The sequence below is a fragment of the Arachis hypogaea genome, chromosome 12, assembly GCF_003086295.3.
Source record: "Arachis hypogaea cultivar Tifrunner chromosome 12, arahy.Tifrunner.gnm2.J5K5, whole genome shotgun sequence".
Taxonomy (NCBI): domain Eukaryota; kingdom Viridiplantae; phylum Streptophyta; class Magnoliopsida; order Fabales; family Fabaceae; genus Arachis; species Arachis hypogaea.
The window spans coordinates 46,442,595-46,514,683 of NC_092047.1; the positions used below are offsets into that span (position 1 = coordinate 46,442,595).

Below are 72,089 nucleotides of genomic sequence, written 5' to 3' on the forward strand. Positions count from 1 at the left end.
GGAATACTCACTTGATTGCACGCTTTGAGACTTTTATTCATTGATCCTTTTATCTTTTCAAGGTTTAATTGTGTTCTTAAGCTAGGTGCTTTGTGAGGGGGCGACTCTTTAAGATAAGCTTTCAGCCAGCACTCCAGAACTAGTTGGTCCAAGGTGCTGGGTGTTAAGACACCCCTAAGGACTTACTCCCTCAAGTCTCTTTCCCCCATACATACACACCACAGGCACATGGTTTGTTATTTTCTTACTTGAGACCTTGGTGTCCAGCACCTCTTTAGGTTACTAAGTGTTCTGTAGCAAAGGTTACTCTTGATAGTGGACTTTCAGCTGATAATCCCGGGTTAGTTAACCCAAGTTACCAAGTGATAAGGCACCCCTGAGAGCTTATTCATCCAAGCATATCCTTTACACAGGAGCACCACAGACACAAACCTCAAGATTCAATCCTTGATGCCTAGCCTTATTTCTTACTCTTTTTCTTTATTTCTCAACTTTCATTTTTCTTTCCCTTTTTTCTTATTAGGATCTTGTTATTTAGCTAGTCTCATGGGTTTTGTTTAAAGTATATGATTCAGGACAGATAGTTGCCTTCCTACCTTGTTGGTGAACCAACTTAGCCAAGTAATTACTACACCACAAGCTTAAGAACTTACTCCACAAATTGAACATCACTCTGGTCTTTCATAACATCTCTTTTTATTTGACTTAAAGGACAAGCATACAAGTGAGCAAGGTGAAAATGCAGTAGTGACATTAGACTAGCAAGCATAGACCTAAGCAATGCAAACTTAAAGGCAGAATTGAAAATCCTAAACTACCATGGAAACATGTTCTATTTCATACATGATTTTCCTTATTTAAAACTTGAAAAAGATAGGACAATGAGGGAACTCCACCACCTTTTACTCACGAGGCTGCCCATGCTCTTTCTCTTGTTTGTCCTCTTTGTGTCCACTTGTGTTTCCTTGTATTCGTGTCAGTCTGGCTCTTTTTCAATCCTCAAGTGCCTTCCTTAATGATTCATGACTCTTTTCTACTCTCTCTCTTTTTTCTCGCGCTAATTCATCCATCACTTCTTCATATCTTGTGATTCCCGGATGCAGTATAGGCAGTTGTCCGACTAAGTATCCGTGCCTGGCTTGAGTGTTCACATGATGTCCAGTCTCGTTCATGTAAACTCCTTCTGAGAACGCCCTGTATTCGTTGAAGAGTTCTGCCTGTTCTATTTGTTTCTGATGCATCTCATGTATGTATGCACCTTGATGTGCTTGGATATTGATTAGCTTTTGGATGGCTTCTTGTTGTTGGTCTTACCTTTGTTCCAACCTGTGGAAGGATTCACCCCACTGTTTCCCTTGTTCAAATTACTGTTCCATCATTTGCTTTTGCCACTCCTCCTGTTGATTCATCCATCTAGAGAGTGATTCTTCTTGGCAGTTCATCATTTGTAGTTGAAGCTCTTTCTATGCCCCTTGATTCTTCACATATTGTCTAGATAAGCCATCAATGGCTTCCTATAATTGGTGCATGTCCAAAGTGGCTGGGGCTTGCTCCCCTAGGTCTTGTCTTTCTACCACTTGATGGGCTGTCCTCTTTCTTAGCCTTTGCTGAGGTATGGGAGATGCAACAGAATGCATCCTTCGAACAGTAATTGGGATGCCCACTTTTATCCACTCGGGGTTCTCATCTTCGAACACCACCCCAGCCCTGTCACACAGACGAAAAATAGTGCTAGGGTAGCCTAACTTTCCTCCAGAATCGTTTTTCTCAGCCATCTTCCTAATGCCTTGGGCTATGAGTTCATGAACCTTGATCTATCCCCCATTTAGTATACATTGCACCATTGTTGCTCTCTTAAGATTCACCTCTGAGTTGTTCCCGGCGGGGAGGATGGATCTCCTTACAATTTTGAACCACCCCTTTGCTTCAGGAGTGAGGTCCCCTCTCTTGATGAACTTGGGCTTTCCCTGAGGATCTCGTACCCAATCAGCTCCTTGCACGCAAATATCTTGCACTATTTGCTTATAATTGGGACTGCTATCTATTCTGGAGTGATAGCTTTCTTCTACAAATGGAATGGTTTGTAGTTTTAACGTCCTCATGATGCTCATGGGACTAAAATCCACGGTCACCCCTCTTACAAAGCTTGTATAGGACTCATCTGCCTTATCATACCTGACTGCATTTGCGTAAAACTCTCTTACCAGAGTAGCGTTTAATTTTGTGACCGGATCAGTGAGGAGCTCACATCTTCTCTTTTCCACCTTCTCTGTGATTTTGGGGCACTCCGTTTTTCTAACTTGAAAGCCTAGCTCGTATATGATCTCCTTATAAGCCATCCACCCAAATTGAAATGCATGGTGAAAGGTTCTAAACTTCTTTTCATCAAAAGGGCGCTGCTCCATAGGCTCCTTTCCCTTTCTTCTTTTAGAGCTTGATGATGCCATAAGTGACTTTTGAGATGTGAAGGTGTTGAAGGGTGTGGATAGGTGGTGGAATTCAGCCGGGTTAGGATAGGGTATAGTTAATGGAGTGGGTGAGAGTGCTTTTGATGGGGTAAGAGGAGTTGGGTGCCGAAAGTGGGAAGTACAGAGAATGGGATTAGAATGTGAAGGGGGTACGGAATAAGAACCACTTATATAGAGAAGTGGTGAGTAAATGAAAGGTGTGGATTGATGGTGTAGGTGTATGATGAACGGATGGGGTTTAGCATGGGATGAGCACAAGGATCATCAACTTTATGATGGGGTTGGTTCGATTTCCAAGCATGTCATTCTTCCAATGTTGCATGGCAACTGATGCCAGGGCATCATGGCTAGTTTTACTAGCCATTTTTTGTATGCTTTAGGTTGGTTTCATGCATTTTCTTAGGAAATAAGAAAGTATTTGGTTGAAAATGCATTCACACCATGATTCAAGCAAACATTGTGAATTTTGAATGATTTCATGAGAATCATGCATGAATTGAATGATAAAATGGATGATGCATGATCTCATGATTGAGAGCAAGACTTTGATGTACTTTGTTTGATTGATTTCAGGTAACAAGAAGCAGAGAAGAGCCACGTTAGTGGCTACGTTAGTGCCACTAACGTGGCCATTAAAGTGGAAGGAAGGAAAGCTTGGAAAGTTAGTGAGAACGTTAACGCCACTAACGTTAGCGAAGGGCAAGAAGACCCACGTTAGCGAACCCATTAGCTCCACTAACGTTGGCACTAACGTGGAAGAAAAGAGAAGCTCCAACGTTAGTGAGAAAGTTAATGGCATTAACTTTGAAGAAGGAGCAGCGTTATTGGCAAAAGTGAGTGCCAATAACGCTAGCGAAGCAAAAGAAGACCAACGTTAGCTTCCACGTTAGTTACATTAACGTGGGAACTAACGTGGAAGGAAAGGGAAGCGCCAACGTTATTGGAAAAAGTGAGTACCACTAACGTTTGTGAAGCAAAGGAAGACCCACGTTAATGGCCACGTTAGTTACACTAACGTGGACATTAACGTGGGCAAAAGTCTCACCTGGCAGCCTGACCATGCCTTATTCAAACAAGAATAACTTGAGCCACAAAGCTCCAAATGAGATGATTCCAATGGCATTGGAAAGTAGGATTCCAGATCTTTCCCAGCATATATGGCACTACATGGTGGACACTGAATTTGAGGGAGAAAACCTGCCCCGAGTATGCAAAGATGAACATGGTATCAACCTGTAGTAAGGCCAGCTGACCTCTTCACCTTCCAAGAAGTGTAACTCGAGCTGTAGAGCTCCAAATGATGCGCTTTCAAAGGCGTTGGAAAGTAGACATCTAGGGATTTCCAATAATATTTAATAGTATGGGGTGGACATTAAGTTTGAGCTCCAGAACCTGACAATATTAAGCCCCTGATCGCTAACGTTATTGTGACTCGCTTTTTCCAGTAATGCTAGCGACTATGCCAGCGACCTTGTCCACTTCAAAGAAGCATAACTTGAGTTACAAAGGTCCAATTAAGGTGATTCTAGTTGCGTTAGAAAGCTGACATTCAGAGCTTTCCAACGATATATAATACTCTATAGTGGGCATGAAATTAAAGCATGAAATAGAGGCATCTTTTAAGCCCCAAAATCACCAACTGGGTAGCAAGTGTGACGTTAGCCACACTAACTTCAGCACTAACGCCACACTTGTAGCGTTAGTGTGGCTAACGTTAGCACTGACATTAGCACCTGGACCTCAACTTGATTCACTTACAAGGACCACCCAACCTCAAGGAAGCAAGCCCTCAAGTGTTAACCAATCAAGGCCACAAGAAGCATCTAGAATAGAAATTTTCATTTAATTGTAATTTGCTTTTAATTTCATTTCATTTTGTAATTTAGGAGAGCCTATATAAAGGCCTTAGTTTCTACATTCATGACATTCGGGAATGGGGGATTGAAGAGGGGTCTTCGGACTCCCTCCCCTCACACACTTTTCCTTCCCTTTCTTTTCTTTGTACTTTTCATTTATGAATTTTGAAGTTTCAATTTTAGTTTTAATCTTTATCTTTACTTTTCTGCATTTTCTTTTTTTTCTATTTTGGTAGAGTAATGATCAACTAACTCTTTTCATTGGATTAGAGAGCTCTATTGTGATTCAATGGATCAATTATAGTTCTTATTCTTCTTCTTCTTTCTTTTCTCTTGATTTTACTAGAGAGCTTTCGATCTTCATCCAATTGGGTAATTGTCTTAGAAGAAAAATTGCTTATACTTGGATTTCCTCTGAACCTTGGGAGAGGAATGAGGAAATCATGCTAGAAATGCTCTCTCACATTGGATTAGGTTGGTGGTTGGATGGATATTGTGACATTTAATCCTACCAATACTTTGATCTATGAATGTGTGTGGTATAATCAGTGACCAAACTTCATCTATTCCCATGAGCAATTAAATCAAGGAATTGGGAAATTATTCAAGCTTAGAGAGATTGGATTTCCAAGGAATTGGGATCCAATCACTTAAGATTGCCAAGGAGATCAATGAATGCATTGATTGAGGAAGAGATGAGAATGAACTTGATCCGGAGGATTGCAATATCTCTTGATCCCAATGTTCATTTTATTTTTAGTTCTTACATTTACTTTTCTTGCCATTTTACTTTTCTGCATCTTATTGCTTTCTTCACTTTTATGCCATTTACATTTCCTTGTTATTTATCACTCCAATATGATTCGTCTAACTAGGATAATTAATCAACTATTTATTGCTTAATCCGTTAATCTCTGTGGGATTCGACCTCACTCTTTTGTGAGTTATTACTTGACGACAATTCGGTATACTTGCCGAGGGAAATCTGTTGAGAGACAAGTTTCCGTACATCAGCAACATTTCCCAATGCATTCCCCTTGAAGACATGTGTATAGTCCTCTCCTTTTGAAGTGGCCGAACCCTCCTCCTTCAATTGTCCCATCAATTCTCCTATAAAAGGAATATGATTAATGAATTTGTGGATGGTGGTGGCAAAATATTTTTAAAAAAATGGGATAACTACTTTTTAAAGTTTTTTTTTCTAACTAACTGAGTGCTATTCATGAATGCAAACCAATTGACTATTTAATTGTCCATGTATGCAACATTGGTGACACCAAACTTAGTTTGCGGTCATGTGGTGTACAAAGTTTTGTTTAAGGCTCTAAGAGTGACATGATATGAATTGTGTTTATGCTCTCTTAGTATGCCTTGAACACCAAACTTGTTCTTAGCTCTGTGCTGCATAAAAGGATTCATTCAAGTATATGTCAAAGTTGATTTGGAATTCATGAACCTTGCATTATTAACTACTTTAAAAGCATATAAAACATGGGTTGCCTCCCATGAAGCGCTTCTTTAGCGTCACTAGCTTGACATTCTGACTTTGTCAGGGTGGTTGGTAATGCTTCAAATCTTCCCCCCTCGCAGTAAATCTATCTCCGTTGGCTTCATCAAGGATCTCTAAATGTTCTAAGGAGAGAATTCTGTTGATGGTGAAAACTTTAGGTAGCTGAGATGGGATGGTGGGGAGATGAGGTGGGATAACTAGGAAATAAGCTGAGATCACTTTATCCCCTGGAGAGAAATCCTCTGTAGGGATCTTCTTGTTCCTCCATCTCCTTGGTGCCTTCTTCTTTGTTTCTTTTGATGTCGCCCTGCTCTTTGTGGCCTCTTTTTCCAAGGAAATTTTGTTGCTGGTCTCATATGACTCTGGTGGTTTTGGTTCCTCTTAGATTTCCTTTAGCTGTTGCACCTTCTAACTGTTTTGCTTACTAGCCACAGGGATTTCCAGGTGTGTATGTGTTTCAATGCTTGTTTCTTCCACCAGTGCCTTGTCGTGCTCTTCCCTTGGTTCCTTGTTTTCTTGATCTGCTTCTTGTGAGGGTTTGAAGACATTGAAGGCGAGTTGTTCATCATGTATCCTCATTATTAGCTCTCCTCGCTCCACATCTATAAGCACTCTGGCTGTAGCTAGGAATGGTCTTCCCAATATGATTGGGTGAAGGTGACTCTCTTCCATTTCCAATATGACAAAGTCTGTGGGAAGGAAGTAGTTCCCAACCTTCACCAACACGTTTTCAACCACTCCTACTGCTTGTTTTTTAGTTTTGTCAGCCAGCCTGATGACTACGTCTGTGGGCATTAGCTCATTGATCTGTAGCTTCTTCATGAGGGATAAAGGCATTAAGTTGATGCTTGCTCCTAAGTCACAGAGTCCTTTATCAAACATTGTTTCTCCTATGGCACATGGGATGTGAAAACTCCCTGGATCCTTTCTTTTTGTAGGCAACTATGATTGAATGAGAGCACTGCACTCCTTATTCATCACTATTGTTTGCCCTCCTTTGAGTGAGCTTTTCCTGGTCAGCAGCTCCTTCATATACTTAATGTATGAGGCCATTTGTTGGAGAGCCTTGATGAATGGTATGTTTACATGGAGAGATGCAAACATATCAAGGAACTTTGAGTATATTCTCTTTTCTACACCACCCTTGAGTCTTTGGGGAAAAGGTGCATAGAGTTTCAGCATCTCCTTCTGTGTAAGTTTGGTTTCTTGGTGACCCTCTTCTTGCTTCTCTGCTGGAGTATCTCCAGAGTGTTCGAAGGGTTTGTTCAGCTCTTCCTCAGTCTCCTTATCACTTATAGTGACCATCTTGCATTCTTCTCATCTTACTTTTTTTACTTCACCTCTTGGGTTTTTCTTTGTGTCACTTGGGAAGCTGTCAGTAGGTTTGGGAATCTTCTCAGAGAGGTATCCCACTTGAAATTCTAGCCTCTTGATGGTGTCTTCTTGGTTTTTGATATTGGCTCGCACCTCCTCCTTGAACACCTTATTATCTTGGAGTTCCTTACATATGCCTTCAAGTAGAGTCTCAATCCTTGAGAGTCTATCTTCAGATGATGGTGAGTTGGGGTTGGAGGGGTGAGAAGGGCCACTTTGGTTTTGATATGGATGTTGAGAGGTGTTGTTAGGTGGGTTCTGATATGATCTCTGTGTGGAATATTGGTGAGCTGCATTGTTGTTGGGGTTGTGATGTCTTTGATCTTGGCCTTGATCTTGTTGATTTCCCCACCCAAAGTTTGGGTGGTTTCTCTAACCAGGATTATAAGTTTTGGAGTATGGATCATGGTTTTGCCTAGGTGAGTTTCCAATGTAGTTGGCTTGTTTCTGATCACCCTCTACCTCTGCATTCACTCCTTCTTGGGTTGCTGATGAGGTGGTAATTACTGCTACTTGGTTCCTTTCCATCTTCTTGGTAAGGTCAGCCAGCTGCTTGGTGATCATCTTGTTTTGGGCCAACAGTAAGTCCATATTATTTAGCTCCATCACTCCTCTAGTATTGCCTCTTTCGGAAGCATAGAAGTAGTCATTCTCAGCTACAGTCTCAATGACATTTATGGCTTCTTCAATGGTCTTCTTCTTGTTCAGAGACCCCCCAGATGAGTGGTCTACTGCCTTCTTTGATTCATAAGAAAGACCTTCATAGAAAATGTGTAACTGCACCCATTCATTGAACATATCTGGCGGGCACCTTCTTGTCAAGTCCTTAAACCTCTCCCATGCTTCATATAGAGTTTCACCATCTTGTTGCCTGAAGGTTTGTACCTCAGCTCTCAACCTGTTGATTCTTTGAGGAGGATAGAATCTCACCAAGAATTTGTTCACCACATCTTCCCAGGTTGTTAAACTCTCCTTCGAGAAAGATTCCAGCCATTTAGATGCTTTGTTCTTGAGTGAAAAGGGGAACAAAAGCAATCTATAGGTGTCAGGATGAACACCATTAGACTTCACAGTATCACATATCCTTAGGAATGTGGTTAGATGTTGATTGGGGTCTTCTTGGACACTTCCTCTGAATGAACAGTTGTTCTGAACAAGGGTGATGAGCTGTGGCTTTAGTTCAAAGTTATTGGCATGTATGGTTGGCTTTTGGATGCTACTTCCACAGTTTCCTGGGTTTAGATTTATATAAGAGCCCAAAACTCTTCTCTCTTGTTCAGCATGATACATTGGACCTTCTCTGCCATGGTTATGAGCCTCTTTTTCATGATGGTTCTCCATATTCTCATTCATGTTTGGTTCAAAATACTCCTCCTCTTCCTCAGTACCAACAACTCTCTTTCCTCTTGCTTCCCTCCTTAATCTAAGGAAGGTCCTCTCAGATTCAGAATCAAAGGAAGTTGAAGTCCCGCTTCTTCTACCTGTCATACAACCAACAAGGCACAAGCAAGAGAGAAAATAAATGCAGGGAGTTTCTTGTTAGAAAAGTTGTTAGTGTGAGTGATGCAATATATCAAACAGTTAGTGGGTCAGTGAACTGAATTGTAAAAAAATGAAGATAACACCACAAACGGGTAAGGGGTAAAGGGAAGAAAAAAACTAAAACTGAAAGTAAATCACTCAAACATAAATTAAATCAAACAAAAGAAAAATGCTCAATCTAGTTATCCACCAATTTAATCATTGTTGATACAAAATCAATCCCCGAAAACGGCGCCATAAACTTGATGCATGGAAACTTGTCTCTCAACAAATCTCCCTCGACAAGTATACCGAATTGTCGTCAAGTAAAAACTCACAATAGAGTGAGGTCAAATCCCACAGGGATTGATTGGTCAAGCAACTTCAATTAGAGGAATGTTCTAGTTGACCTAAGCAGAATTTGAGTTGAGAATTGCAGGAAATTAAATGGCGGGAAAGTAAAAAGCAGAAAATGTAAATGCTGGAAATAAAGAGCAAAATGTAAATGGCGGAAAATAAATTGCAGAATCTTAAATGGGGAATCGGGAATATAAGCATAAAAGTAAATGGCATATGATAAAGAGAATAGGTAAGATCAGAAACGGGGAGTTCATTGGGCTCAGGAGATGTTGTATTCTCCGGATCAAGTTCATTTTCATCTCCTCCTCAATCAATGCATTCATTGATCTCCTTGGCAATCTTAAGTGATTGAATTCCAATTCCTTGGCAACCCAATCTCTCAAATCTTGATCAATAGCCAATTCCTTGGTCTAATTGCTCATGAGAAGAGATGAAGTATGGTCACTGATTATACCACATGTATTCCCAAATCAAAGTGTTGGTAGGATTATATGTCACCATATCCATCCAAACCCCAATTTGGTCCAACATGAGAAAGCATTTCTAGCATGATCTCTTCATTCCTCTTCCAAGGTCCGAAGAGATCCAAGTATGAATAGCTTCTTTTCCAAGACAACTACCCAATAGGATAAAGATTGAAAGCTTTCTAGTAAAATCAAGAGAAAAGAAAGAAGAAGAATAATGAAAACTATTATTGATCCATCAAATTACAACAGAGCTCCCTAACCCAATGAAAGGGGTTTAGTTGTTCATAGCTCTGGGAATGGAAAGCTTAGATGGGAAATAGATTCTAAAAGTAAAATTAGAAGTTGCAGAGAAAGTAAAATTTTACAGAGAGTAGTTCTCCAAAATGCCGAAAGCTTCTCTACTAGTTCAAAACTACTCCTATATATACTACTCTTCTGATCTTTTAGTTGGCTCTTCAAGTCTTGGATATGGGCCTTTGGATCCTTGAGTTGAAGCAGTTATCATCTTCAGTGGGCTTAGCTTTGCTTGCAGAAAAACTGTGAGTTAGGCATGGACGTTAGTTAGGATGTTAGTGGTGTTAACGTTAAGTGAAAATGTGGGTTCGAGAACGTTAGTGACGATCACCTTTTTCACTAACGTTCCTAACCCAAAATGGTCCACGTTAACTTCAACGTTAGTGTCACTAACGTGACCACTAACATTGCCTCTTGGTCCTTCGCAAACGTTAGTGGCATTCACCTTTTCTAATAACGTTTGCTTGTTGCCCTTCCTCCCTACGTTAGAGTCCACGTTAGTGTAGCTAACGTGACCCTTACGTGGGCATGCCTCAGCTTCGAGAGCGTTAGTGACACTTACCTTTGTCACTAACGCTCCAAACGCCCCTTCCCACGTTAGTGCCTCACGTTAATAGTATTAACGTGGTGGTGATTGCCATCTCCAACGTTAGTGACAAAGGTGAGTGTCACTAATGTTGGCTCATCATTTCTTTCCTCCACGTTAGCTTCCACGTTAATGTAATTAACGTGGCAACTAACGTGGCTAATAGTAGCTTGGTCCAACGTTAGTGACAAAGGTGAGTGTCACTAACGTTGGCTCATCCTTGCTCCTCCCACGTTAGAGTTCACGTTAATGTAGTTAACGTGACTCTTAACGTGGCCAATTGTATCTTTTGGAACGTTAGTGGTATTCACTTTTACCACTAACGTTGGGGCTTTCTTTTTCCTCCACGTTAGCTTCCACGTTAATGTAGTTAACGTGGACACTAACGTGGGCTATGATGGCTCACGAAGCCGTTATTGTTGTTCACTTTTCTTATTAACGTTGCAAGCTAGCCTCCATTCCACGTTAATGGTCACGTTAGTTAGACTAACGTGGCTCTTAACATGGCATCTTCCTTGCTTCCTTTGTGCTAAAATCAAGCAAGTAAAGTGCATCAAAGTTAGGTTCTAACTCATGAGATCATGCATCATCTATTTTGTCATTCAATTCATGCATAATTCTCATAAAATCATGTAAAATTCACAATGTTTGCTTGAATCAAGATGTAAGTGATTATCTACCCAAAACTTGCTTATTAACTAAGAAAATGCATGAAACTACCCTAAAACAGTGAAGAAAAGGTCAGTGAAACTGGCCAAAATGCCCTGTCATCACATACTCAGCTGACCCACTTGTGCCTCCAAATTTCTAATGGAGGACCTTTTTTCAGTCATGAATGTTTGAGTGGTTTTAATTAGATCAGAGACTATGGTTGCTAAGTCAGAGTGGTTCTGCTAAGAATTCTCTGTCTGTTGCTGAGAAGATGATGGAAAATGTTTGCTATTGCTAAACCTATTTCTTCCACCATTACTGTTGTTGAAGCCTTGTTAAGGCCTCTGTTGGTCCTTCCATGAGAGATTTGGATGATTTCTCTATGAAGGATTATAGGTGTTTCCATAGGGTTCTCCTATGTAATTCACCGCTTCTATTGATGGATTCTCAGGATCATAAGCTTCTTCTTCAGATGAAGCTTCTTTGGTACTGCCTATTGCTGCCTGCATGCCAGACAGACTCTGAAAAATCATATTGACTTACTGAGTCAATATTTTGTTCTAAGCTAATATGTCATTCAGAGTATCAATTTCAAGAACTCCTTTCTTCTAATTTGTCCCATTATTCACAGGGTTCCTTTCAGAAGTGTACATGAATTGGTTATTTGCAACCATCTCAATGAGTTCTTGAGCTTCTACAGGTGTCTTCTTCAGATGAAGAGATCCTCCAGTAGAGCTGTCCAATGACATCTTAGACAGTTCAGACAGACCATCATAGAAGATACCTATGATGCTCCATTCCAAAAGCATGTCAGAAAGACACCTTCTGATCAATTGCTTGTATCTTTTCCAAGCTTCATAGAGGGATTCACCTTCCTTCTGTCTGAAGGTTTGGACTTCCACTCTAAGCTTACTCAATTTTTGAGGTGGAAAGAACTTTGCCAAGAAGGCATTGACTAGCTTTTCCCAAGAGTTCAGGCTTTCTTTAGGTTGTGAGTCCAACCATATCCTAGCTCTGTCTCTTACAGCAAAAGGGAAGAGCATAAGTCTGTAGACCTCAGGGTCAACCCCATTGGTCTTAACAGTATCACAGATTTATAAGAATTCAGCTAAGAACTGATGAGGATCTTCTAATGGAAGTCCATGAAACTTGCAATTCTGTTGCATTAGAGAAACTAATTGAAGCTTAAGCTCAAAGTTGTTTGCTCCAATGGCAGGGATAGAGATGCTTCTCCCATAGAAGTCGGGAGTAGGTGCAGTAAAGTCACCAAGCACCTTCCTTGCATTGTTGGTCTTGTTGTTGTTTTCGGCTACCATGGCTTCTTCTTGTTTGAAAATTTCTGTTAGGTCCTCTCCAGAGAGTTGTGCTTTAGCTTCTCTGAGCTTTCTCTTCAAGGTCCTTTCAGGTTCAGGATCAGCTTCAACAAGAATGCCTTTGTCCTTGCTCCTGCTCATATGAAAGAGAGGAGAAGAAAGTATGAAATCCTCTATGTCACAGTATAGAGATTCCTTGAGGTGTCAGAGGAAAAGAAGAATAGAAGGAGGAGGTAGAGAGGAAGAATTTTCGAAAACAAATTAAAAAGATTTTGAAATAATTAAAAAAAATGGTTGATGATTTTCGAAAATTTAAATTGAGGTAATAGTTAATTGATTTTGAAAAAGATTTTGAAATTAGAAATCAAAAAGATATGATTGAAAATTATTTTGAAAAAGATGTGATTGATAAGATATGATTGAAAATCAAATTATAAATGAAAGTTTTAAAATTAAAGTTGATTACTTGACTAACAAGAAATTAGAAGATATGATTCTAGAATTTAAAATTTGATCCTTTCTTAATAGGCAAGTAACAACTTGAAAATTTTGAATTAAATCATTAATTGTAGCAAGGATATTCGAAAAAAATGGAAAGAAATTGATTTTGAAAAGATATGATTGATAAGATATGATTTGAAAAAATTTGATTTTGAAAAATTATGAAAATTTGAAAAAGATTTGATTTAAAAACAAAATCTTCCCTCCTGTGCCATCCTGGCGTTAAACGCCCAAAATGGTATCCATTCTGGCGTTTAACGCCCATCCAGGTACCCTGCCTGGCATTTAGACGCCAGTTTTCCTTCCTCACTGGGCGTTTTGAACGCCCAGCTTTTTCTGTGTAATTCCTGTGCTGAATGTTATGAATCTTCAATTCTCTGTATTATTGACTTGAAAAGACACAATTTTGAAAAATTTTTTTGAATTTTCAATGATGAGAAACAATCAAAATTCAACTAATCATGGAAAACTAAGATTAAACAAACAATGCATGCAAGACACCAAACTTAGAAATTTTTATATTAGAAACACTAACAAATTGAGAATGCATATGAGAAACAACTAAACACACAAAATAATAGAATTTAAAGATCAGAGCAAGGGAATCATCAAAAACATCTTGAAGATCACGAAATCGTGATCATCAATGGCGCCAACAACTTGAAGATTAATGAAGAACAAAATTCATATATTCGAAAAATGCAAGAAGAATAAAGACATGCAATTGACACCAAATTTAAAAATTGACACTAGACTCAAACAAGAAACACAAATTATTTTTGGTTTTTGTGATTTAAAAAAAAATTTGTAATTTTTTGAAAATTAATTGGAAAAAGAGAAAATAAGGTGTTCAAAATTTTTAATGGGAATTTCAGGAATCATGCAATGTTAGTCTAAAACTTCGGTCCAGGAATTAGACATGGCTAAGCCAAGCTTTCAGTGAAAGCTTCGGTCTAAAACACTAGACATGGCCAATGGCCAGCTGATAAACCACTATTTCATGGTTTATCTTGTGCTCAATTGGGATCCCGAAGGCCATTGGAATTACAAACATTGGTGGAGATTCCGGGATGAATACAAGCATAAGCCACCATAACAAGAAGCTCATCAAATGTCCAACTTAAGGACTTTAACTAAAAGTGCTAGGTGGGAGACAACCCACCATGGTATGATCGTTCCTTTTTTATTTTTATTTAGTTTTATTTGTTTTTGAGTTTTATTTTATTTTATTGTATTGAACCTGGAGTTTTGCATAACATTCATATTAGCATTGCATTCTGCATTTTTCATGCATAAAAAAAAAAAAAACACGCACGCGACGCGGTAGCGTCATTGACGCGTCCGCGTCATCAGTGCGTTGGGAAAAAGAAAAGTGAACAGAGAGTCACGCGACAGCGTGGCTGGAGGCGTGCCTTTGGCACAAATTGATCCACGCGACCGCGTCGCTGACGCATCCGCGTCATGTGGGAACTTTGGCCTCCCACGCGACCGGGTCTCCCACGCGGCTGCGTGACATGAAAATCGACGTGAAAAGGGTGCATAGCCGAAAGTTATGCTGGAGTGGTGCTGGACTGGTGCTGAACGCCCAGCCTTACCACGCGGACGCATGGCTCACGCGTCCGCGTCACATCCCTGTCATGACCACTCACGCGATCGTGTCGACCACGCGACTGCGTCACCCTGATATTTGGCAATAATGCATTTTGAACAGAGAGTTGTGCGAGCGCGAGGCTACCCTCGCGCCAGTAGCACAAAATGCATTTGCACTTGCACATCTCAGCATGTACAATCTTTGGAGAAAAGCGCCAGTTGGAACAACCTGTCCACTTGCACATCTCAGCATGTACCGAGGACGGTGCAATCTTTAAGTGTGGGGAGGTCGATATCGATCTCCATGGGTTAGTATTTTCTTCTCAACACCAATATTTTATTTTCTTTGTTAATTGCTGCATTTGCATATTTGATTGCATATTTGTTTGATTTAGTGCATTTAGTTACTACTTGGTTGAAGTAATTTAAATTGAAAAATTTTTGTTAAATTTGTTTGAAGTTGTATTTGGAACATGGTTTTTGAGCCAAAGACCACACAACCTGTGAGATTTTGAGCTTATTTACATGGTTACATTATTTAACCATAAATTTTTATTCTTGTGTGTTCTCTTCTCTATGATTGCAATCTTTACTTTGTTTTAGTCTATATGTCCAATATTTAGTGTATTTACATGTTTGCATATGATTGAGGCCATTGTTTAATTTTAGCTCACTTATCCCAAATAAGCCTACCCTTTAAATCACCCTTGTCAGCCACTTTGAGCCTTTTAATCCCCATTTGTTCTGTATTTTACCACATCACTAGGCTTAAGCAGAAAAACAAATTAAATATCCCAATTGAATCTTTGGTTAGCTTAAGATAGTGTGTTAATTAAGTGTGGGGGAACTGTGGGAACTTGGGCTAATAAGGGAATGTATCATGTTTCTAATTTTGAATATTTGGAAAATTTGGGTACCTACTCATGTAAAACAGAAAATTAAAAATTCCATATGCATTGATATGTTATTCTAGTTTTTATGTCTCTCTAAAAAAATAAAAAAAAAAAGAGAAAAAGAAAAAAAAAGAAAAAGAGAAAAAGAAAAAGAAAAAAAAAATATAATATAAATAAATAAATAAGGGGACAAAATTACCCCAATGTTAAGTTAATAAAAGATCAATGCATATGTGATAAAATTAAAGAAAAATTGATACATGAGTATGTAATGCAAAAGTGAAGACTATGGGTAGCTAGGCATGATTTTAGAGTTATATAGAGTATATGTATGTTAGGTGAAAGCTTAGGTTAATTAAAGATTCAATTTATAAAGCTCACTTAGCCATATACATATACCCTTACCCTTACCTTAGCCCCATTACAACCTTGAAAAGACCTCATGATGTTTGCATTGGTATATTAAATATTGTTGATTGGTTAGGTGAAGAACAAATTTTAGAAAGCATGATTAGAGAAGAGTAGAGTGATTAACCCTAGACACTTGAGAGATTAGAGTGATATACACTAATAGTGAGGGTTCAATGCTTGATTCTATGTTCCCTGCTTTCATGAGCTATCTTCTTACAAGTTTACTTGTCTTTTATTGTATGATTTGAATTAGTGAAATCTGATTTATGTTTGTCTTGAAGAGCTTATTTACTTTTAACCAAGTAGGTATAAATATTTTGCATGTAGTTGCATTCATACAGATAGGTTGCATTTCATACATTCTACCATTCCTCTTCACCCCTTTATAGTTTCTCTTGAGCTTAGCATGAGAACATGCTATTGTTTAAGTGTGGGGAGGTTGATAAACCACTATTTCATGGTTTATCTTGTGCTCAATTGAGTGGATTTTATCAACTCTTTACCCACTTATTCATACTATTTGCATGGTTTTACATTTGCCTTCCTAATTATGTGCTTTGATTAAAAACATGCTTCTTTAGCCTTAAGTTCCCTATGTTTAATCCTCTCCTATTACCATTAGATGCCTTGATATGTGTGTTAAGTGATTTCAAAGATTACAGGGCAAGAATAGCTCAGAGGATGGAAAGGAAGCATGCAAAAGTGGAAGGAATACAAGAAGTTGGAGAAATTGCTAAGCTGTCCAGCTTGACCTCTTCGCACTCAAACGGTTATAACTTTAGCTACAGAGGTCCAAATGACGCGGTTTTAGTTACGTTGGAAAGCTAACGTCCGGGGCTTCGATTTGATATATAATATACCATAGTTGCCCTGACTCTAGGTGACGCGGTCGCGTGATCCACGTGGACGCGTCGCAGTGGCAAAAAACCAGCGTGGTAGATTTCTTCTCCAGCGATTTCTGAGCTGTTTTCGACCCAGTTTGCGACCCAGAAAACACAGATTTGAGGCTATAAAGTGGAAGAATGCATCCATACATGAATATGCTCTCATATTCACAGTTTTAGTATTTAGATGTAGTTTTTAGAGAGAGAGGTTCTCTCCTCTCTCTTAGGATTAGGATTTAGGATTTCTCTTAGTTTTAGGAGTGCCTCTCAATCCCAGGTTCAATGTTCCTTTTTATTTATGTTTCCAACTTAATTTATGAACTTTTCCATGTTATGATTTGAATATTTTATTTAATATAATTTGAGGTATTTTCAGATTTAATTTTGCTTTGCTTTATTTATATGAATGCTTTTAATTTAATTTAGATATTTCCCCTTTTGGCTTTGGTTAAGTAATTGGAGACACTTGAGTTATCAAACTCATTATTGATTGAAAATTGGAATTCTTCAAGAATTAATTCAAGTTCCAATAACTCTAACTTTTCCCAAGGAAAGACTAGGATCTGAGGAATAAAAATTAATTCATCCACTTAACTTACCTTCATAGTTAGAGGTTAACAAAATGAGAGAAAAATCCAATTCACATCACAATTGATAAGGATAACCAGGATAGGACTTTCAGTTCTTATACCTTGCCAAGAGTTTTATTATCTATTTAATTTAATACAATTTATTTTCTTGCCATTTACTATTCTCACTTTTTATCTTATACATTAAAAACCCCCAATTTACAAACTCATAACCAATAATAAGAACACCTCCCTGCAATTCCTTGAGAAGACGACCCGAGGTTTAAATACTCGGTTATCAATTTTAAAAAGGGGTTTGTTACTTGTGACAACCAAAACGTTTGTAAGAAAGGTTGATTGCTTGGTTTAGTAACTATACTTGCAACGAGAGTTTACTATAACTTCTAAACCATCAATCAACAGTTCTTCACCAGCCAAGCTTTAGCAGATCATTACATTCAACATCAAGATTGATAGAAATCAATAAGCTTTTGTGGTGATAGGTTGAAACCTCGGTCCAAAAGATTAGACATGGCTTCACAGCCAGCCAAACTTCAACAGATCATCATGAAACTCTATAATTCATTCTTAAAAATTCTGAAGAACATAGAATAAATATATATATTTTTTTTGAGATTTTTTCGAAAATAAGAAGCAAAAAGCTTAAACATAAAATAAAATTACCTAATCTGAGCAACAAGATGAACTGTCAGTTGTCCAAACTCGAACAATCCCCGGCAACGGCGCCATAAACTTGGTGCAAGAAATTGTGATCATTAATGGCGCCAACAACTTGGTACGCACAATTGTAATCTCAACTCTTTGTCACAACTCCGCACAACTAACTAGCAAGTGCACTGGGTCGTCCAAGTAATAAACCTTACGTGAGTAAGGGTCGATCCCACGGAGATTGTCGGCTTGAAGCAAGCTATGGTCATCTTATAAATCTCAGTCAGGCAGATTCAAATGGTTATGGAGAATTGATAATTAAAAGATGAATAAAACATAAAATAGGATAGAGATATTTATGTAATTCATTGGTGAGAATTTCAGATAAGCGTATGAAGATGCTTTGTTCCTTCTGAATCTCTGTTTTCTTATTGCCTTCTTCCAATCATTCATACTCCTTTCCATGGCAAGCTTATGTTGGGTTTCACCGTTGTCAATGGCTACCTCCCATCCTCTCAATGAAAATGATCCAAATACGCTGTCACCGCACGGCTAATCAGCTGTTGGTTCTCGATCATGTTGGAATAGGATCTATTGATCCTTTTGCGTCTGTCACTACGCCCAACACTCGCGAGTTTGAAGCTCGTCACAGTCATCCCTTCCCAGATCCTACTCGGAATACCACAGACAAGGTTTAGACTTTCCGGATCTCAAGAATGCTGCCAATTGATTCTAGCCTATACCACAAAGACTCTGATCTCATGGAATGGAAGGCTCGGTTGTCAGGCGAGGCAACCATGCGTCATGAATCAGGAGGCTAAGGGATACGCACTCAATCGATGGTAGAATGGAGGTGGTTGTCAGGCACGCGTTCATAGGTGAGAATGATGATGAGTGTCAGGATCATCACATTCGTCAGGTTGAAGAACGAGTGTATATCTTAGAGAAGAAATAAGCTTGAGTTGAATAGAAAAACAATAGTACTTTGCTTTAATTCATGAGGAACAGCAGAGCTCCAAACCTTAATCTATGGTGTGTAGAAACTTCACCGTTGAAAATACAAAAGTAATGAAGGTTCAAGCATGGCCGAATGGCCAGCCCCCATAAAGGTCTAAGATAGCATAAGACTAATCAAAGATTGAAAATACAATAGCAAAAGGTCCTATTTATAGATAACTAGTAGCATAGGGTTTACAGAAATAAGTAATTAATGCAGAAATCTTCTTCCGAGCCCACTCGGTGTGTGCTTGGGCTAAGCATTGAAGCTTTCACATGTAGAGACTTTTCTTGGAGTTAAACGCCAGCTTTTGTGCCAGTTTGGGCCTTTAACTCCAACTTTTATGCCAGTTCTGGCGTTTTGACGCCAGAATTTCTATGCTTACTTAGAACGCCAGTTTGGGCCATCAAATATCGAGCAAAGTATGAACTATTATATATTGCGGGAAAGCCCAAGATGTCTACTTTCCAACTCAATTGAGAGCACGCCAATTCGGCTTCTGTAGCTCCAGAAATTCCACTTTGAGTGCAGGAAGGTCAGAATCCAACAGCATCTGCAGTCCTTTTCCAGCCTCTGAATCAGATTTTTGCTCAGGTCCCTCAATTTCAGCCAGAAAATACCTGAAATCACAGAAAAACACACATACTCATAGTAAAGTCCAGAAATGAGATTTTTGAATAAAATCTAATAAAAACATAATAAAAATTAACTAAAATATACTAAAAACATACTAAAAATAATTCCAAAAAGCGTATAAATTATCCGCTCATCACAACACCAAACTTAAATTGTTGCTTGTCCCCAAGCAACTAAAACAAAGTAGGATAAAAATAAGAGAATATACAATGAATTCCAAAAATATCTATGAAGATTAGTATTAATTAGATGAGCGGGGCTATTAGCTTTTTGCTTTTGAACAGTTTTGGCATCTCACTTTATCCTTTGAAGTTCAGATGAGTGGCATCTATAGGAACTCAGAATTCAGATAGTGTTATTGATTCTCCTAGTTCAGTGTATTGATTCTTGAACACAGTTACTTTATGAGTCTTGGCTGTGACCCTAAGCATTTTGTTTTCCAGTATTACCACCGGATACATAAATGCCACAGACACATAACTGGGTGAACCTTTTCAGATTATGACTCAGCTTTGCTAGAGTCCCCAATTAGAGGTGTCCAGAGCTCTTAAGCACACTCTTTTTGCTTTGGACAACGACTTCAACCGCTCAGTCTCAAGTTTTCACTTGACACATTCATGCCACAAGCACATGGATAGGGACAGCTTGGTTTAGCCGCTTAGACCAAGATTTTATTCCTTTTGGCCCTCCTTTCCATTAATGCTCAAAGCCTTGGATCCTTTTTATTTTACCCTTGCCTTTTGGTTTAAAAGGCTATTGGCTTTTTCTGCTTGCTTTTTCTTTTTCTTTCTTTTTCTATTTTTTTCGCCATTTTTATTTATTTATTCATTTATTTTTGCAAGCTTTGTATTCACTGCTTTTTCTTGCTTCTAGAATCAATTATATGATTTTTTAGATTATCAACTAACATTTCTCCTTTTTCATCATTATTTCAAGAGCCAACAATTTTAACATTCATGATCAACAAATTCAAAAATATGCACTGTTCAAGCATTCATTCAGAAAAACAAAGAGTATTGCCACCACATTAAAATAATTAAACTATTTTAAAATTTGAAATTCACGTTTTTCTTTTTCTTTTTCAGAAAACATTTTTCATTTAAGAAAGGTGATGAATTCATAGGACATTCATAGCCTTAAGGCATAGACACTAAGATACTAATGATCATGTAATAAAGACACAAACATAGATAGAACATAAAGCATTAGGAATGAAAAACAGAAAAATAAGAACAAGGAAATTAAAGAACGGGTCCACCTTAGTGATGGCGGTTTGTTCTTCCTCTTGAAGGTCCAATGGAATGCTTGAGCTCCTCAATATCTCTTCCTTGCCTTTGTTGCTCCGCCCTCATGACTCTTTGGTCTTCTCTAATTTCATGGAGGAGGATGGAATGCTCTTGGTGCTCCACCCTTAGTTGTCCCATGTTGGAACTTAATTCTCCGAGGGAGGTCTTGATTCTCTCCCAATAGTTTTGTGGAGGAAAATGCATCCCTTGAGGCATCTCAGGAATCTCATGATGAGGAATTTCCTTATGCTCTTGGTGAGGTTCATGAGTGGGCTCTCTTGTTTACTCCATCCTTTTCTTAGTGATGGGCTTGTTGATAAACCACTATTTTATGGTTTATATTGTGTTTAATTATGTGGTTTTATCATGATCTTTACCCAATTATTCATTAAATAAGCATGCATTTATAATTCCTTCCTAAAGTTATTGCATGATTGAAAACTTGCTTCCTAGAGACTTTTAATTATGTATTTTATTTCTCCTTTATTCCATTCGATGTCGTGATCTGTGTGTAAAGTGTTTCAGGCTTTATAGGGCATGAATGAGTTGGAGATTGGAGAGGAAGCTTGCAAAAATGGAAGGCACACAAGGAATTGAGGAGATGACCCAAGAAGTGACACGGCCGCATGGATGACGCGACCGCGCGAAAGAGAGAAAATCGCAGTCACGCGGCCGCATGGATGACGCGACCGCGCGGCATGGAATAGCACAAGCGACGTGGAGGCGTGGACGACGCGTCCGCGTGGCAAAGCGAAATGCCGAATGACGCGTCCGCTTGAATGACGCGTCCGCGTGACATGCGCGATCTGCATAATCTGCAGAATCGCTGGGGGCGATTTCGGGCCTTATTTTGACCCAGTTTTCGGCCCAGAAAAGCAGACTAGAGCCAGAGAACATGCAGAAACCAACAACAACATTCATTCCGCATAGTTTTAAGTTTTTAGATCTAGTTTTCCTCTCCTCTAGGTTTTCTCTCTACACATTCATAGTTTTTAGGATTTGTTATGTTCATTGTTTTTGCATTGGGATATTGAGAAGAGTTATTGCCTCATCAAGACTTCGACATTCTAGTTCGTTCTCTTTACTTGTCTCTTACTCTTCCATGTTCCTTAATTTACTTAATTTTACTATTGGATTATTTTAGCATTTATTAATAGAAGAATTACTTTTATTTTTAATTAATCTTTTGATCATTATTTATCATGTCTTTCGTTAATTCCCTTCCTTATGTTATGAATCTTACATTTACAATGAGCGAGTAGTTCCCTAACTTGATGGGGAGTTGATTGAAAGGAACCCTTGAGTTGGAATGCTCAAGAGAAAGATTGTAATTGGGTTTATTGTTGGATTGCTCCCTAGTCACTAACACCAATCCTCCCAAGAGCGGATTGGAACTTGTGAATAGAAACAGCATTCCAGCTTGTTTGACTTTCGCTTACTTAGTAAGGGACAACTAAACATAATAACCCTCAATTGTCAATTAATCTTGAGAGTACTCCAACAAGAATAGGGCTTCCAGCTAATCAACTCCCAGTCAAGGCTTTTATTTAAATTTATATAAATTCTCTAATTTAATTTTCTGCCATTCAACTCAACCCTTTTTGAAAACATCTGATTAATAGAATAGCACACTTTTCTGCAACTCGTTGGGAGACGACCTGAGATTCATACTCCCAGTATTTTAATTTTAATTTCTGTGACACCCTTCTAAATTGATAAGTGGATTTCTGGTTGGTTGAGAACTATACTTGCAACGCATATTTTATTATCATTCTTAACTCGCCAATTTCTGCCAACATCAATTTTTGGTGCCGTTGCTGGGGAGTTGCAATAGAGTGCTAAAGTTATTAATTGGAATTTATTTATTTGCATTTTGTTTTATTTTGCTACTATGAGTTGCTTTTTTCTTTCGTTAGATGACACGTTCACTTCCTGATCCAAGCTTGCTAGTAATCGATCTTGAGATTGAAAGAACTATTTCACGAATAAGGCAAGCTCGGCGTCGGTTAGTCCTCTCTGAGGGCAGATCTGAAATGCCACTTGAGAAAGAAACCAGCCCCCGTTCTACTGATTCGGTTGATTTACGTACAGGTAACATGGCAGCTGCCAGAAGAGTTACTATCCAGGAGGAAGGAGCCCCTGATTTTACAATGCAACCATTTCAAGCGCATCACCCAGCGGTGGCTACAGACTTTGAAATAAAGACCGCACTGCTCAATTTGATGCCCAAGTTTCATGGCTTACCTGCTCAAGAGCCTATCAAGCACTTGAGAGATTTTCAAGCAGCCTGTTCTACTGTCAGGCGTGATGGTGCAGATGAAACTTCAATTTTGCTAAAAGCTTTCCCGTTTTCTCTTGAGGGAAAGGCAAGAGAGTGGTACTACACTCAACCAGCAGCAATTGTATCCAACTGGGATACACTGAGAAAAGAATTCTTGGAAAAGTTCTTTCCAGCTAAAGTTACTGATAAACTAAGGAAAGATATTTCCATGATTGTTCAGGATGATTCTGAAACTCTCTATGAGTACTGGGAGCACTTCAATAATCTTCTGGAAGCATGCCCCCACCATATGATTGACAAGATAGTGTTACTCGGTTATGTCACACAGGGCATGAGGCCCCAAGATAAGACCACATTGGAAAGTACTAGAAATGGGTCTATGAAAAAGTACAAGACCACTGATGAGGCATGGCAATTGATCAGTGACTTAGCTGAATCTACTAGGAATCACAGGCAGAAACAAGGCCGTACAAAAGCCGTTGCAGAAGTATCCTCTAGCAGAGAGACTACTGCTTTAACTCAGAGTATCTGTGAAATGACCAACTTGCTGAAGCAGATGCAATTGAATCAACAAGAAGTTCAGCAAGCTCAACCTTTTCCACCACAGCAAAACCAACAGTTAGTCCCACAGAGAGTTTGCGGAATCTGCGCTGATTATAGCCATTATACTGATGAATGTCTGCAGCTCCAGCAGGAAGACAACACCGTGGCAGCCACACAAAACTTCTATGACCGCCCCAACCAAGGGTACAATCAAGGTGGCAATTACAACCACGGATGGCAAGACAATTCTAACCAGAATTGGAGGGACAACAACAACATAGGAGCCATAGATAATCAGGAAAATCAGAGGTGGAATAACAACAACAACAACAGGCAGCAGAATCAGAATCAGCCTTACAAAGCACCTCACCTAAGGCAATCCCAAGGACCACAAAATACCCTATAGCAGACCTCTCAATTTACCTATCCTTCTTCATCTGCTAATGATGACTTACTACAATCTATTGATCGGAGACAGCAGACCATGGAAAATAACATTAATGCCACTCTAAATGGTCTGATCGCTACTTTGCAAGCTCTTGTCTCCCAGATTGGATCAATGAACAACTCCAATAACCAACCTTTGAGCTCCAGTGGAATCCCCTCTCAACCATTACCCAATCCAAAGGGTGGCATCAATACCATCACCTTGAGGTCCGAAACTACACTGCGGGAGAGGAATCAAGAGGAACCAAACCCACCAGAACACGCCTCAGCTGAAGAGGTAGTGGAAATAGAAGATGCTGAAGAGGAAGTGGACATACAGAACATGGCTGAAGAAGAAGAAGTGCAACCACGAGAGGAAGCACTAAAAGGCGCAGACACTGCAGAAGACACCACTCCTATTCCATTTCCACAACTTGCAAGGAAGCCCAGGAAACAGCTGGAACCTGATCCAAAAATGGTAGAGAGATTCAAAAAGGTTAAGGTAACTGTTCCTCTATTTAATGTTATTCAACAGGTACCTAAGTATGCAAAGTTTCTAAAAGATTTATGTATACATAAAGACAAAATTAATGAATTAGAAACTATTCCTTTAGGAAGTTCCATATCTGCTTTAATGAGAGGTTTACCTGAAAAGTGTAGTGACCCAAGTCCTTGTATAGTTAATTGTACTATTGGTGGTGTGATAATTTCTGATTGCATGTGTGATTTAGGAGCATCTGTAAGTATAATGCCTTTGTCTATATATGATATTTTGAGGCTCCCTCCCTTAAAAAGGTCGGCAGCTCGTTTTGTGTTAGCAGATAAAAGCATTATCACAGTGGCTGGAGTTGCTGAAGATGTATTAGTGGGCATTAAGGGGCTCACATTTCCCATTGATTTTTATATCCTGGAGATGCCCCAGAATGCCTCAGATAAGCCATCATCAATCCTACTCAGAAGACCATTCCTGAAGACCTCAAAGTTTAAATTAGATGCTTTTTCAGGAACATACTCTTTTGAAATCGATGGCCGAGTAGTGATTTTCAATCTGAACGGAGTTATGAAGCACCCACCGGAGGATTACTCTATCCTCAAGTGTGACATTATAGATGAAACCATGGCTGAATTTCACCAGGAGGAATTTGAAGAGAAGCACACAGGATAAGGTCCAAGTGTGGGGACATTCTCAGAGGACAATGAAAGTGCCTTACCACTATTACCAGCTCCAGACAACCCAGAGCCTGAACAAGATCATAAGTTGGAATTAAAACCCCTTCCTCCACACCTCAAATATGCTTACCTTGAAGACGGGCAGAAGTTTCTGGTTATCATTGCAAGGGAACTCACTTCTCAACAGGAAGAGCAGCTACTTGGTGTGCTGAGGAGGCACAAGAAGGCAATTGGTTGGAGTTTGGCAGACATAGTAGGCATAAACCCTCAAGTCTGTGAACATAGAATATTTTTAGAAGAGGGAGCAAGACCTGTCCGTCAACCCCAAAGAAGACTGAACCCCACTATCCTAGAGGTTGTCAAAAAGGAAGTGACCAGACTACTAGAGGCAGATATCATCTATCTCATCTCAGACAGTGAATGGATAAGCCCAGTACAAGTAGTGCCAAAGAAGTCTGGAGTCACTTTAGTGAAGAATGAGCATGGAGAGCTCCTGACAACCAGAGTTCAGAACGCTTGGAGGGTCTGCATTGACTACAGACGCCTCAACCAAGCCACCCGTAAGGATCACTATCCTCTTCCATTCATTGATCAAATGCTGGATCGCCTGTCAGGTAAATCGCATTATTGTTTTTTAGATAGTTACACAGGTTATTTCCAGATTCATATAGCTCCTGAGGATCAGGAAAAGACCACTTTTACATGTCCTTTTGGGACTTATGCTTACAAGAGAATGCCCTTTGGCTTGTGCAATGCACCAGCTCCTTTCCAGAGGTGCATGATGAGTCTTTTCTCTGATCTTATTGAGGACTGTATGGAGGTTTTTATGGATGATTTTAGTGTTTATGGCGATTCCTTTAGCCTTTGCTTAGCTGGATTATCTAGAGTATTAGATAGGTGTGTCAGTACAAACCTGGTATTAAATTTTGAAAAATGTCACTTTGTGGTTAAACAAGGGATTGTACTAGGACATGTTGTGTCTAATACTGGAATTTCGGTAGATCCAGCAAAGATGGATGTTATTTCTAGTTTACCTTACCCCTCTTCTGTGAGGGAGGTCCGTTCTTTCCTTGGCCATGCAGGTTTCTACAAGAGATTTATTAAGGACTTCAGTAAGGTAGCACTTCCCTTATCCAGGCTACTGGAGAAAGATATTGAGTTCGAGTTCAGTGAAAATTGCAAACAAGCGTTTGATAAGCTGAAGACCGTACTGACTCAAGCTCCAATTGTGAGAAGACCAGACTGGAGCCAACCATTTGAAATAATGTGTGATGCTTCTAACCATGCCGTAGGAGCAGCACTAGCTCAGCGTGAAGGTAAGGATCCTTTTGTTATTGCTTACGCGTCTAAAACTTTAGATGTCGCTTAGTCGAATTACACTACTACTGAGAAAGAGCTTCTTGCTATTATTTTTGCTCTGGATAAATTCCGAGCCTATTTACTTGGTACTAAAGTAGTAGTGTATTCAGACCACGCAGCTCTAAAGTATTTATTATCTAAAAAGGAGTCCAAACCAAGACTTATACGTTGGATACTGCTATTACAAGAATTTGATTTAGAAATTAAGGATAGGAGTGGTAACCAGAATCTAGTGGCAGACCACTTGAGTCGCCTTAAACATATTACAGATGACTCCACTCCTATAGCTGATAATTTTCCATTTGATAACCTGCAAGCAGTATCTAAGATAGTCCCTTAGTATGCACCTCTAGCTAATTATCTAGTTAGCCGCACTTTTCCTCCGAACTTTTCTAAGCATCAAAGAGACAAGCTGAAAAGCGAGTCCAAATATTATATATGGGATGACCCATATTTATGGAGATGTGGCGCTGACCAGGTAATTAGACGGTGTGTGCCTCAATCAGAATTCCAGTCCATCTTAGAGGCCTGTCACTCATCTGAGAGTGGAGGACATTTTGGCCCTCAAAGAACTGCTAGAAAAATCTTAGACTGTGGATTCTGGTGGCCTACTCTTTTTAAGAACGCTGCTGAATTTTGTAGATCTTGTTTTCCATGCCAGAAATTTGGTAATATATCCAGAAAGGATAAGATGCCTCAACAAATTATGCTTTTTTGTGAAATTTTTGATGTTTGGGGCATTGACTTCATGGGTCCATTTTTCGAATTCCAATGGTTATTTCTATATATTGTTAGATGTGGATTACGTTTCCAAATGGGTGGAAGCAATTCCTACCCGCAATGATGATGCTAACACTGTTGTTTCCTTTGTGAGAAACCATATTATTTGTCGCTTTGGATCACCACGAGCAATCATGAGTGATCAAGGCACCCATTTTTGTAACAGGAGACTAACAGGACTAATGAAGAAGCATGGGATAATTCATAAAATTGCAACAGCCTACCATCCTCAGACTAATGGGCAAGCTGAGGTGTCAAATAGAGAGATAAAGCGTATCTTGCAGAAGATAGTCAAACCTTATAGAAGAGACTGGAGCACCAGTCTACAAGATGCACTCTGGGCATACAGAACAGCATACAAAACACCCATTGGGATGAGTCCTTTCCGCTTGGTTTATGGAAAAGCTTGTCATCTCCCTGTTGAAGTGGAGCATAAAGCCTTTTGGGCAGTAAAGGAATGCAACATGGGAATTGAAAAAGCCGGAGCTGAAAGGAAGTTGCAACTGCAGGAATTGGAGAGCCTTCGCCTAGAAGCTTTTGAGAACTCAAGACTATACAATGAGAAGATGAAGGTTGTACATGATCAGCACATCAAGAGGAAAGAGTTCCAAGCTGGGGACTTAGTCCTCCTTTACAAATCTCGACTGAGGCTCATGCCAGGCAAGTTGAGATCAAGATGGGAAGGTCCATACAGAGTAGAGAAGGCCGAACCGTACGGAGTTTATCACCTAAGCCATCCTTCAAGCTCTGAACTTATCAAAGTTAATGGACATCGTTTAAAGCTGTACCATGGCGAGAAGCTGAAGAAAAACAAGGAGCTTGAGATCTTCCTCTTGGAAGATCCCCACATAGCCGAAGACTGAGCTAGTGGAGCGTCCAACTTACGGACGTTAAAGCAAAGTGCTAGGTGGGAGACAACCCACCATGGTATGATCGTTCTTTTCCTTATTTTTAATTTTCTTATTCAATAACTCTTCTCTTCATTAGTACATTTCGTGCATCTGCATTTCCATACTTTTATTTTTAATTAAATAAAATAAAAAATAAAGAAAATCACGCGATGAGACCGCTTCATTGACACGTCCGCGTCGCAAGGAGATGGAAGACAACAATAATTTGAACATAGAGTTATGCAGGAGCAAGGTTGGAGGTGTGCCAATGGCACAAATTGTCCCACGCGACCGCGTCATATGGGAATAATGGCCTCCTACGCGACCGCGTGACCCACGCGGCTGCGTGACCGAGATTTCGACGTCAAAGTGGTGCACGACCGAAAGTTGTGCGAGAGTGGTGCTGGATTGGTGTTGAACGCATAATCCTTCTCACGCGATCGCGTGCCTCACGCGTCCGTGTCATATCCTTCTAAAAGCCCACTCACGCGATCGCATGCCCCACGCGATCGTGTCACCCAAAATTTGGCACTAATATGATTTTGAACAGAGAGTTGTGCGAGTGCGAGGCTACCCTCGCGCCATTAGCCTAAAACGGGTCACGCGACCGCGTGACCGACGCGATCGCGTCAATCAGTTTCAACACAAGTCGCGCGACCGCGTGCCTCACGCGACCGCGTCGCTTGCACCACACAGTTTTCCTAATTTGCCAATTATCTTATCTTTCTCTTCCCCAAATCCTATTTTTCTTTTTTCCCTCCTTAATTCTCCCTTCTTCCTTCTTCCTTCTCTCTCACTTTTTACACTTTCTACTCTCTCTCTCACCTCCATTAACAAGGTTTTCTTTTCTTCCCCTCTCCTTACTTTTCTATTTTTCTTCTCATTTTTATATATTATCTTCTTTTGTTTTCTTTTTACTTTCATTATTCATATTTACTTTTTCTTTCTTTTTTCTTTTTTTTTTACTTGGTGTTAGAAATTTATTTGAGTTATTATTTCTCATTATATGCTTGTGGATTGTTCTAAATTTGTTTGACAATTATATATTACTTTTTAAGGGATCACTTGCATGTTCAAATTCTTATTTTCAAGAGCTCCTTCTACATGCATGCTATGCATTTGTGAAAAAGCCCATATGGCATTATGAACTTCTCTACATTTTTCTACTCTAATATTCAATGCTTGCTTTTCACAAATTCCCTTTACTATTGTATTAATTAAAATTAATTGTCAATACAAACGTGATGGTTTGTTACGAGTGATGCTTGATCTATGCTACTCATGCCCTTTGCCGGCATGCCAATAAACACCTTGCATTCACTTGTCATCATATGCACTAGCTATTTTCCATTAATGAGTTTTCACATGTACTCATGAGCGTGTGTTAACATCATTTACCTTTTAATGTGTATTTATAACCATCCTTTTCCGTTCTCTTCCTTGCTCTATCTCTTTGAATTTAATTTACTTTCTCTTCCCTTTTTCAGGATGGCCACCAAGAAAGGAAAAGAGAAAGCCATTCCCAAATCAACAGCAAGGAGAGGTACAAAAAGAGCATTAGTGGCAGAACCCTCTTCAACTACAGTAAGGCCCTCAACAAAGAAGATTAAGAGGATCATAAAAGTTGATGATAAAGAAAAAGCCTTCCCAGCAAAGGACACTGCGCGATTTCCCAATCGCTACTGTGAGCAAATGTTCCCCATCCTGGCTGAAAGGAGTTACAACAACGAATACCTTCTTCTCCTTCCGCCCAATATTGATACTTTTGTTGAGCCACAAATTGAACGAAGACAATGGGATTTCCCACAGAGACAGCCAAGGCAGGTCAATCTTTCTTGGGTAGTCGATTCTACTCCAGCTTCCACCTGCCAAACCTGCAGTCTGTCTTTGTCCGTCAGAGGCAAGTCCCCATTACAGAAGAGGCCATTCAAAGAGCTCTCGGTCTTCCCCCTATTCCAGAAGGTTTGGACGCCTTTCAAGAAGCCGCACTCAAGCACCAGATGTACCAATTTAACTGGGATGCCGTTCTCAGAGTTATCGCACTACCTGGCAACAGATGGATCTACGGATACCATCGTACCCGCCCTAAGGGAATTTCGGCTTCAGCACTTACCTTGGAGGCTCGCGTATGGGCACAGATCATGTCCCATTACGTCTTTCTGAGCACTCACGAGTCCTCATTCACTGCGGACATGGCCGTTCTACTATGGTGCATCCTTACAAACCAACCTCTGAATCTACCAAGACATATCCGGAATGCCATGGGACACGTACAAATCGCGGGCAACTTACCTTTTCCCGCCTTGGTCTCAGATCTTGTCTTAGCAGCCGGAGTCTCCTACAGAGCTGGGGACACCAAAGCCATGCTTCCACGGGATAATCAGTTTGTCCCCAACGGGAAGTACCTTAGACTTCCAACAGCCACTATTAGCCAGCCCACTGAACTAGTTGAAGATATTCCTTCTTCAATACCACAAGCACCCACTACTGACCAACTGCTCCAGCAGATACTTGCCAGATTAGATCGGCAAGAACAGAAAGCTAAGATGAGAGAGCGCCGTAACAAGCGCCGTTTCACATACCTCAAGGAGCTGATTATGGGAAAATTCAAGGACTTAGACACCCCAGACTCCACTTCCTTTACAAGCATAGGGAGCCATGATGGTCCCGACTGTGGAGATACTACTACCAGCCCACCCCTATTCCTGACAGATGGCACCGAGGACGGTACAAAACCTTAAGTGTGGGGAGGTCGGTCAGTACCTGACTTCCGAAGGTAATTTCTCTTCCCTAGCACCAATAAATTAGGATATTTAGTTAGATTTTCCTTTTATAGAATATGATAAATTGCATAGTAATAGATTAGTTGCATGCATGTTCTGCTTGATTGAAAAGACAATAAGTTTCTTCTAAAACCCTATCTTTGGAACAAAATTTCACTAATTTTAATTAAAACTTTTATGTTAAATTTGCTTGAAGTTGTATTTGGAACATGATTTTTGAGCTAAAGAACACATAACCTGTGAGATTTGAGCCTTTATGAATGGTTACATTATTTAACCATAATTATTTTATTCTTGTGTGTTTACTTCTCTATGATTGTAATCTATATTTTGTTTCATCCTATATGTCCAATATTTATTATATTTATATGTTTGCACATGATTGAGGCCATTATATGTTTAGTTTACTTATCCAAATTAAGCCTACCCTTTCAATTACCTTTGTTAGCCACTTTGAGCCTTTAAATCCCATTTGTTCTATATTTTACCACATTACTAGCCTTAAGCGGAAAAACAATTATATATCCCAAATTGAATCTTTGGTTAGCTTAAGTTAGAATTATGTGTATTATTTAAGTATGGAAAATTGTGGAAGCAAAAGATGATAAGGGAATGGGTCATGATAATATACTGGGAATTTGGATACCTACTCATGAGAAACTGTAAGAATTAAAAATCTATGTGCATTGATAAGCTATATTTACGTTTATGTTTATGTTGAATAAAAAAATAAAAAAATAAAAAAATAAAAAAATCCAAAAACATTTAACAAAAAAACAAGGGGACAAAATTATCCCAATGCTAAGTCAAGCATTCAAAGATCAATGCATGTATGATAAAATCAAAATAAAAGGTTGAAACATGAGTATGGAATGTGAAAGGAAATTTCTGGGTAGCTAGGTATGAATTTTAAAAGTCATATAGAATATATATATAGGTTATGTTAAAGCTTGGGTTAATTAAAGATTCAATTTATAAGCTTACTTAGCCATATATGCATCCTTACCTTTACCTTGGCCCTATTACAACCTTGAAAAGACCTCATGATGTTTGCATTGGTATATTAAATGTTGTTGATTGGTTAGGAGAAGAACAAAAATTAGAGAGCATGATTAGAGAAGGATAGAGTGATGACCCTATACACTAGAGAGACTAGAGTGTACATACACCATCAGTGAGGGTTCCATGCTTGAATTTCTATGTTCCCTGCTTTCATGAGCTATCTTCTTGCATTTTTATCTGTTCTTACTATACAAGAATTGAGTTAGTGGAATTTGATTTGTAATTGTTTTGAAAAGCTTATTTACTTTAGATCAAGTGGACAAGAATCATATAGTTGCATTCGCATATATAGGCTGCATTGCATTGCATGGGTTTCACATGTTCTTATTCATTCATTTTATCTCCTTCAACTAAGCATGAGGACATGCTAATGTTTAAGTGTGGGGAGGTTGATAAACCACTATTTTATGGTTTATATTGTGTTTAATTATGTGGTTTTATCATGATCTTTACCCACTTATTCATTAAATAAGCATGCATTTATAATTCCTTCCTAAAGTTATTGCATGATTGAAAACTTGCTTCCTAGAGACTTTTAATTATGTATTTTATTTCTCCTTTATTCCATTCGATACCGTGATCTGTGTGTTAAGTGTTTCAGGCTTTATAGGGCATGAATGAGTTGGAGATCGGAGAGAAAGCTTGCAAAAAAGGAAGGAACACAAGGAATTGGATGACGCGACCGCGCGAAAGAGAGGAAATTGCAGTGACGCGGCCGCATGGATGACGTGACCGCGCGGCATGGAATAGCACAAGCGACGTGGAGGCGTGGACGATGCGTCTGCATGGCAAAGCGAAATGCCGAATGACGCGTCTGCCTGAATGACGCGTCCGCGTGACATGCGCGATCTGCATAATCTGCAGAATCGCTGGGGCGATTTCGGGCCTTATTTTGACCCAGTTTTCAGCCCAGAAAAGCAGACTAGAGCTAGAGAACATGCAGAAACCAACAACAACATTCATTCCGCATAGTTTTAAGTTTTTAGATCTAGTTTTCCTCTTCTCTAGGTTTTCTCTCTACACATTCATAGTTTTTAGGATTTGTTATGTTCATTGTTTTTGAATTGGGATATTGAGAAGAGTTATTGCCTCATCAAGACTTCGACATCCTAGTTTGTTCTCTTTACTTGTCTCTTACTCTTCCATGTTCCTTAATTTACTTAATTTTACTATTGGATTATTTTAGCATTTATTAATACAAGAATTACTTTTATTTTTAATTAATCTTTTGATCATTATTTATCATGTCTTTCTTTAATTCCCTTCCTTATGTTATGAATCTTACATTTACAATGAGTGAGTAGTTCCCTAACTTGATGGGGAGTTGATTGAAAGGAACCCTTGAGTTGGAATGCTCAAGAGAAAGATTGTAATTGGGTTTATTGTTGGTTTGCTCCCTAGCTAGTCACTAACACCAATCCTCCCAAGAGCGGATTGGAACTTGTGAATAGAAACAGTATTCCAGCTTGTTTGACTTTCCCTTACTTAGTAAGGGACAACTAAACATAATAACCCTCAATTGTCAATTAATCTTGAGAGTACTCCAACAAGAATAGGGCTTCCAGCTAATCAACTCCCAGTCAAGGCTTTTATTTAAATTTATATAAATTCTCTAATTTAATTTTCTACCATTCAACTCAACCCTTTTTGAAAAAATATGATTAATAGAATAGCACACTTTTCTGCAACTCGTTGGGAGACGACCTGGGATTCATACTCCCAGTAGTTTAATTTTAATTTCTGTGACACCCTTCTAAATTGATAAGCGGATTTCTGGTTGGTTGAGAACTATACTTGCAACACATATTTTATAATCATTCTTAACTCGCCAATTTCCGCCAACATCACTTGTCCTCATCAATAAGGATGTCTTCCTCTATGTCAATTCCAGCTGAATTGCAGAGGTGACAAATGAGATGAGGGAAGGCTAACCTTGCCATAGTAGAGGACTTGTCTGCCACCTTGTAGAGCTCTAGGGATATAACCTCATGAACTTCTACTTCCTCTCCAATCATGATGCTTTGGATCATGATATCCCGGTCTATAGTAACTTTAGACTGGTTGCTAGTAGGAATGATTGAGCGTTGGAAGAACTCCAACCATCCCCTAGCCACGGGCTTGAGGTCATGCCTTCTTAGTTAAACCGGCTTCCCTCTTGAATCTCTCTTCCATTGAGCGCCCTCTTCACAAATGTCTATGAGGACTTGGTCCAAGCTTTGATCAAAGTTGACCCTTCTAGTGTAGGGGCGTGCATCTCCTTGCATCATGGGCGAATTGAATGCCAACCTTACATTTTCCGGACTGAAATCTAAGCATTTTCCCCGAACCATTGTAAGCCAATTCTTAGGGTCCGGGTTCACACTTTGATCATGGTTCTTGGTTATCCACGCATTGGTATAGAACTCTGAAACCATTAAGATCCCGACTTGTTAAATGGGGTTGGTGAGAATTTCCCAACCTCTTCTTCGAATCTCATGTTAGATCTCCGGATATTCACCCTTTTTGAGCTTGAAAGGGACCTCGGGGATCACCTTCTTCTTGGCCACAACTTCATAGAAGTGGTCTTGATGCACCCTTGAGATGAATCTCTCCATCTCCCATGACTCGGAGGTGGAAGCTTTTGCCTTCCCTTTCTTCTTTCTAGAGGTTTCTCCGGCTTTTTGGTGCCATAAATGGTTATGGAAAAATAAAAAGCAACGATTTTACCACACCAAACTTAGAAGGTTTGCTCGTCCTCGAGCAAAAAAAGAAAGAAAAGAGTAGAAGAAGAGGAAATAGAGGAGATGGAGGGGGTTCAGTGGTTCGGCCAAGGGGGGTGAGTAGTGTTTGTGAAGTGTGAAATTAAGCAGTGAATATGGGTTTATATAGGAGTGGAGAGATGGTTAGGGTTCGGCCATGTATGGGTGGGTTTGGGAGGAAAAGTGGTTTGAATTTGAATGGTGAGGCAGGTGGGGTTTTATGATGGATGGATGTGGATTGGTGAAGAGATTATGGAGAAGAGGGTAGGATTTGATAGGTGAGGGGTATTTGGGGAAGAGGTATTGAGGTGATTCGTGAAGGGCATTTGGGGAAGGGTGTTATGGGAAGGTGTGAAGAGGAGAGAGAGAGAGATGAAGTACGTGGGGATCCTGTGGGATCCACAGATCCTGAGGTGTCAAGGATTTCTCATCCCTGCACCATGTGACATGTAAATGCCCCCTTGATTGCCAATGCTGGCGATTAAATGCCAGGTCTGTGCCCATTTCTGGGGTTAAACGGCAGTTCTGTGCCCCTTTCTGGTGTTAAACGGCAGTTCTGTGCCCCTTTCTGGTGTTAAACGCCCAGAATGGTGACAGACTGGGCATTTAACGCCCATTCTGCTACCCTTACTGGCGTTTAAACGCCAGTAGGCTTCTCCTCCAGGGTGTGCTATTTTTAGTATTATTTTTCATTCTGTTTTTGCTTTTTCAGTTGTTTTTGTGACTTCACATGATCATCAACCTACAGAAAATATAAAATAATAATAGAAAATAAATAGATATGATTAAATAAAATTGGGTTGCCTCCCAACAAGCGCTTCTTTAATGTCAATAGCTTGACAGTGGGCTCTCATGGAGCCTTACAGATACTCAGAGCATGATGATGGCCTCCCAACACCAAACTTAGAGTTTGAATGTGGGCGCTCTATTTGACTCTGCATTGAGAGAAGCTTTTCATGCTTCCTCTCCATGGTTACAGAGGGAGATCCTTGAGCTTTAAACACAAGGGAGTCCTCATTCACTTGAAGGACCAATTCTCCTCTGTCAACATCAATCACAGCTTTTGCTGTGGCTAGGAAGCGTCTGCCAAGGATGATGGATTCATCCATACACTTTCCAGTGTCTAGGATTATGAAATCAGCAGGGATGTAGTGGCCTTCAACCTTTGCCAATACATCCTCTGCAAGTCTATAAGCCTGTTTCCTTGAATTGTCTGCCATCTCTAGAGAGATTCTTGCAGCTTGTACCTCAAGGATTCCTAGCTTCTCCATTACAGAAAGAGGCACCCTAGGTCACACAGAGCCTTTTCAAAGGTCATGGTGCCTATGGTACAAGTTATTGAGAACTTTCCAGGATCCTGTCTCTTCTGAGGTAATCTCTGCCTAGTCAAGTCATCCAATTTTTTGGTGAGCAAGGGGGTTCATTCTCCCAAGTCTCATCACCAAATAACTTGGCATTTAGTTTCATGATTGCTCCAACGTACTTAACAACTTGCTCTTCAGTAATATCTTCATCCTCTTCAGAGGAAGAATACTCATCAGAACTCATGAATGGCAGAAGTAAATTCAATGGAATCTCTATGGTCTCTGTATGAGCCTCAGATTCCCATGGTTCCTCATTAGGGAACTCTTTGGAGGCCAGTGGACATCCTTTGAGGTCTTACTCAGTGGAAATCACCGCCTCTTCCTCCTCTCCAAGTTCGGCCGTGTGGGTTATGGTGATGGCCTTGCACTCGCTTTTTGGATTTTCTTCTGTATTGTTTGGGAAAGTACTAGGAGGGAGTTTAGTAATTTTCTTAGTCAGCTGACCCACTTGTGCCTCCAAATTTCTAATGGAAGACCTTGTTTTAGTCATGAAACTTTGAGTGGTTTTAATTAGATCAGAGACTATGGTTACTAAGTCAGAGTGGTTCTGCTAAGATTTCTCTGTCTGTTGCTGAGAAGATGATGGAAAAGGTTTGCTATTGCTAAACCTATTTCTTCCACCATTACTGTTGTTGAAGCCTTGTTGAGGCCTCTGTTGGTCCTTCCATGAGAGATTTGGATGATTTCTCCATGAAGGATTATAGGTGTTTCCATAGGGTTCTCCCATGTAATTCACTTCTTCCATTGCTGGATTCTCAGGATCATAAGCTTCTTCTTCAGATGAAGCTTCTTTGGTACTGCCTATTGCTGCTTGCATGCCAGACAGACTCTGAGAAATCATATTGACTTTCTGAGTCAATATTTTGTTCTGAGCCAATATGTCATTCAGAGTATCAATTTCAAAAACTCCTTTCTTCTGATTTGTCCCATTATTCACAGGGTTCCTTTTAGAAGTGTACATGAATTGGTTATTTAGAACCATCTCAATGAGTTTCTGAGCTTCTACAGGCGTCTTCTTCAGATGAAGAGATCCTCCAGTAGAGCTGTCCAATGACATCTTGGACAGTTCAGACAGACCATCATAGAAGATACCTATGATGCTCCATTCCGAAAGCATGTCAGAAGGACACCTTCTGATCAATTGCTTGTATCTTTCCCAAGCTTCATAGAGGGATTCACCTTCCTTCTGTCTGAAGGTTTGGACTTCCACTCTAAGCTTACTCAATTTTTGAGGTGGAAAGAACTTTGCCAAGAAGGCATTGAATAGCTTTTCCCAAGAGTTCAGGCTTTCTTTAGGTTGTGAGTCCAACCATATCCTAGCTCTGTCTCTTATAGCAAAAGGGAAGAGCATAAGTCTGTAGACCTCAGGGTCAACCCCATTGGTCTTAACAGTATCACAGATTTGCAAGAATTCAGCTAAGAACTGATGAGGATCTTCTTATAGAAGTCCATGAAACTTGCAATTCTGTTGCATTAGAGAAACTAATTGAGGCTTAAGCTCAAAGTTGTTTGCTCCAATGGCAGGGATAGAGATGCTTCTCCCATAGAAGTCGGGAGTAGGTGCAGTAAAGTCACCAAGCACCTTCCTTGCATTGTAAGCATTGTTGTTGTTTTTGGCTGCCATGGCTTCTTCTTGTTTGAAAATTTCTATTAGGTCCTCTCCAGAGAGTTGTCCTTGCTCCTGCTCATATGAAAGAGAGGAGAAGAAAGTATGGAATCCTCTATGTCACAGTATAGAGATTCCTTGAGGTGTCAGAGGAAAAGAAGAATAGAAGGAGGAGGAAGAGAGGAAGAATTTTCGAAAACAAATTAAAAAGATTTTGAAATAATTAAAAAAAAATGGTTGATGATTTTCGAAAATTGAAATTGAGGTAATAGTTAATTGATTTTGAAAAAGATTTTGAAATTAGAAATCAAAAAAGATATGATTGAAAATTATTTTGAAAAAGATGTGATTGAGAAGATATGGTTGAAAATCAAATTAAAAAAGAAAGTTTTAAAATGAAGTTGATTACTTGACTAACAAGAAATTAGAAGATATGATTCCAGAATTTAAAATTTGATCCTTTCTTAATAAGCAAGTAACATCTTGAAAATTTTGAATTAAATCATTAATTGTAGCAAGGATTTTCGAAAAAATGGAAAGAAATTGATTTTGAAAAGATATGATTTGAAAAAAATTTGATTTTGAAAAATTATGAAAATTTGAAAAAGATTTGATTTAAAAACAAAATCTTCCCTCATTTGCCATCCTGGCGTTAAACGCCCAGAATGGTATCCATTCTGGCGTTTAACGCCCAAAATACTTACTTTTTGGGCGTTTAACGCCCAGCCAGGTACCCTGGCTGGCGTTTAGATGCCAGTTTTCCTTCCTCACTGGGCGTTTTGAACGCCCAGCTTTTTCTGTGTAATTCCTCTGCTGAATATTCTGAATCTTCAATTCTCTGTATTATTGACTTGAAAAGACACAATTTTGAAAATTTTTTTGAATTTTTAATGATGAGAAACAATCAAAATTCAACTAATCATGGAAAACTAAGATTAAACAAACAATGCATGCAAAACACCAAACTTAGAAATTTTCATATTAGAAACACTAACAAATTGAGAATGCATATGAGAAACAACTAAACACAAAAAACAAGAGAATTTAAAGATCAGAGCAAGGGAATCTTCAAGAATATCTTGAAGATCACGAAATTGTGATCATCAATGGCGCCAACAACTTGAAGATTAATGAAGAACAAAATTCATATATTCGAAAAATGCAAGAAGAATAAAGACATGCAATTGACACCAAACTTAAAAATTGACACTAGACTCAAACAAGAAACGCAAATTATTTTTGGTTTTTGTGATTTTAAAAAAAAATTTTGTAATTTTTCGAAAATTAATTGGAAAAAGAGAAAATAAGGTATTCAAAATTTTTAATGAGAATTCCAGGAATAGTGCAATGTTAGTCTAAAACTCCAGTCCAGGAATTAGACATGGCTTACTAGCCAGCCAAGCTTTCAGTGAAAGCTTCGGTCCAAAACACTAGACATGGCCAATGGCCAGCCAAGCTTTAGCAGATCATTACATTCAACAGCAAGATTGATAGAAATCAACAAGCTCTTGTGGTGATAGGTTGAAACCTCGGTCCAAAAGATTAGACATGGCTTCACAGCTAGCCAGACTTCAACAGATCATCATGAAACTCTAGAATTCAATCTTAAAAATTCTGAAGAACATAGAATAAATATATATATATATATATATATTTTTTTTTTTTTTTTTTGAGATTTTTTTGAAAATAAGAAGCAAAAAGCTTAAACATAAAATAAAATTACCTAATCTGAGCAACAAGATGAACCGTCAGTTGTCCAAACACGAATAATCCCCGGCAACGGCGCCATAAACTTGGTGCACGAAATTGTGATCATCAATGGCACCAACAACTTAGTACGCATAATTATAATCTCAACTCTTTGTCACAACTCCGCACAACTAACCAGCAAGTGCACTGGGTCGTCCAAGTAATAAACCTTACGTGAGTAAGGGTCGATCCCACGGAGATTGTTGGCTTGAAGCAAGCTATGGTCATCTTGTAAATCTCAGTCAGGCAGATTCAAATGGTTATGGAGAATTGATAATTAAAAGATGAATAAAACATAAAATAGGATAGAGATACTTATGTAATTCATTGGTGAGAATTTCAGATAAGCGTATGAAGATGCTTTATTCCTTCTGAATCTCTGCTTTCCTATTGCCTTCTTCCAATCATTCATACTCCTTTCCATGGCAAGCTTATGTTGGGTTTCACCATTGTCAGTGGCTACCTCCCGTCCTCTCAGTGAAAATGGTCCAAATGCGCTGTCACCGTACGGCTAATCAGCTGTTGGTTCTCGATCATGTTGGAATAGGATCCATTGATCCTTTTGCATCTGTCACTACGCCCAACACTCGCGAGTTTGAAGCTCGTCACAGTCATCCCTTCCTAGATCCTACTCGGAATACCACAGACAAGGTTTAGACTTTCCAGATCTCAAGAATGCTACCAATTGATTCTAGCCTATACCACAAAGACTCTGATCTCATGGAATGGAAGGCTCGGTTGTCAGGCGAGGCAACCATGCGTCATGAATCAGGAGGCTAAGAGATACACACTCAATCGAAGGTAGAACGGAGGTGGTTGTCAGGCACGTGTTGATAGATGAGAATGATGATGAGTGTCACGGATCATCATATTTGTCAGGTTGAAGAACGAGTGTATATCTTAGAGAAGAAATAGGCTTGAGTTGAATAAAAAAACAATAGTACTTTGCATTAATTCATGAGGAACAGCAGAGCTCCACACCTTAATCTATGGTGTGTAGAAACTTCACTGTTGAAAATACAAAAGTAATGAAGGTTCAGGCATGGCTGAATGGCCAGCCCCCATAAAGGTCTAAGATAGCATAAGACTAATCAAAGATTGAAAATACAATAGCAAAAGGTCCTATTTATAGAGAACTAGTAGCCTAGGGTTTACAAAAATAAGTAATTAATGCAGAAATCTTCTTCCGAGCCCACTTGGTGTGTGCTTGGGCTGAGCATTGAAGCTTTCACATGTAGAGACTATTCTTGGAGTTAAACGCCAGCTTTTGTGCCAGTTTGGGCGTTTAACTCCAGCTTTTATGCCAGTTCTGGCGTTTTGACGCCAGAATTTCTATGCTGACTTAGAACGCCGGTTTGGGCCATCAAATCCGGGGCAAAGTATGGACTATTATATATTTCTGGAACGCCCAGGATGTCTACTTTCCAAAGCAATTAAGAACGTGCCAATTGGGCTTCTGTAGCTTCAGAAATTCCACTTCGAGTGCAGGGAGGTCAGAATCCAACAGCATCTGCAGTCCTTTTCCAGCCTCTGAATCAGATTTTTGCTCAGGTCCCTCAATTTCAGCCAGAAAATACCTGAAATCACAGAGAAACACACAAACTCATAGTAAAGTCCAGAAATATGATTTTTGAATGAAAACTAATAAAAACATAATAAAAATTAACTAAAATATGCTAAAAACATACTAAAAACAATTATAAAGATTACTCCAGTTGAATGAGCTGGAGGAGTTCAGACTCAATGCTTTCGAAAATGTTAACATTTATAAAGAGAAAGAAAAAAGGTGGCATGACAAAAGGCTGTCATCTAGAGTCTTTGAGCCAGGACATAAGGTCCTGCTGTTTAACTCTAGGCTCAGATTGTTCCCTGGGAAATTGAAATCCCGGTGGAGGGGACCATATGTGATTACAAGTGTGTCACCATATGGTTATGTAGATCTTCAAGATATTGATTTTGACAAAAAGTTCATGGTTAATGGACAGAGAATCAAACATTATCTTGAAGGCAATGTTGAGCAAGAATGCTCAAAACTGAGACTAAATTAAAAAGCTCAGCGATGTCCAGCTAAAGACAGTAAAGAAGCGCTTGCTAGGAGGCAACCCAGCTATTATCAAAAATTAGATGTTTATAACAATTATATGAGTCTATTTAATTTTGTTGCTCATGTTAGTCAATACATTTCAGTGAATAAATCAGGAAAATAGAGATTCAGAACATGAAGCAGAAGAATCACAGATAAAAAGAGCTCACTGGCGTTAAAACGCCAGTAAAGAGGCAATTTGGGCGTTAAACGCCAGAATGGCTACCATTTTGGGCGTTTAACGCCAATAAAGGTATCATTCTAGGCGTTAAACGCCAGAATGGGCAGCATTCTGGGCGTTTAACGCCAGAAATGGCAGCATTCTGGGCGTTCAGAAAAACGCCCAGTAAAGAAGCATTTTTGGCGTTTAACGCCAGCCAGGGTACCTGGCTGGGCGTTAAACGCCCAAAATGGCCACCAGATGGGCGTTAAATGCTAGAATGGCTATCATTATTGGCGTTTAACGCCAGAACTACAAGGTGGAGGTAATTTTATCTCGAATTCAATTTTTTTCGAATTTTCATGTTTTAATTCAAAATTTTCTGCATCCAAATATTACAAACATTCATTTTTTAATTTCCATTCCCAAAAAATTAATAATCTTATAAATTATTTTTAATTATTTTTTTCAATTCTTTTCAATTCTTTTTCAAAACTCATTCATCTTTCCAATTTTTTTTTCAAATCTTTTTAATTCATTCATATTATCTTTTATTTCCTAGATGCATAAACAAAAATTCAGATTTAACTTCCTCATATCTTTTTCATATCTTTTAAATTTTTAAAACAAATCCTATCTTTTTCATATCATTTTTATCTTTTACCAATCATATCTTTCAATCATATCTTTTTCTAAAAATTCAAACCCATTCCCTCTATCCCTTTTAAATCTACATTCGGCCATCCCCTTTAAATTCGAATCCTTCTCTCCATCTATTCATCTTCTTTTTCTTTTTGCTTGAGGACAAGCAACTCTCTAAGTTTGGTGTGATTTCCGTGATCCCTGAGATAAAATAAACGAATCTCATGGCTCCCAAAGGAAGACAAACCGCTTCAAGAGGCAAGAAAGAAAGTAATCCAAAACTACCTTGGATGCATGAGAATTTTTGCACCAGAGAACATGCAGACCATTACTTCAAAATTGTGTGTAAAAGATCAGTGATCCCAGAAGTTAAATTCAATCTAAAAGAAGATGAATATCCAGAGATCCAAGAGCAGATTCAAAACAGGGGCTGGGAAGTCCTGGCTAATCATGAGATACATATTGGAAGAAACATGGTCCATGAATTCTATGCGAATCTGTGGATGACAGAGAAGCAAAGATTAGAGGGAACTGCTTTCTACTCCTTTTGGACTATGGTCAGAGGGAAGATTATGTACTTCCACTTTGACAAAGTGAGAGAAGTTCTCAAACTTCCTCAACTACAAGATGATCCAGAGTCCTTTAACAGGAAAATGGCCAAGGATAAAAGGCTAGATCAAGTTCTAGAGGACATGTGCCTCCCTGGAACCAAGTGAATTACCAATTCAAAAGGTGTCTCTAACCAGTTGCTAGAGGTTGGCTGGATTTCATTAGGCGTTCTATACTCTCAACCAGCAACCAATCTAAAGTCACTGTCAAGAGGGCAGTGATGATTCACTGTATTATGCTGGGGAAGGAGGTAGAGATTCATCAGCTGATCCCTGTTAAAATTTACATGTTTGCAAACAAGGAATCCACTGAAGCCAAATTGGCCTACCCAAGCTTGATTAGTCTGTTATGTAAAGATGCTGGGGTACAGATGGGTGTCGATGAATATATCCTAGTTGAACACCCAATCACCAAAAAAGTGATGGATGGACCTCAAATTCAAGATAACCTCACCAAAAGGGGGGCGCATGATCTCCTACCAGAAATTCCTCAATTTGACTATTGGACTCGCTTAGAAGCATCTGTCACCAAGCTGCAAGAAGCTATGAATCAACTCAAAGAAGAGCAGCAGAATCAAAACATCATACTCTGCAAACTGCTCATAGAACAAGAGAAACAAGGGGCACGAGATACAGGAGCTAAAGCGCCAAAAGCTGTCCCTTGAAGAGCCAGACGTCCCATAGATTGAAGGAGCACTTACCTCTCAAAATAAAGGTTGTTGAGTCATAACTCTGTGATAACTTTTATTATTAAAAACCTATTTTAAGAATTACATGAGCATTGGTATTAGAGTAATTTATTTTTATGTCTTTAATTTCCTTTCTTTTATTATTTGTCTACTTTTATGTTTATTTTATGTCTTATTTTTATTACATGATCAATAAAGTTTAGAGTCTATGTCTTAAAGCTATGAATGATTCCATGAATCTCTCACCTTTCTTAAATGAAAAAATGTTTTAATTTGCAAAAGAACAAGAAGTGCATAATTTCGAAATTTATCTTGAAATTAGCTTAATTATTTTGATGTGGTGGCAATACTTTTTGTTTTCTGAATGAATGCTTGAACAGTGCATATTTTTTACAGTGAAGTTTATGAATGTTAAAATTGTTGGCTCTTGAAAGAATAATGAAAAAAGAGAAATGTCATTGATAATCTGAAAAATCATAAAATTGATTCTTGAAGCGAGAAAAAGCAGTGAAAAACACAAAGCTTGCGAAAAAAAAGGCAAAAAATAAAGAAAAAGAAAAAGCAAGCAGAAAAAGCCAGTAATCCTTTAAACTAAAAGGCAAGGGTAAAAAGAATCCAAGGCTTTGAGCATTAATGGATAGGAGGGCCCAAAAGAATAAAATCCTGGCCTAAGCGGCTAAATCAAGCTGTCCCTAACCATGTGCTTGTGGCGTGAAGGTGTCAAGTGAAAAGCTTGAGACTGAGCAGTTAAAGTCATGGTCCAAAGCAAAAAGAGTGTGCTTAAGAGCTCTGGGCACCTCTAACTGGGGACTCTAGCAAAGCTGAGTCACAATCTGAAAAGGTTTACCCAATTATGTGTCTGTGGCATTTATGTATCCGATGGTAATACTGGAAAACAAAATGCTTAGGGTCACGGCCAAGACTCATAATGTAGCTGTGTTCAAGAATCAACATACTGAACTAGGAGAATCAATAACACTATCTGAATTCTGAGTTCCTATGGATGCCAATCATTCTGAACTTCAAAGGATAAAGCGAGATGCCAAAACTGTTCAGAAGCAAAAAGCTACTAGTCTCGCTCATCTAATTGAAACTAATCTTCATTGATATTTTTGAAATTTATTGTATATTCTCTTCTTTTTATCCTATTTTGTTTTTAGTTGCTTGGAGACAAGAAACAATTTAAGTTTGGTGTTGTGATGAGCGGATAAATTATACCCTTTTTGGCATTGTTTTTAGGTAGTTTTTAGTATGTTTTAGTTACCTTTTATTATATTTTTATTAGTTTTTATGCAAAAATCACATTTTTGGACTTTACTATGAGTTTGTATGTTTTTCTGTAATTTCAGGTATTTTCTGGCTGAAATTGAGGGACCTGAGCAAAAATCTGATTCAGAGGCTGAGAAAGGATTGTAGATGCTGTTGGATTCTGACCCTCCTACACTCGAAATGGATTTTCTGGAGCTACAGAAGCCCAATTGGCGTGCTCTCAATTGCCTTCGAAAGTAGACATCTTGGGCTTTCCATCAATATATAATAGTTCATACTTTGCCCGAGATTTGATGGCCCAAACTGGCGTTAAACGCCAGCCAGAGACCCCATTTTTGGCGTAAAACGCTAGAACTATCACACTTCTTGGCGTTAAACGCCCATTTTGGCACCCAGGGTGGCGTTTAACTCCAACTTGAGGCATATGCACGTGAAAGCTTGAAAGCTCAGCCCAAACACTCACCAAGTGGGTCCCAGGAGTGGATTTCTGCACTATCTGCACTTAGTTACTCATTTTTTGTAAACCTAAGTTACTAGTTTAGTATAAAAACTACTTTTAGAGATTCATTTGGTAACTCATGACATTTTACATTTCACATTGTATCTTCTGTAGCATGAGTCTCTAAACCCATAGGTGAGGGGTGAGGAGCTCTGCTGTGTTTCAATGGATTAATGCAATTACTACTGTTTTCTATTCAATCACGCTTGATTCTATTCTAAGATACTCACTCGTACTTCAATATAGGGAATATGATGATCCGTGACACTCATCATTATTCTCAAATCTATGAACGCATGCCTGACAACCACTCCCGTTCTATCTGAGCTCAACATAGTCATTGGGCAACAGCTTGAGTGCGTATCTCTTGGGTCTCTGATCCACGAACCGAGTCCGTGAGATTAGAACCTTTGTGGTATAGGCTAGAACCAATTGGCAGCATTCTTGGGATCTGAAAAGTCTAAACCTTGTCTGTGGGATTCCGAGTAGGATCTGGGAAGGGATGACTGTGACGAGCTTCAAACTCACGAATGTTGGGCGCAGTGACAGTGTGCAAAAGGATAGAGAGATCCTATTCCGACGCTAGTGAGAACTGACAAATGATTAGCCGTGCGGTAGCTGTACCTGGTATTTTTCATCCGAGACGAGAAATTCGACAGTTGATTAGCCGTGCAGACATCATACCTGGTATTTTTCATTCGAGAGGATCATACAGCTTGCCATTGAAGGAAGCCATGCGTGTTTGGAGAAGAAAGCAATAGGAAAGCAGAGATTCAGACGACAGAGCATCTCCGGAACCTCAACCTGTTCCTCACTACTGAATCACAAGTACCATTTATTTGATGTTATTTACTTTTCATAAACAAAATAATTTTTATCATTAATCTCCTGACTAAGATTTACAAGATAACCATAGCTTGCTTCAAGCCGATAATCTCCGTAGGATCGACCCTTACTCAAGTAAGGTATTACTTGGACGACCCAGTGCACTTGCTGGTTAGTTGTGCGGAGTTGTGAAAGGTGTGATCACAATTTTATGCACTGATAAACCACTATTTTATGATTTATCTTGTGCTCAATTGAGTGGTTTTTATCAAGTCTTTACTCACTTATTCATATAAATTGCATGATTTTACATTTTCCTTCCTAATTTTGTTCTATAATTGGAAACTTGCTTCCCAAGCCTTTAAATTACTAAATATTAATTCCCCATTATACCATTCGATGCCGTGATATGTGTGTTAAGTGATTTCAGGGTTTATAGTGCAGGAATGGCTTAGCGGATGGAAAGAAAGCATGCAAAAGTGGAAGGAATACAAGAAACTGAAGGAACTGCTAAAGCTGTCTAACCTGACCTCTCGGTACTAAATCGACCATAACTTGAGCTACAGAGGTCCAAATGAGGCGGTTCTAGTTGCGTTGGAAAGCTAACATCCGGGGCTTCACAACAATATATAATTTGATATAGTTGTTCCAAAGATAGATGACTTTGCCGCGACCTGTATGTTTTTGTATTCTCAACACCAATATATTACTTTATTTGTTAGTTCATTGTTGCATTTGCATGTTTGTTTGATTTTATGCATTTAGTTACTACTTGGTTAAAGTAATAAATTTCTTTTCAAGACTCTATTTTATAATATTTTACTAATTTAAATTGAAAAAAAATTTTTGTGTTAAACTTGTTTGAAGACTGTAAATTGGAACATGGTTTTTGAGTTAAAGAACACACAACCCTGTGAAACTTGAGCTTAATTACATGGTTACATTATTTAACCATAATATTTTATTCTTGTGTGTTTTTCTTCTCCGTGATTGCAATCTTTACTTTGTTCCATTCTATATGTCCACTGTTTAGTATATTTACATGCTTGCATATGATTGAGGCCATTACTTGTTTTTGCTCACTTATCCCAAATAGCCTACCTTTTCAATCACATTTGTTAGCCACCTTGAGCCTTTTAATCCCCATTTATTCTATATTTTACCATATCACTAGTCTTAAGCGGAAAAACAATTAAACTACCTGATTTGAATCTTTGGTTAGCTTAAGATAGAGATTGTGTATTAATTAAGTGTGGGGAACCGTGGGAACTTGGGTTGATAGGAAAGCGTTGAATTTTATTGAAAAGATATTGGGAATTTGGGTACCTACTCATGTGAGACCAAAAAAAAATTAAAAATCTATGTGCATTGATAAAGTTATGTTTGCTTTCATGTTTTAAAAAAAATATTCAAATAAATAAGTAAATAAATAAATAGGGGGACAAAATTACCACAATGCTAAGTTGAATAAAAGATCAATGCATAGGTGATGAAAGTAAAGATAATTTGGTACATGAGTATGTGAAATATGCAAAAGTGGGAATTTTGGGTAGCTAGGCATAATTTTAGAGTTATATAGAGTGTGTGTGTGTGTTTAGGTGAGAGCTTAGGTTAGTCAAAGATTCATATTTTAGCTCACTTGGCCATACATATATTCTCACCTTTACCTTAGCCGCATTACAACACTGAAAAGACCTCATGATGTTTGCATTGGTATACTAAATTTTTGTTGATTGGTTAGATGAAGAATAAAGTTTAGAAAGAATGACTAGAGAAGAGTAGAGTGATCAACCCTAGACACTTGAGTGATTAGAGTGCATATACACTACCAGTGAGGGTTCAATGCTTGATTCTATGTTCCCTGCTTTCATGAGCTGTCTTCTTACAAGTTTACTTGTCTTTACTGTATAATTTTAATTAGTGGAATTTGATTTATGTTTGTCTTAAAGAGCTTATTTACTTTTAACCAAGTAGGTAGAAACATTTTGCATGTAGTTGCATTCACATAGATAGGTTGCATTTCATACTCTCTACCATTCCCCTTCACTCTCTTATAGCTTCTCTTGAGCTTAGTATGAGGACATGCTAATGTTTAAGTGTGGGGAGTTTGATAAACTACTATTTTATGATTTATCTTGTGCTCAATTGAGTGGTTTTTATCAAGTCTTTACTCACTTATTCATATAAATTACATGATTTTACATTTTCCTTCCTAATTTTGTTCTATAATTGGAAACTTGCTTCCCAAGCCTTTCAATTACCAAAAAGTAATTCCCTCTTATCACCATTTGAAGCCTTGATATGTGTGTTAAGTATTTTCAGAGATTACAGGGCAGGAATGGCTTAAAGGATGGAAAGGAAGCATGCAAAAGTGGAAGGAATACAAGAAGTTGAAGAAATTGCTAAGCTGTCCAGCCTGACCTCTTCACACTGAAACAGTCATAACTTGAGCTATAGAGGTCCAAATGATGCGATTCCAGTTGTGTTGGAAAGCTAACGTCCTGGGATTCGAAATGTTGTATAATTTACCATAGTTGCCCTGAGGATAAGTGACGCGAATGCGTGCATCATGCGGACGCGTCGCATCTGCAAAAATCAGCGTGTTTGACTTCGCAACCAGTGAATTCTGGGCTGTTTCTAACCCATTTCTTGGCCCAGAAAACATATATTAGAGGCTATAAAGTGGGGGAATGCATCCAAACAACTCATACAACTTTCATGTACATAATTTTAGGTTTTTAGATGTAGCTTTTAGAGAGAGAGGCTCTCTCCTCTCTCTAGGATTTAGGATTCCTACTTTTATGCTGTTGAGTTGGATATTACTACCTCTATTGAAGACTTTATTATTCTAGTTTGTTTTCTATTTCGTTGCTCCTTTAATTTCCATTTATCTTATTTTAGTTTTTATCCTATTTTCTTACTCTTTTATATCTTTAATCCTTATTCAGAGTTACAATTGGAAAGCTTTTATGACATTATTAATGCAAAGAGTATTTTTCTATTTACCTTATTATTTGTTTGATTATCTTCAAGTATTTATTTAGTCATTTATTATGTGAAATTAACATCCATGTCAATGGAGTAAATTTTCTACTTGACATGGGGTCGATTAAGAGGAGACATTTGAGTTGGAATGCTCAAGTGTTTAGTCAAATTAGACATTGTTGGTTAATTCTGTATCTACTAACGCTAGACCTTCCCAAGGGAAAGGACTAGGACCTGCGGATAAGAATCAGTCCATCACTTGACTTTTCTTTGCTCAGTAAGGGTTAACTAAGTGAGAATAATGAACTCTTCTCACTACACTTGAGAAGATTCCAACAAGGATAGAACTTCCGATTAATCAACTCCCAAGTCAAGGCTTTTTACATTAATAATAATTCTTAGTTTCATTGATTTAATTTACCATTATTTTAATTGCTCATTATCCAATTCAAACCTTCTGAAAAATTTCTAATTAATAAATTAGCACTCTTTCCTGCAATCGTTGGGAGACGACCTGGGACTCATACTCCCAGTATTTTTATTTCTAAAATTTGTGTCAACCCTTTTTAAATTGTTGAGGTAGACTTTAGCTGATTGAGAGCTACACTTGCAAAGCATTCTGTATTTTGATTCTCTTAATTGGTTCACTTCTGCCACGCACCACTACCCCCAAGATAGGCGACGCGCACGCGTGGATCACGCGTGCGTGTGGCCTGGCAAAAACTCAATCCATGCATACGCGTGGACGACGCGTATGCGTGACTATGCCGCGACCTATACGTTTCTGAATTCGCCCCCAGCAATTTCTGGGTTGTTTCTGGCCCAGTTCTCGTCCCAGAAAACACAGATTAGAGGCTATAAAGTGGGGGAATCCATTCATTCAATGATACAACTTTCATATTCATAATTTTAGATTTTAGATGTAGTTTCTAGAGAGAGAGAGGCTCTCTCCTCTCTCTTAAGATTTAGGATTAGGATTTCTCTTAAAGGTTAGGTTTACTTCTTCTTCGTTCCAGGTTCAATGTTCCTTTAATGTATGTTCTCTTCTACTTTTGCTTATTCTAGAATTCTAGTTTATCTATTTCCTCTATTGATTACTTTATGTTGCTATTTGATTTATGGATTCCTATGTTTAATTTGATTTTCTATTTAATACAATTCGAGATATTTCAGATTTATGATTGCTTTCTTCTATTTATGATATAAATAATTTAGATCTTTCCCCCTTTACTTTGGTTGAGTAATTGGTGACACTTGAGTTATCAAACTCAGCTGTTGATTGAAAATTGGAATTTTCTGATTGATTTGGATCTCTCTAAAGCTAATCTTTCCATAGGAGTTGACTAGGACTTGAGGAATCAAATTGATTAGTCCACTTGACTTTCCTTTATTTATTAAGGGTTAACTAAGTGGGAGCAATAAACAATTCTCATCACACCTGATAAGGATAACTAGGATGGGATTTCCAGTTCTTATACCTTGCAATGGTTTTTATGATTATAAATTTACTTTATTGTTAATTTATTTTCTTGTTTCCTATTTTAAAAACCCAAAAATATACCTTTTTCCATAACCAATAATAAACACACCTCCCTGCAATTCCTTGAGAGACGACCCGAGGTTTAAATACTTCGGTTATAAATTTTATTGGGTTTTGTTACTTGTGACAATCAAACTTTTGTACGAAAGGATTTCTTGTCTGTCTAGAAGCTATACTAGCAACGAGGATTTATTTGTGAAAGGATTACCCTTATTTTTTATTAAAAATACAAGAATTTTCGTAACTAAAAAATATTATTTTAAAATATTTAAATCTTTAAGATAATTTTATTTTGTTTTAAAAATTTAATTTTTTAAAATATTATTTGTATTAATTAATTATTTTTTATAAAAAATTCAAGATTAAATGATTAATTTTTAAGAATGGTATATATTGTTTTATATTTTTCTATAAAACTAATATATAATTTTTACTAATTGTAATCCTCACTTTCACTCTTCATTCTACCCCTTCCTTCTCTTGTTTAAAATAAATTTATAACAAATATTATTTTCTATTTTATTACCACTCTAAAATTTAACAAATTTTTACATTTAAATAAATTTTTAAAAACTTCTTTAAAAACAAAATATAGAGTTCTGATTTTTTCCTTCTCTCTACTAAAATCCTTAATCCATCATAACCCAACACTTATTATTAAGCCTGTAAAATCTCTAATTGTTAAAAAATAAATAATAAATTATTTATGATTTATTATAGTTATTCATGATTTTATTTTCAAAAAATTATTTATCAAAAAGTAATTAAATCAAAGTGATAAAATTAATTATTTAATTAAAATTACCAAATTTTAATTTATCTAAAAATTTATAATTTTATATTTTTTCCAAAAACAATCCTTAATTCTCAAATCATGAATAACTACTGGTAAGGGAATTCGCCCTGCTGCGCCCAGTCGCCGTTTGTGGAGTCACCGTCATCGCCGCTGTTAGGGGTTGCGTCACTGATCCCCTGTCACCGGAAAACAGCGCTGCCTCGTCAGGATTCACTACTTGTAAGGGCATTCTCCCTTCTAATTTTTATTTCCTTTATTTTTTGGGAATATTGTTGTCATTGATTTCCGTCAGGAGCTTTGGATAGGAGGGAAGGGCAAGCTTAGGGGAGTTGAGGAGCAGCTAAGATTGCTTAGGAGCTCTGTTGTCATAACCAAAAAATTTTCAGCCACTAACATAACTTGCTTTATAGAGGTATGCAAATTTGTCTTGTTTTGTTTAGATGGATGCATGTGGTAGTGGAATTGAGGTGAGTGGCTTATGAACTTTAGAATGTGACCCTTAATGAGTTTCCATGATCTGTTAAAAAAAGGGTAGTCAACTTTCTAAGTGTATATAACTCCCAAATCGCAATTGCTTTTCACTTGAAACCAATTTTAAAACTCATGAATTTCATATGCAGTATTAAAGGAATAAGCAAAATTTTCTACATCTATTTGTTTGTTATCTATAGATTTATTAAGGAACGAAAAGAAAAGGATCCAGATGTTGAGATTGTAGTTGCTTATGGAGTTCTACTTTCTATTAAGAAATTGACCATAAGGGGGATATTTGTGTTTCTTATTGAGTTCTACTTTCTATTGCTAGTTGCATCTCTAATTTCTTTATTCTCTTTTCTTATGCAGCCATACCCATATTTGCATATCCGCAACAAGGAATTTCCATCGGGTATATGTCTCTCATAGAATGCTTTAATCCGTGTGTTTTTGTATATATGTTCTCTAAGCAACTTCTACAAAAATCATTTAATTGGAATTTGGAATTGTGTAGTTTTGGCAATTGGACTTTGTTCATCAATTTCTTTAAACGAGTGCCATAGGAGGAGCATTCGATTATTGGATTTTGATAAATGAGTGAGGTATTTGGAGGCAGCAGGCAATAGTGTATTTCTTTTGTCAACGTTTCAAGGAAAACACTGATAATGGTACTTCTGTATTATTTTATGGAACTGTTACCCACAACTAGCACTTGACTATATGTTCTTTCTTATTTAATTCATTTTTTTGGTTTAATTTGTTGAAATTGAAACATAACAAAACGGGTACCATACTTTGTACTTTTTCTCTCAATACTTTGTATGCAAATTTGTCTTGTTTTGTTTAGATGGATGCATGTGGTAGAAAATGTTGTGTGATCATAACAAACCACAATTACTTTTTACTTGGAACCAATTTGAGTAGTTTGGTTTATGAGCCTAGTTGTCCCCTGTGAAGTTTTAAGTCATTTGGTTCAATAGATAAAATTGTATGATTTTTGAAATAAGTTTTTTGGGCAAAAATTATGTAAAAATTAATAAATTTGTACATTCTTGTTTTAATTGTAGTATGAAGTTAAAAATCCTAGTAGTTCACTATAAACTTTTAGTTATATGATAATTTTTATATGAATTTACCAAGTGATTGCACTTTCTAGGCATTTTATTGTGGCACCCTATTGTAGTAGCAACTTGTGAAATTCCTATAAAGTTTCATATTAACCTGATTGAGTTCGAACCAAATCTGGTGTAAGAATGTGACCCATAGAGCATCCTCACTAGAGTTTGGAACATAAGAAGCACTCTGTGAATTTTTAAAAATTTTGAGAAGTAGGGTTGTACTTTGAAACATTATTGATTTAATTTGAATTTAAGCTAGTATTTTTTGGTTGGTGAACTTTTCAGGTGTGTGGCACTTGTGTGGTACTTATTAGAAGTTTTTCTATGAGAAAGGAGCTAGATGAATATGATGGAGTTTGTAATTCCTTGTTCATACATGATGGAACTTGTATGAACATGATGGTGTGTGGCACTTGTGTGGCACTTATTACATTTTGGAGATTTATAATTCCTTGTTTTTCTTGTCTTATGTATCTACATTAGGGTTCTCCAATGTGTCTTGTTAGTTTGTACTTTAAAGTTTACATGTTGAAGGTTTATAAAACAATCTTAGTTAAATAAAAGATATTTAAACTATTTATGTTATTATATAAATGTTGACTTGTTGAGTAAATTAGTTAATATATTAATTAATTAAAAAAATATAATTTGGCAAATTATGTGTATAATTGGTATTAAAAAAATTATTACAAAATAAATAGTATTTTGTAACTAAAGAAAAAAATGTTACAAAATCAAGTTATATTTTGTAACAAAATTTTATGATAGGAGAAAATATATTGTCACAAAAAATATTTTGAAGATCAAAATTTGTTATCACTTTTGTAACAACTTTTGGTTTTTTGTATCAGAAAAATTTGTTACAAAATATTACTTTGAATTGTAACAGTTCCATTTTTTGTTAAGAAAACTTTTTGTAATGGGACATATTGCAACGACCCCTTTTTTTGTTACAAAATCCTTTTGTTTCAAAATTTCGATTTTTTATGACAATTTTTTTTGTTACAAATATTGCTTTTTTCTTGTAGTGTATAGAAGTTGACAAAGCAAAAATAGAAATAATTGAAAAGCTTCCTATACCTGTTAATGTGAAAGCAATAAGGAGTTTTCTTGGACATGCTGGTTTTTACAGGAGGTTCATCAAAGATTTTTCAAAAATAGCAAAACCATTGAGCAATTTGCTAATGATTGATAATCCTTTCATCTTTGATGACAATTGCAAGCATGCCTTTGAAACTTTAAAGAGAAAACTCGTTACAGCATCAATCATCACACCCCCAGATTGGGAATTACCTTTTGAACTTATGTGTGATGCAAGTGACTTTGCAATTGGTGCTGTGTTGGGGCAAAAGAAAGACAAGCTGCATCATGTTATATACTATGCTAGCAAGATGTTGAATGAAGCATAGAAAAATTATACCACCACTGAGAAAGAGCTCTTGGCAATTGTATATGCATTTGATAAATTTAGATAATACTTGATTGGTTCAAAGGTTATAGTATATACTGATCATGCTGCTCTCAAGTATCTCATGTCTAAACAGGGCTCAAAACCAAGGCTTATTAGGTGGGTGCTGCTACTACAAGAATTTGATATTGAAGTGAGAGATAGGAAAGGGAATGAGAACCAAGTAGCAGACCACTTGTCAAGACTACCACAAGAACCTAACCAAGCTCCACATTCAGTGAACGAAAGCTTTCTAGATGAACAACTTTTACAAATCCAACAAGCTCCCTGGTTTGCAGACATTGCAAACTACAAGGTTGGAAGGAAGATTCCCCAAGAGTTCACCAAGCAACAAGTGAAGAAGCTGCTCAATGAGGCCAAGAAATTCTTGTGGGATGAACCATTCTTATTCAAGAGGTGTCCAGATGGAATGATAATAAAATGTGTTCCAGAGAGTGAGATGAGAGACATACTATGGCATTGTCATGGTTCAGCTTATGGTGGACATTTTGGGCCAGAAAGAACAGCAGCTAAAGTACTTCAAAGTGGATTTTATTGGCCAACCATATTCAAGGATGCTAGAGAGTTTGTTCATCAGTGCAATGAGTGCCAAAGAGCTGGAGTATTAACAAGAAGGAATGAGATGCCTCAGAACTACATCTTGGAAGTAGAACTCTTTGATCTTTGGGGCTTAGATTTTATGGGCCCTTTTCCTACTTCATATTCTTTCAAATACATACTTATGGCAGTAGAGTATGTCTTAAAGTGGGTGGAAGCCATAGAAACAACTACATGTGATGCACAAATTGTCCTTCAATTACTTAAGAAGCACATTTTTACTAGATATGGAGTGCCTAAGGGTCTGGTTAGTGATGGTGGTAGTCATTTTTGCAACAAACAGGTGGAGAAACTACTTCACAAATATGGGGTGATGCACAAAGTAGCTATACCATATCACCCACAGACCAATGGCCAAGCAGAGCTTGCAAATAGGGAGTTAAAGAGGATTTTGGAGAAAAAAGTGGGGAGCACAAAAAAGGATTGGGCCAGGAAATTAGAAGATGCTCTCTGGGCATATAGAACAGCATTCAAAACTCCTATTGGAAAGTCTCCTTTTCAGTTGTTGTATGGCAACTCTTGTCACCTTCCTGTAGAGCTTGAGCACAAAGCTTTCTAGGCCACTAAACTCCTCAACCTTGATTCTCAAGCAGCAGGAGAGAAGAGGTTATTGCAATTAAATGAGTTAGATGAGTTTAGACTGGAAGCCTATGAAAATGCTAAGATATACAAGGAAAAAGCTAAGAGATGGCATGACAAAAAGATCTCAAAGAAAGAGTTCAAACCAGGACAGCAATTACTCTTGTATAACTCCAGACTCAAAGTTTTCCCTGGAAAACTCAAGTCTAAATGGACTGGTCCCTACTTGGTGACAAAGGTTCTTCCTTACGAAAGCCTTGAATTGCTAGATGTAGCAACAAAGAACAATTTCACAGCAAATGGTCACAGGGCAAAGCATTACTTGGGAGGCCATTGGGACAAAGAGAATGAGATTCAGAAATTAAGCTGAGCAAGAATGAAAGATGTCAAGCTAGTGACATTAAAAGAGCACTTGTTGGGAGGCAACCCAACCAAAGGTAGTTTTTTTCTCCTAAACTATTTCAATAAAAAGGTTGAGTAGATTTATCTGTATTGGAAGGAGCTAAGTTTGGTGTTGCACACCAGAATAATTCAAGGGTGAATGAAGGATGCTAAATCTCATTTAAAAACACATTTCAACCCTCTGCATAGATGGTTACTAGCTCCAAGCAATCAGGGAAATCACTAAACCATTGTCTGTCTCCTAGTCTTTAGTTTTATTACTTTTAGCAAAAGCACATTGTTTCATGTAACGGATGCATCATAGACAGTAGCAAGGGACTAAGTTTGGTGTTTGATGAGCGGATAATTTATACGCTTTTTGACATCGTTTTTAGTATATTTTTATTAGGATCTAGTTACTTTTAGGGATGTTTTCATTAGTTTTTATGTTAAATTCACATTTCTGGACTTTACTATGAGTTTGTGTGTTTTTCTGTGATTTCAGGTATTTTCTGGCTGAAATTGAGGGACTTGAGCAGAAATCAGATTCAGAGGTTGAAAAAGGACTGCTGATGCTGTTGGATTCTGACCTCCCTGCACTCAAAGTGGATTTTCTGGAGCTACAGAACTCGAAATGGCGCGCTTCCAATTGCGTTGGAAAGTAGACATCCAGGGCTTTCCAGCAATATATAATAGTCCATACTTTGGGCAAGAATTGATGACGTAAACTGGCGTTCAACGCCAGCCTTCTGCCCAAATCTGGCGTCCAGCGCCAGAAAAGGATCCAAAACCAGAGTTGAACGCCCAAACTGGCACAGAAACTGGCGTTCAACTCCACAAATGGCCTCTGCACGTGCTACACTTAAGCTCAGCCCAAACACACACCAAGTGGGCCCCGGAAGTGGATTTATGCATCAATTACTTACTCATGTAAACCCTAGTAGCTAGTTTATTATAAATAGGACCTTTTACTATTGTATTTGGCATCTTTGGATTACCTTATGATCCTTTGATCACGTTTTGGGGGCTGGCCATCTCGGCCATGCCTGGACCTTCACTTATGTATTTTCAACGGTAGAGTTTCCACACTCCATAGATTAAGGTGTGGAGCTCTGCTGTTCCTCAAAGATTAATGCAAAGTACTACTGTTTTCTATTCAATTCTTCTTATTTCTCTTCTAAGATATCCATTCGCACCCAAGAACGTGATGAAGGTGATGATTATGTGTGACGCTCATCATCCTTCTCCCTTATGAACGCGTGCCTGACAAACACTTCTGTTCTACATGAATTAAGCTAGAATGAGTATCTCTTAGATATCCTAACCAGAATCTTCGTGGCGTAAGCTAGAATGATGGCGGCATTCAAGAGAATCCGGAAGGTCTAAACCTTGTCTGTGGTATTCCAAGTAGGATTCAATGATTGAATGACTGTGACGAGCTCCTAACTCGCGATTGCAGGGCGTTAGTGACAGACGCAAAAGGATAGTAAATCCTATTCCAGCATGATCGAGAACCGACAGATGAATAGCCGTGCCGTGACAGGGTGTGTGAGCATATTATTCACTGAGAGGATAAGATGAAGCCATTGACAAGGGTGATGCCTCCAGACGATTAGCCGTGCCGTGACAGGGCATTGGATCATTTTCCCGTGAGATGACCGAAAGTAGCCATTGATAGTGGTGATGTATCACATAAAGCCAGCCATGGAAAGGAGTAAGACTGATTGGATGAAGATAGCAGGAAAGCAGAGGTTCAGAGGAACGAAAAGCATCTCCATTCACTTATCTGAAATTCCTACCAATGAATTACATAAGTATCTCTATCCCTATTTTATTATATAATATTCAAAAACACCATTATCACTTTATATCTGCCTGACTGAGATTTACAAGGTGACCATAGCTTGCTTCATACCAACAATCTCCGTGGGATTCGACCCTTACTCACGTAAGGTATTACTTGGACGACCCAGTGCACTTGCTGGTTAGTTGTATCGAAGTTGTGACAATTATGAATTAAGATCAAAGCACCAAGCTTTGGAGCCATTACCAGGGATTGTTCGAGCCTGGACATCACAATTATGAATTATGAATTCTAGTGTTTCATGAAGCATGTTGAAGCCTGGCTGGCTGTAAAGCCATGTCTCAATTCTTATACTCAAGAGAAGAGCTTCTTTATCTTTCTTAGCCAATTGGCTGTTGAATGTAAGGAATGTCAGGCGTGTCATGTCTGAGTTACATACTAAAGCTTGGCTGGCTATTAAGCCATGCCTGACCCTTTGATTGGAGCTTTAGAGCATAAGATTCCTGGAATTCATATTAAAAATTTTGGAATCCTTTTTTTTCTTTTTCAAAAGAATTTTTCGAAAAATATAAAATAAAAATCCAAAAAAAAATAGAAAATCATAAAAATCAAAAATATTTTTGTGTTTCTTGTTTGAGTCTTGAGTTATATCATAAGTTTGGTGTCACTTGCATATGCATCTAGCATTTTTCGAAAATATCATGCATTCATAGTGTTCTTCATGATCTTCAAGTTGTTCTTGGTAAGTCTTCTTGTTTGATCTTGATGATTTTTTGTTTTGTGTCTTTTCATGTTTATCATATGCATTCTTGAATTCTTAGTGTCTAAGCATTAAAGAATTCTAAGTTTGGTGTCTTGCATGTTTTCTTTGCATTAAAAATTTTTCAAAATTATGTCTGTAATGTTCATCTTGACATTCAAAGTGTTCTTGGTGTTCATCTTGACATTCATAGCATTCTTGCATGCATCACATGTTTTGATCTAAAAATTTCATGCATTGCATAATTTTCATGTTTTTCATAAAAATTCAAAAAAAAAATATATATATATCTTTCCCTTTTTCTCTCATCAAATTCGAAAATTGAGTTGACTTTTTCAAAAATTTTTAAAATCAAATTGTTTTTCATGAGTCAAATCAAATTTTTAATTTGAAAATCTTATCTTTTTCAAAATCTTTTTCAAAAATCAAATCTTTTTCAAAATTCTTAGTTATTTTCGAAAATTCCAAAAATAGTTTTCAAAAATCTTTTTCTTATTTTTATACCAAATTTTCGAAAATAACATAATCAATTAATGTTTTGATTCAAAAATTTGAAGTTTGTTACTTGCTTGTTAAGAAAGATTCAAACTTTAAGTTCTAGAATCATGTCTTGTGATTTCTTGTGAATCAAGTCATTAATTGTGATTTTAAAAATCAAATCTTTTTCAAAACTAATTTCTATCATATCTTTTCAAAATATCTTCTTACCTTATCTTTTTCAAAATTTGATTTCAAAATATCTTCTCTAACTTCCTAACTTCTTATCTTTTCAAAAATTTGTTTCAACTAACTAACTAACTTTTTGTTTGTTTCTTAACTTTTTCAAAACTACCTAACTAACTCTCTCTCTCTAATTTTCGAAAATATCTCCCCCTTTTTCAAAAATTTCTTTTCAATTAACTAATTATTTTTTATTTTTAATTTCAAAAAATTTTCGAAAAAAAAAATACTAACCTTTTTCAAAAAAACTATTTTCAAAAATCACTAACTCCTTTTCAAAATAATTTTTGAAAATTATACCTCTCCCATCCTATTCTATTTATTCATTCATATCCTAACATCTCATCTCACATCTCTTCCATTCTCACAGTTGTGTTTCTTCCATTATATTACATCCTTTATCTCCCCCTTTTCTTCTACTCACATAAGGGAACCTCTATACTGTGGTAAAGAGAATCTCTATTATTATTATTATTTTTCTGTGCCTTCTTCTTTTTCATATGAGCAGGAGCAAGGATAAGAACATTCTTGTGGAAGCAGATCCAGAACCTGAAAGGACTCTGAAGAGAAAATTAAGAGAAGCTAAAATACAACAATCCAGAAATAACCTTTCAGAAATTTTTGAACAGGCAGAGGAGATGGCAGCCGAAAATAATAATAATGTAAGGAAGATGCTTGGTGACTTCACTGCACCTAATTCCAATTTACATGGAAGAAGCATCTCCATTCCTGCCATTGGAGCAAACAACTTTGAGCTAAAACCTCAATTAGTTTCTCTAATGCAGCAGAACTGCAAGTTTCATGGACTTCCATCTGAAGATCCTTTTCAGTTCTTAACTGAATTCTTGCAGATATGTGATACTGTTAAGACTAATGGAGTAAATCCTGAAGTCTACAGGCTCATGCTTTTCCCTTTTGTTGTAAGAGACAGAGCTAGATTATGGTTGGATTCTCAACCCAAAGACAGCCTGAACTCTTGGGATAAGCTGGTCACGGCTTTCTTAGCCAAGTACTTTCCTCCTCAAAAGCTGAGCAAGCTTAGAGCTGATGTTCAAACCTTCAGACAGAAAGAAGGTGAATCCCTCTATGAAGCTTGGGAAAGATACAAACAGTTGACCAAAAAGTGTCCTTCTGACATGCTTTCAGAATGGACCATCCTAGATATATTCTATGATGGTTTATCTGAGCTATCAAAGATGTCACTGGACACTTCTGCAGGTGGATCCATTCACCTAAAGAAAACGCCTGCAGAAGCTCAAGAACTCATTGACATGGTTGCTAATAACTAGTTCATGTACACTTCTGAAAGGAATCCTGTAAGCAATGGGACGCCTATGAAGAAGGGAGTTCTTGAAGTTGATACTCTGAATGCCATATTGGCTCAGAACAAAATATTGACTCAGCAAGTCAATATAATTTCTCAGAGTCTGAATGGAATGCAAGCTGCATCCAACAGTACTCAAGAGGCTTCTCCTGAAGAAGAAGCTTATGATCCTGAGAACCCTGCAATAGCAGAGGTGAACTACTTAGGTGAACCTTATGGAAACACCTATAACTCAACATGGAGAAATCATCCAAATTTCTCATGGAAGGATCAAAAGCCCCAACAAGGCTTTAATAATGGTGGAAGAAACAGGTTTAGCAATAGCAAGCCTTTTCCATCATCAACTCAGCAACAGACAGAGAACTCTGAACAAAATGCTTCTAATTTAGCCAATCTAGTCTCTGATCTATCTAAGGCCACTGTAAGTTTCATGAATGAAACAAGGTCTTCCATTAGAAATCTGGAAGCACAAGTGGGCCAGCTGAGTAAAAGGATCATTGAATTCCCTCCTAGTACTCTCCCAAGCAATACAGAAGAGAACCCAAAAGGAGAGTGCAAGGCCATTGACATAAGCGCCATGGCCGAACCTGTGAGGAGAGGAGAGGACGTGAATCCCAAGGAGGAAGACCTCCTGGGACGTCCAGTGGTCAATAAAGAGCTTCCCTCTGAGGAACCAAAGGACTCTGAGGCTCATCTAGAGACCATAGAGATCCCATTGAACCTCCTTATGCCCTTCATGAGCTCTGATGAGTATTCCTCTTCTGAAGAGAATGAGGATGTTACTGAAGAGCAAACTGCCAAGTTTCTTGGTGCAATCATGAAGCTGAATGCCAAATTATTTGGCATTGATGCTTGGGAAGTTGAACCTCCCTTGTTCATCAATGAACTAAGTGATCTGGATCAACTGACATTGCCTCAGAAGAGACAGGATCCTGGAAAGTTCATAATACCCTGTACCATAGGCACCATGATCTTTAAGGCTCTGTGTGACCTTGGTTCAGGGATAAACCTCATGCCCCTCTCTGTAATAGAGAAACTGGGAATCTATGGGGTGCAAGCTGCTAAAATCTCACTGGAGATGGCAGACAGCTCAAGAAAACAGGCTTATGGACAAGTAGAAGATGTATTAGTAAAGGTTGAGGGCCTTTACATCCCTGCTGATTTCATAGTCCTGGATACTGGAAAGGAAGAGGATGAATCCATCATCCTAGGAAGACCTTTCCTGGCCACAGCAAGAGCTGTGATTGATGTTGACAGAGGTGAAATATTCCTTCAATGGAATGAGAACCCCCTTGTATTCAAAACTCAAGGATCTCCCTCTGCAACCATGGAGAGGAAGCAAGAAAAGCTTCTCTCCAAGCAGAGTCAACCAGAGCCCCCACAGTCAAACTCTAAGTTTGGTGTTGGGAGGCCACAACCAAACTCTAAGTTTGGTGTTGAACTCCCATATCCAAACTCTAAGTTTGGTGTTGGAGAGTCCCAACAAAGCTCTGCACATCTGTGAGGCTCCATGAGAGCCCACTGTCAAGCTATTGACATTAAAGAAGCGCTTGTTGGGAGGCAACCCAATGTTTATCTAATTCTTATTTTTATTGTTTTTCATGTTTTCTTAGGTTCATGATCATGTGGAGTCACAAAATAAACAAAAAAATCAAAAATGGAATCAAAAACAGCAGAAGAAAAATCACACCCTGGAGGAGCATCTGTCTGGCGTTCAAACGCCAGAACAGAGCATAGTTCTGGCGCTGAACGCCCAGAATGGGAGCATTCTGGCGCTGAACGCCCAGAACAAGCATGGTTCTGGCGTTCAACGCCAGAAATGGCAGCAGATGGGCGTTGAACGCCCAAAATGGGCACCAACCTGGCGCTGAACGCCCAGAGTTGTGTGCAAGGGCATTTTGCATGCCTTAATTGGTGCAGGGATGTAAATGCCTTGACACCTCAGGATCTGTGGACCCCACAGGATCATCTCAGGATCTGTGGACCCCACAGGATCCCCACCTACCTCCACTCACCTCTTCTCACCACTCTCTTTCACACAACCCCATAAACACTCTTCCCCAAAAACCCTTCACCAATCACCTCAAACTCTCTTCCCCATCACCTCTTCACCACTCACATCCATCCACTCTTCCCCATAAACCTACCTCATAAACTCCACCTACCTTCAAAATTCAAAACCAATTTCCCACCCAAACCCACCCATATGGCCGAAACTTAACCCCCCCTCCCTTCCCTATATAAAGACCTCCATTCTTCACCAAATTCACACAACACACCCCTCTACACTCTCCTTGGCCGAAACCACCTCTCCCTCTCCCTCTCCATATTTCTTCTTCTTCTTCTTCTATTCTTTTGTTTATTGCTCGAGGGCGAGCAATATTCTAAGTTTGGTGTGGTAAAAGCATAGCTTTTTTGTTTTTCCATTACCATTGATGGCACATAAGACCGGAGAATCCTCTAGAAGAGGGAAAGGGAAGACAAGAGCTTCCACATCCGAGTCATGGGAGATGGAAAGGTTCATCTCTAAAGCCCATCAAGACCACTTCTATGATGTTGTGGCCAAGAAGAAGGTGATCCCTGAAATCCCTTTTAAACTCAAAAGAAATGAGTATCCGGAGATCCGACATGAAATTCAAAGAAGAGGTTGGGAAGTTCTAACAAACCCCATCCAACAAGTCGGCATCTTAATGGTTCAAGAGTTCTATGCCAATGCATGGATCACCAAGAACCATGATCAAAGTAAGAACCCGAATCCAAAGAACTATGTTACAATGGTTCGGGGGAAATACTTAGATTTTAGTCCGAAGAATGTGAGGTTGGCGTTCAACTTGCCATACATGGAAGAGAACGCACGCCCCTACACAAGGAGAGTCAACTTTGATCAAAGGTTGGACCAAGTCCTTATGGACATATGTGTAGAAGGAGCTCAATGGAAGATTGACTCCAAAGGCAAGCCGGTTCAACTAAGAAGATTGGACCTCAAGCCTATAGCTAGAGGATGGTTGGAGTTTATTCAATGCTCAATCATTCCCACTAGCAACCGGTCTGAAGTTACTATAGACCGGGCCATCATGATCCATAGCATCATGATTGGAGAAGAGGTGGAAGTTCATGAGATTATACCTCAAGAACTCTACAAGGTGGCTGACAAGTCCTCCACCATGGCAAGGTTAGCCTTTCCTCACCTCATTTGCCACCTATGCAATTCAGCTGGAATTGACATAGAGGGAGATATCCTCATTAAAGAGGACAAGCCCATCACTAAGAAAAAGATAGAGGAAGCAAGAGAGCCCAATCATGGAGCTCAAGAGGCGCAAGAAGCTCATTTCCATGAGATCCCGGAGATGCCTCAAATGCACTTTCCTCCACAAAACTATTGGGAGCAAATCAACACCTCCCTAGGAGAATTGAGTTCCAATATGGGACAACTAAGGGTGGAACATCAAGAGCACTCCATCATGCTTCATGAAATAAGAGAAGATCAAAAAGCAATGAGGGAGGAGCAACAAAGACAAGGAAGAGACATAGAAGAGCTCAAGGACATCATTGGTTCCTCAAAAAGGAAACGCCACCATCACTAAGGTGGATTCATTCCTTGTTCTTATTTCCTCTGTTTTTCATTTTCTATGTTATGTGCTTATCTATGTTTGTGTCTTCATTACATGATCATTAGTAGTTAGTAACTTTGTCTTAAAGATATGAATGTCCTATGAATCCATCACCTCTCTTAAATAAAAACTATTTTAAATCAAAATAATAAGAAGTACATGAGTTTCGAATTTATCCTTGAACTTAGCTTAATTATATTGATGTGGTGACAATGCTTCTTGTTTTCTGAATGTATGCTTGAACAGTGCATATATCTTTTGAAGTTGTTGTTTAAGAATGTTAAATATGTTGGCTCTTGAAAGAATGATGACTAGGAGACATGTTATTTGATAATCTGAAAAATCATAAAAATGATTCTTGAAGCAAGAAAAAGCAGCAAAGAACAAAGCTTGCAGAAAAAAAAAAGGAAAAAAAAATAGGCGACAAACAAAAAAAAAATAGAAAGAAAAAGAAAAAGCAAGCAGAAAAAGCCAAAAGCTCTTAAAACCAAGAGGCAAGAGCAAAAAGCCAATAAAAAGGATCCCAAGGCTTTGAGCATCAGTGGATAGGAGGGCCTAAAAGGAATAAAATCCTGGTCTAAGCGGCTAAACCAAGCTGTCCCTAATCATGTGCTTGTGGCGTGTAGGTGTCAAGTGAAAACTTGAGACTGAGCGGTTAAAGTCAAGGTCCAAAGCAAAAAAAGAGTGTGCTTAAGAACCCTGGACACCTCTAATTGGGGACTTTAGCAAAGCTGAGTCACAATCTGAAAAGGTTCACCCAATTATGTGTTTGTGGCATTTATGTATCCGGTGGTAATACTGGAAAACAAAGTGCTTAGGGCCACGGCCAAGACTCATAAAGAAGCTGTGTTCAAGAATCATCATACTGAACTAGGAGAGTCAATAACACTATTCGAAATCTGAAGTTCCTATAGATGCCAATCATTCTAAACTTCAATGGATAAAGTGAGATGCCAAAACTATTCAAGAGGCAAAAAGAATTTGATAGTATATTCTCTTCTTTTTATCCTATTTGATTTTTAGTTGCTTGGGGACAAGCAACAATTTAAGTTTGGTGTTGTGATGAGCGGATAATTTATACGCTTTTTGACATCGTTTTTAGTATGTTTTTAGTAGGATCTAGTTACTTTTAGGGATGTTTTCATTAGTTTTTATGTTAAATTCACATTTCTGGACTTTACTATGAGTTTTTGTGTTTTTCTGTGATTTCAGGTATTTTCTGGCTGAAATTGAGGGACTTGAGCAGAAATCAGATTCAGAGGTTGAAAAAGGACTGCTGATGCTGTTGGATTCTGACCTCCCTGCACTCAAAGTGGATTTTCTGGAGCTACAGAACTCGAAATGGCGCGCTTCCAATTGCGTTGGAAATTAGACATCCAGGGCTTTCCATCAATATATAATAGTCCATACTTTGGCCAAGAATTGACGACGTAAACTGGCGTTCAACGCCAGCCTTCTGCCCAAATCTGGCGTCCAGCGCCAGAAAAGGATCCAAAACCAGAGTTGAACGCCCAAACTGGCACAGAAACTGGCGTTCAACTCCACAAATGGCCTCTGCACGTGCTACACTTAAGCTCAGCCCAAACACACACCAAGTGGGCCCCGGAAGTGGATTTATGCATCAATTACTTACTCATGTAAACCCTAGTAGCTAGTTTATTATAAATAGGACCTTTTACTATTGTATTTGGCATCTTTGGATTACCTTATGATCCTTTGATCACGTTTTGGGGGCTGGCCATCTCGGCCATGCCTGGACCTTCACTTATGTATTTTCAACGGTAGAGTTTCCACACTCCATAGATTAAGGTGTGGAGCTCTGCTGTTCCTCAAAGATTAATGCAAAGTACTACTGTTTTCTATTCAATTCTTCTTATTTCTCTTCTAAGATATCCATTCGCACCCAAGAACGTGATGAAGGTGATGATTATGTGTGACGCTCATCATCCTTCTCCCTTATGAACGCGTGCCTGACAAACACTTCTGTTCTACATGAATTAAGCTAGAATGAGTATCTCTTAGATATCCTAACCAGAATCTTCGTGGCGTAAGCTAGAATGATGGCGGCATTCAAGAGAATCCGGAAGGTCTAAACCTTGTCTGTGGTATTCCAAGTAGGATTCAATGATTGAATGACTGTGACGAGCTCCTAACTCGCGATTGCAGGGTGTTAGTGACAGACGCAAAAGGATAGTAAATCCTATTCCAGCATGATCGAGAACCGACAGATGAATAGCCGTGCCGTGACAGGGTGTGTGAGCATATTATTCACTGAGAGGATAAGATGAAGCCATTGACAAGGGTGATGCCTCCAGACGATTAGCCGTGCCGTGACAGGGCATTGGATCATTTTCCCGTGAGATGACCGAAAGTAGCCATTGACAGTGGTGATGTATCACATAAAGCCAGCCATGGGAAGGAGTAAGACTGATTGGATGAAGATAGCAGGAAAGCAGAGGTTCAGAGGAACGAAAAGCATCTCCATTCGCTTATCTGAAATTCCTACCAATGAATTACATAAGTATCTCTATCCCTATTTTATTATATAATATTCGAAAACACCATTATCACTTTATATCTGCCTGACTGAGATTTACAAGGTGACCATAGCTTGCTTCATACCAACAATCTCCGTGGGATTCGACCCTTACTCACGTAAGGTATTACTTGGACGACCCAGTGCACTTGCTGGTTAGTTGTATCGAAGTTGTGACAATTATGAATTAAGATCAAAGCACCAAGCTTTGGAGCCATTACCAGGGATTGTTCGAGCCTGGACATCACAATTTCGTGCACCAGTGTTCCCTCAACAAAGTAAGTTCAAGAAACTACAATAGTTCATGCATGCTAACCATTTGCCTAAGTGCTTGGAAAAACAAGCAACTTCTGATAATTATGTAGAAAAGACACTCAGCCTCTTAAAAAAAATCATCACCAAAGGAAATGAAAAAGTAAAAGATGATGATGACAAAAGGAAAGCTACAAGACACTCCTGAGATGATGATGACAAAAGAATGAGAAGTTGCTGTTTGACTTGATGTTTAGTTCAAATAATGCAAATTTTGATGTCTGCACTAGTTTAAATGCTTGTCTTCATCTTCATCTGCATTAAGTCCATGTCTTGTTTCCCTTTTGCATCAATAAGAGAAAATATTTGAAATAGAAAGTGAGTGTCCAATGTAGTAGGAATTAGAATCAAGACCTGTGGTGGTAATTGCTTGATTAGATGATAAGCTCAATAATAAAAGCTGCATAATAGAATGTTCTATATAGTGTGAACTTAGTTGCTGTCATAAAACCTTTTATTAATGAACATCCCTGAAAAAAAATGAAGAAAAGCAAGAAAGAAAAAGAAAAGAAAAGCCAAGGATTGGCAACAAAATAAAAGAAACAAACAATAAGGTTAGACACCAATAGCTTGAACCTTAGGATATATGCCTGTGGTGCTTCTTGTTCTAGGATATGCTTGGACAATTAGGTTCTGAGGAGTCTTTTAAAACTTGGTAACTTGGATTAACTAATCCGAGATTACCAACCGGAAGTCCATTATCAAGAGCAACCTAGTTACAAAGCATTTAGCAATCCAAAGAGGTGCTGGGCATCAATGTTCCTAAGAGGATTTGTGAGCCAAGTGTCTGTAGTGAAGAAGTATTGAGCAAAATTGAGCTAAAAGGCTGCTGCAATACTTGACACTGAGTTACCATTGAGAAATAAGCTTTTTAAGCAAAAGAAAGAAGGAAAAATAAAAAAGGGATCAATCAAAGAGCAAGGAATTATAACAGCAACTCTAGTGAATCATAAAAAAGGCATTTCTTATTTATCAGCAAAGAATAAGTGAGCTGCATCTGTCTGCATAAAATTCCATGGTCTTAATTCAATTACCTGCTAAATAAGGATATATGCTTCTCTGTTTCATTTCATTTCTTCTTAGGTTTAGTGCTTGCTTGGGGACAAGCAAGGTTTAAGTTTGGTGTTGTGATGACAAGTCATCTTATGCTAGTTTTACAAGCATTTTTCATTTGTTTCATTAGGTTTTATGCACTTTCTTGCACAATAAGTAAGTGATTGGAGTGGATTTTCATGATTATGTTAAATCAATCAAACATAATTTATTTTACACAAAATCACAAGGTTTATGATAGAATTAATTGATTTTATAAATGATGCAAAGATCTTGTGATTTTGGTGAGACTTTGATTGGTTATTTGGTTACTTGTAGGTGAAGAAATGATGAAGAAAGGAAAGAACCAGAAAAGCATTTCATTACCAAACGCGGCGTTCATTAAGGCAACGCTAGGCAAGGAAACCAAACCAAGGCTCACACAAGAGGCAGCGTTCAAGCAAGTGAATGCCACGTTCACTTTAGTGAACATTTTCGGGCATCAAACAAGGGAGGCACGCACCAAGGAAGGGTAGCGCTAAAAAATTATAGCGTAGCGTTCCCTTTTTGCAATGTTTTCAAAAAGGGCAGCGTTCAAAAAAGTGAACACCACGTTCACTATCTCCACCTTTTTTGTGGATTTTGGGCAAGGAAGCAAGGAGCACCAAGGGAGCAAGGCCAACACTCAAAGGATCAAACGGAGCGCTCAATCAGGCCAAGCACGCACCAGCCACGTTCAAAGAGTGAACGTAGCGTTCACTTATTGAACGCTAGAGGAGGCCAAGCGTGCACACAAGGAGCACCAATTTGGCACGTCACAAAAGTGAACGCAAAGTTCACAAAGCCCAACGGAGCGCATCCCTGGGAGCTAGCCAACACCACCCCAACTCATTTTTTATTCAAGGCCAAATCCAAGATTAAAAAGCCCATTCCAAATGCTTAGTGAAAAATAGAAAGTGTATAGATAAGTGTAAATTTGATTTGAGAAATACACACCTAGACCTTTTGCTCATTTTTTAGTTTTTCACATTTAGTTTTCATTTTGAATTTGGGGAATTGGGGATTGGATCTAATTTTCTTTCTGTTTGTTCTTTCTTCTGCAACTTCTTTTCTATCTTGGGTTTTTGAATTGAGATTGAAGAATTCCATTGAAATTGTTCACCTGAGAATTATCTTTTACTTTTCTTTTGATAGTTCTAAGAATTGGAAAGTTGGATCTGAACTTCCTTTTCTGTTTTCATTTTCACTTCTTCTGCAATTTCTTTTCTGTTTTGTCAAGGGAGTAATTGAGATCTAGATCTGTTTTCTGTTCCCATTACTCTTCTTCAATTGTCAATTTCTCTTTAGGATTTCCTAATTGATTTAAGTTCTCTTGCTGTTTTGTTTCTAAAAGCAATTTTCCATTTCTATTTTGCTACTAAGATTCTGATATGATTCTCTTCATCTCATAGCTCTTTCATTTACTTTAATTTACATTTTCTAGTTCAATTTTAAATCCCAACACCCAAATCCCTTTACTCTTAATGCAATTTACATTTCCCAGCAATTTAGATTTAGCAATTTAAGTTTCTTGCACTTTAAGTTTCAGTCATTTACTTTTCTTGCAATTTAAGTTTCAGCTCTTTTACTTTCTGCACTTTACTTTTTTGCTCAATTTACCTTCTGCACTTTTGTTTTCTTGCAATTTTACTTCTGGAAATCAAAATCACTCAAATCATCAAATATTTGCTTAACTAAATTCATCACCTAACTAAAGTTGCTCAATCCATCAATCCCTGTGGGATCGACCTCACTCTTGTGAGTTATTACTACTTGATGCAACCCGGTACACTTGCCGGTGAGTTTGTGTGGAATCGTTTTTCCCTCATCAAGTTTTTGGCGCCGTTGCCAGTACACTTGATATCAATTTAAGTTTCAGCTCTTTTAATTTCTTGCACTTTAAGTTTCTGCAATTTACCTCTTCTGCACTTTACTTTTCTGCTCAATTTACCTGCTGCACTTTTGTTTTCTTACAATTTTACTTCAGATAATCAAAATCACTCAAATCATCAAATATTCGCTTAAATAAATTCATCACCTAACTAAAATTGCTCAATCCATCAATCCATGTGGGATCGACCTCACTCTTGTTAAGTGGGTGAGAAATCTAGATTAAGCATTTTCTTTGTTTTTGTTTTCTGTTCTAAGCTGATAGCAAGGTGTTTGAGTTATTGCCTCACTAAGAAATTCTCATCTGAGATATGAATTTCAGTTTTCAGTGGTTATGTGTTTTACAAAATTCAAATGGAGTTCAACTCATCTTATAGTCAAACAGATTTTATGGGATATTACCCACCATCACCAAACTCTAATGGTGGCTGGGAATATCACCAAGAAAATACAGATCCTGAGCACTCCAATCCAGGGAGATATGCTTCAGAACCACAAGATGAGCAAGAGAATCATATGGGATACTGCCCACCACCACAAATTAATTCAAGTCATTATTCTAATGGTGGCTGGGAATATCATCAAGAATCAACAGATTATGAGTAATCCAACCAATGGGGATATGCTAATCAAGACAATTCCATGGAATGCTACCTAACACCACAAAATAATTCATGTTATTATAATGGTGGATGGGAGTATCAACAAGGAATAAACAAGAATGAACACCTCCCAGAGCCATAAGATAATTCATACTGCTATAACAACTACTCAGATGGTGACTGGGAGGGTCAAAATCAAAGAGATCTTGATGATCCATACTTTGTTCATGATGGTAGCAGAAATTGGCGAATTAAAAATTGTTAAAATATATACGTTGCAAGTATAGTTCTTAACTCGCCAGAAATCCACTTATCAACTTAGAAAGGTGTCACAGAAATTTAAAATTAAAATACTGGGAGTATGAATCCCAGGTCGTCTCCCAACGAGTTGCAGAAAAGTGTGCTATTTTATTAATCAGAGGTTTTCAAAAAGGTTTGAACTAAGTAAGCAGGAAATTAAATTGGAGAATTTGAATAATGTAAATAAAAGCCTTGATTGGGAGTTGATTAGTTAAAATCCCTATTATTGTTGGAATACTCTCAAGATTAATTGACAATTAAAAGTTGTCCTATTTAGTTATCCTTTACTAGGTAAGGGAAAGTCAAACAAGTTGGAATGCTATGTCTGTTCACAAGTTGCAACCCACTTAATTAAAAGAGATTGGTGTTAGTGACTAGAAGGCAATCCGACCATAAACCCAATTACAATCTTTCTTTTAAGCTTTCCAACTCAAGGGTTCCCTTCAATCAACTCCCCATCAAGTTAGGGAACTACTCGCTCATTGTGAATGTAAAATTCATAGCATATGAAAAGGAATTAAAGAAAGACATTGTGAATAAAAATTAAAATAATTAATTAAAAATAAAGATAATCCTTATATTAAATAATCCAAAAAGATATTCCAATGGTAAAATTAAACAAAGCAAATAACATGGAAGAGTAAGCCAAGTAAAGAAAACGAACTAGAATGACGAAGTCTTGATGAGGTAATAACTCTTCTCAGTGTCTCAATGCAAAGAGCAATCGAAAAGTAAATCCTAAGAACTATGAATGTCTAGAGAGTAAACCTAGGGGAGGAGTAAAAACTAGATCTCCAAACTAAAACTCTGTAGAATGAATGTTGTCTTTGGTTTCTGCATGTTCTTTGGCTCTAGTCTG

At 38.1% G+C, this 72,089-nt stretch overlaps 4 non-coding genes across 4 annotated transcripts; 2 read left to right on the forward strand and 2 right to left on the reverse strand.

The window, feature by feature from the left end:
* The first annotated feature begins 8,001 nt into the window (after positions 1-8,001).
* On the forward strand, positions 8,002-8,108 carry LOC112732108 (small nucleolar RNA R71). The gene has a single exon (XR_003167846.1). It is a non-coding gene; the product is annotated as a small nucleolar RNA R71 (small nucleolar RNA).
* A 15,196-nt stretch (positions 8,109-23,304) lies between these two features.
* Positions 23,305-23,412, reverse strand: LOC112732183 (small nucleolar RNA R71). Its single transcript, XR_003167919.1, has one exon. It is a non-coding gene; the product is annotated as a small nucleolar RNA R71 (small nucleolar RNA).
* A 13,931-nt stretch (positions 23,413-37,343) lies between these two features.
* On the forward strand, positions 37,344-37,451 carry LOC112731322 (small nucleolar RNA R71). Its single transcript, XR_003167105.1, has one exon. It is a non-coding gene; the product is annotated as a small nucleolar RNA R71 (small nucleolar RNA).
* A 23,167-nt stretch (positions 37,452-60,618) lies between these two features.
* On the reverse strand, positions 60,619-60,726 carry LOC112730940 (small nucleolar RNA R71). Its single transcript, XR_003166740.1, has one exon. It is a non-coding gene; the product is annotated as a small nucleolar RNA R71 (small nucleolar RNA).
* Between the last annotated feature and the right edge of the window lie 11,363 nt (positions 60,727-72,089).